General features: G+C 39.7%; 2 protein-coding genes across 2 annotated transcripts; one reads left to right on the forward strand and one right to left on the reverse strand.

Annotated features, from left to right (window-relative positions):
- Positions 1–21,283: 21,283 nt before the first annotated feature.
- spata2 (spermatogenesis associated 2) lies at positions 21,284–30,227 on the reverse strand. Its single transcript, XM_012862309.3, has 3 exons — positions 30,128–30,227; positions 27,641–28,465; positions 21,284–25,631 (listed from the first exon to the last, which is right to left on the reverse strand). Exons 2-3 carry the CDS (start codon positions 27,974–27,976, stop codon positions 24,273–24,275), a joined length of 1,695 nt encoding a protein of 564 aa, XP_012717763.2. The 5' UTR covers positions 27,977–28,465; positions 30,128–30,227; the 3' UTR covers positions 21,284–24,272.
- Positions 30,228–33,351: 3,124 nt separating this feature from the next.
- rnf114 (ring finger protein 114) lies at positions 33,352–40,484 on the forward strand. The gene is made up of 6 exons (XM_012862310.3): positions 33,352–33,617; positions 34,251–34,401; positions 34,571–34,677; positions 38,318–38,432; positions 38,535–38,642; positions 38,740–40,484. Exons 1-6 carry the CDS (start codon positions 33,481–33,483, stop codon positions 38,803–38,805), a joined length of 684 nt encoding a protein of 227 aa, XP_012717764.1. The 5' UTR covers positions 33,352–33,480; the 3' UTR covers positions 38,806–40,484.
- The last annotated feature ends 31,605 nt before the right edge of the window (positions 40,485–72,089 follow it).

Below are 72,089 nucleotides of genomic sequence, written 5' to 3' on the forward strand. Positions count from 1 at the left end.
CATTTTTTGTGACCTTCATGTTTACCACATTGCGAAAGTTTTAAACCACCTTTCATTCCTCTTTCCTTGCTACAAGAAGACAGAATTTGTAATTTAAGTTCAGCATTTTTTTCAATACTAGTTCCTACAGCTTTCTGGGTGTCTTAAAAAGTTTATTTTGTACTTTTTTACACTTGTTTTCACGCCACACGTTGTAGTTTACCACTTTTTACACTTTCCTATGATGTATTCAAACACAATGATGTATAAAAACACAAAACTTTCAAGGGATTAAGCTGTGTTGTGTTTTTGCCTTATTAAAAAAGTACCTTTGTTTTTTTAGAAGACAACAACAGTGTTTAGCAGTATTACTGAAACTTCTCTATCTTAATTTTATCCATAACAAATTGGGGCAACTCAGAATGGTGGTTGCTGGTATGTTTAATTCCCTCTTATAACCCAGCCTGGCCAGCCAGACGGACTTACACCATATACACAACGTATCAGTCTAGAAAGGAGCTGGTAGAGCCCGATTTCAAAGGTGGGACCAACAGGGTCAGCGTCAACAGGTTAGAACCAATCCAATAACTCCAAGCAACGCACTCTGTTTTTGAAATTTGTAGTCCGTGAATCATGTCAAGCCATCAGGCAAACTCTGCCGCGAATAATGGTTTGCTGTTTTTGTCTAAACAATCAGAGGATACATGATGTACTCATGTGCACTTTCTTAATCATCCAAGGCACCAAGCAACAGAAATCTCCATATGTATCATGACTGTTATGGTAGCAGAAAAGTGATGTTGCATTATGGGTAATTCTGCCACTGAGAGTGGCCCATCATAAAGTCCAGCATCCCGCTCTGTGATTGGTTTGGTCTGTTTTGGGAGGGAGTGAATGGGGCCTTACCAGATTGATTTACGCTCTGTGTAATTCAGTCTGGCTGGCCAGGCTACTTAGAACCACCAGGCACCTAATCTTCACTGAACCTTTCCTGCCAGCAAAAACTAAAACAAGAATAAACTATAATCAGAAACTAAAATTTTGCAGTATTTATAAACAAACCCGGTACCCTGTATGATTTAAAGCATTTGAATGGTTTTTATATGTCACAAAACCAGGCACTATAACATCCTACCAGAACCCCGTGGCATGTTATGGTGCCATTACCCTATAACATAGAAAGGATTCCTGGATCAATGTGTGTCTCTTTTTCGTGTATTTCTCTGCTCTATCTTCAGTGCTGCTCTCAGATGACCGTTCACACTGATCCTGGTTCTGCTGGAGGTTTTTCTTCCCTGTTAAAGGGGAGATTTCCTCTCCACTGTCGCTTCATGCATGCTCAGTATGAGGGATTGCTGCAAAGCTATCGACAATCCAGACGACTGTTCCTGTAGCTCTACGCTCTTTGAGGAGGAGTTAAAGCTGCTTGTCAAGACTTGACGCAATCTGCTAGGTTTCCTTAGATTGGAAACTTTTTGACCAATCTGTCTGGATGAGTTGATTGAATTTAACTTTGTGAAGTGCCTTGAGATGACATGTGTTGTGAAATGGAGCTATAAAGATAAAATTGAGCTGAATTAAATTGAAGATAGAAATGTTTTCTTTTATCCGAGGCTGCAACAAGAAGAGAGTTCTTTCTGGTGTGAAAACGTTACATTTAAAAGGAACTCAAGTGGTGAACCATTGGGAAGTCCTTAAAGGTCCTAACCTTGCCTGCAAGATGAATTCTCGCAGTATTTGCGCGTTCACAAACACACTAGAATCAACCTTACACTGTTCCGGCCTCAGCCATTTGTTACCAAACCACAAAATGGTTTGGATCAGTCACGTTGCAGTATTGAGGTTTAAGGTGGGTCATACCAGTGGGATAAAAGCCAACATAAACATACCGCAACAGGACGCACGGGTAGCTGCTGCTATCACATCTGTTTTACAAGAATCCACGATTTCATCTTTGATAGAAGAACAGCAAGAAGTGACTTGACTAGCTTACATTTGTGTGGTCTCTCATAACGCCTGCTGCTTACGTTTTAATATGATACAGCGATTGACTAAAACCAACCTTTGGTAGGCGGGCACTCTGTGTCGCTTTGGCCAATCAGCTCAGAGAGTTCTGATGAAATTCCCTCCTTTCCCCAAACGGATTGAAATGGAGAAGTCCCGATTGATAATGTATAAGACTACAGGGCGAAACATTATTAATCAGGCTGGCCAGGTTATATAGGTCCCTCCCACTGCATGCATTTATCAGTGTAGTAAAACTTGCCCACTTTAAATTACTTGTTGAACAACAATTGAGAAAATGATGTGTCAAAAACAGGCTGCAAGACCACGACCATGTCATGTTGTTCTTGCAGCCCTGAGGAGAGAACATATTTGTATTCTTGTGGAGTTTGTACAGGCCTTAATGCTCCATTGCCTTAGAAGGGTTTTTTATACTCTTTTCATTTTCAGACAATAGACTAGATGTAACTAAACTATCCTCTCTGTCAAACAACAATCTGATGTCAAATAGATTTTTATTTTTTTTTATGCTTTTTTATTTTTTACCTGTAGCACTTGGAGATCTTTTGATGGAAAGTGCAGTATAAATTAAATGTATTATTATTATTATTATTATTATTATTATTATTATTATTATTATTATTAAATAATACAATTTTAATGTAATGAATACATTAATACATAAACAGAAAATAAGCAAATAAAAAATCAATTAACTACATATTTTTCATGAGCACCTGGCATTGTTTCCTTGTGGTTAAGCAGTGTCAAAGTAATTGTAAATGCTTTCTGAAATACTGCATTTGCAATTTAAGCCTCAAATGTGGCACTAATGCAACATTCTAATAGGAAAATAAATTGCATAGCAAACCGGAACATTGTTGAAGACAGATAACTTTCAGAAAGTTTTGTGTGTGTGTGTGTGTGTGTGTATATTTTTACATTCAGTTTATGTTTTCTACGTCTGCCTTAAGCAGGACAGCATAAAATATATATTTTTTTAAATGGGAAGGATTACCACCTCTGTTTTCTCTAGAGGACAGATCTGGGCTATTATTTGTCATACACAGTATCAGCATACTCTTCCCTGTATGCTTCTCTTCTTTCCCTTCAAGCTCTCACTCTCCACTGTTACTCCTTCTCTCACTCTCTATCTCTCTCTGTCTCTCTCTCAACACATCTGTCCCTCATCATCACTTTATATCTGCAGATCACTCATTCCTTCAAGCTCTTCTGCCGACTGCTCTCATTGATCTTCATCTCCTCCAAGCTTGCCATCTCTCACTTCTGTCTCATTTCCCTGAATATTCCTCAAGTTCCATTTCCTCTCTACTGCATCAGTGAATTTTATCCATCTTATTATTTCTCCTCACTTCATTTCATCTGCAAATGTCTGTCTTCAACTGTTCACCCATCAATGAACCGAGGACCTTTCTCCTTCTCTAAGTTGGATATGAATATATAATCAAAAGCTCATAAAACTCACACCAATGTTTATTCTTCATGCACATGCCGTTTCTGTATCTCTTCAAAGCTTTCCACACTGGTGTGTCCTCAACGGCCAAGAACTTACACACATATCACATTTTCTCAGGCACATCTAAATATATATATACATCAATCCACCCGTCCATTTTCTAACATGTCTATCCCTTGTGGGGTCACAAGGGGTGCCTATCTATCTATCTATCTATCTATCTATCTATCTATCTATATATATATATATATATATATATATATATATATATATATATATATATATAAATATATATATATATATATATATATATATATATATATACAGTATATACATATACAGATGTGTATATAGGCATGAAAACTGGATGGATGGGATGTTAAACTATAAGACAGTTTAATAAAATGTTCTTAGTTTATCAGAAAAAGTTTTTTTACTAGTGTTTCAAGAACAACACTTTTTAAGCTTATTAGAAAAACTTTATTAAACTGCTTTGTAAAATTAAATATAAATATAAGTTAATCTTGGCTGCTGTACCTTGTCTGTCTGGCAGGTAATTTTGGATTGGCGTATAAATGAGTCCACAGATCAGCAGGAGGCTTTTTCAGCAATGGGTTTCTTGTGCAAGTTGCTTCTACAGTGTTTCTTCACATCATGCTACCCTTGAAAAAATAACTTTGACAAACTTCACAAAAAGCTCTCTGAGAATCACCTTTCTCTGGCCTCACCCAGTTAGAAACTGTTCCCCAGTCTTTGTAGCAGCGTTTTCATTACGTTGACGTAGTTTCCTTAATATTCTTTATTCTTTATTTGACTAACTAGAAATGATCTTCCCATTGTACCAGTAAAAAGGTACTCAAACGGTCTGTATGTTCACTTCAATCCATCTACTGAATGTAATTAGAAGGTACAAAAGATCGATTTTATGCTTTGGTTAACAAGTGCTCAAAAGGTTGGCAGGCAGCTTTGTGGAGCTGGATTTTACCGAGAATAATGAGCTGAACACTCTCCTTCTTACACAGGCAAAAGATTGATGATGACAAAGGAAAATAGTTTTGAAAAGTGTTGTTGTTTATAGCTTTCTCCTGGAGACTGACACTTTGGACTGCAAGTTAGCTGTAAACAATGAAATATGCTCAATGCAAACCAAAGGCAAAATGGAAGTGGTGGTGGGGGGAGGGGGGGGGGGGGCTACTTGTTATTCAGCAATCATCTGAAGTAAGCAAAAAGAAGAGGATTTTTGCATTGTAAATGTTGTTATTAAGAACATTTTTATGCAATGTTGCATTTCATGTTAAATATAATTCACGTTCATTATTTCTCCTTTTAAATTTAGCTGAAAATAATTGGCTTGACCTTTTCTGGTGAGCTACAGAGCACGAAAACAAGAAGATGATATACAGTCATGTGTTTCATACATTCTGTTGGGTTCACTTAAAAAATTATTGTTTTGTTTTTACAACATTTTCACAAAAATTAATGAGCAAATTATGACTTTTTGGATCAGTAATGTTAGACTAAGAAGGGGAAAAAAAGAACTCCAGTGATTTTTGGCAACATTCAGAGAGGTTTTGCATGATTTTAGCTTTTTTTTTTTATTTTTACATTTTAACAAACTTTGTCATATTGTTTGAAGCGTAAGTAACAAATCTGCCACCAGTCAATTTGACAGGCAATTTTCTCTGAGGTATTTCTTTCTTTAAACTTATCATCTAAGAACCTTGTCATTTTTTAGACATTTTTCTTGTCATTTTGCTAGATGAGACTGTATTTTGATAAGAGAAGGAGTAATTAGCAAACAAGTATCTTCAGTCAGTCACGTTTAGCGTTCTATTTTTTGCAGTATTTGTCTGTATTATTTAAAGATAAATAATTTTATCTAATTAAACCCCTAAACTACACCAACCTTTAGGGTACAAATGCAAGACAAATACAGTATATTATAAATAAATAAATGCTAGATCATATATCTGTTCATTTTCGTTTGTATTCACAATATAACAATATTTATGCACTTTTAATAACCAAAATTCTGGGACAAAAACGGTACGAGCTGAAAGTTGGTCTCAAGATTTCTGAGCATGCAGTCTAAAGTTGACAAAGAGTTAAGTATGGTACGCTGAACTTGGCCACAAAGCGAAAGAAGCCAGTAGCATTGGTAGCAAAGTCTGCAGCTTAAATTTAAGTTCCTAAAGTGAAGATTTCTGTGTTTTGTTTTTTCGAGTGAGAATCATGAATTTAGAAAATATGTGGTGATGGAGCCATTGTTTAGATCGGCACACTACAGAGTTGGTAATTCACCACAACAAAGAGTGACAGTTTGTTACACAAATTATCATTTCAAAAGCTAAAGTTATGGCATCATTTAGGTTAGACATTGCAATTTTTGCTCTCATTCTGACCAGCTTTGCAACTCAGCCCTCCATTTTCTCCAAATTACTGTTATTTCCAGAATATGTTTTAGTCGTATAGAGATTGTGCAAGTCTCACTTCTTAATACATGTTCACTCTCTTTTTTCTCTCAAAACATCATTGTGAAACTACCCACTGTCCAGCAGTGCTGGCTCAAGTGAACTGTCCAAACCAAGGCATGAACTATGTTGTCACACTTCTCCCCTCAACTTTGAGTTGTCCCTCACTTAAATTCAATATTCCAGTTGTCACATAATCCCGGGACAAAAAGTTTTTTTCAAAGCTATGACCATTTTTTCAGTATTTTCAATAAGCAGCTGCAACCATTAAATAAAGTTTTAGAAGGTATGTTTTTATAATAACAAGCAACATTCTTCAAGATTGTGCCTCTGCTACTTCATTATCTATATATTTATGGTAATGTTGTCATGTTTTCTTGGGCTTGACTCCAAAGGCTCATTTTATATCAGAAAAGTTCATTTCAAAAGGGCTTTTTTTTCCTTTGTTTCATAATTTCAAGACTTTGTGGCTCTAAAATATGACTGTAGATGCATTTTAAAGTAAAATAAATCTGTAATAATAGTGAAACATTTAGTGATTAGAGCTGCGCACTTGCACTCTGAGAAAGCTGCAAGAACCCGGTCTGAATCCTGCAGACTGCCACTATTGGTCCCTGAGCAAGACCTTTAGCCCCACATTTTTCCACAGTCACTGTTATCTGTCCACAGCTCCCTGAGGGATGGATTAAATACAGAAGACAAATTTTGTTGGAATTTAAAGTTACAACGACAAATATTTAAATAAGACTCTCTTTATTTAGAGAAAAAGCAAACAAAGTTAGGTAAAATTTCAGAGATAAGTTAGTATAATCAGAGGTAGAAGCACTGATGTTACCCATATAAAAAGAACCTGTTAAAAATTAAATCTGATGGCCGTTGTAAATGTTGGAAGACAGACGTATTCCTCTGAGACTGTGCGTTCAAATCGACATCCAGAGAAGAGCGCGAGTCTTGGAGGATTGAGAGGGACCACCACCCTCCATCCCTAAAATAAATAAGTAAATAAATATACTGCACTGTGATCTGGGGGTTGGAGAGCGGCCTTTCATCACCTGGAACGGAGGAGTAGCCACTTTCGCCTGTAGGTTATAGCAAAATTGCAATGCTCAGAGTCTAAAGCAGCATCTTGGCCAGTTATCATCATTGGCCAGGAAATCTTTGATCACAGAAATTGCGTTTCCTTCGAACTATCCCATTTGCAAGGTCTTTCAACAGTGCCACAATGCATCCACTGTGCCATTGAGCATGAATGTATTTCACCCGTGTACAACAACTGAAGTAATTGCCCCATAGCATGACAAAATAATCTGTTAATCTGTGGAACACGTCACCCTGCTGATCATCGGGGAGAGGAATGTTGTGTTTGAAAACTGCGCTAAAATGTTGTGCAGACTTTTATTTAAAATTTAAAATGGCTTTTGGGATTTTAATTTTGTTTTATTGAAAGGTCCTTTTGTATGGTTATGTGTCACCCGCGCAAGCATGATCAACACTGCAGTTTTTAATGCTTATGATGAAGTGGATCTATGATTAAAGTCTGATGTGGAGTGAAATTAAACGTTTGAGTGGAATCATGATACATTTGACATTTGTGCCACTTTACCATTTGCGTCACCAATTTCCCCAGTCTCCAAAATGAGCATATGCCCTGGTCAGAGTTGTCGTGAGGACCGCACATTTTCCCATTTTTTTTTTTTTTTTTTATAGATCCCAACTTTTGCATGGAAAGTGATGTATGCACGTTTCAGGCCCCGTTTTGTGCGTACGTAAGCTTTATAAATGAGACCCCAGGTTATTCATCAACAGATTTTTTCTACCCTGATGGCACGGGCATATTCCAAGATGACAATGCCAGGATTCATCGAGCTCGAATTGTGAGAAAGTGGTTCATGGAGCATGAGACGTAATTTTCACACATGGATTATCCACCACTGAGTCCAGACCTTAACCCCATTAAGAATCTTTAGGATGTGCTGGAGAAACTCTACCATCATCAGTGCAAGATATTGGTGAAAAATGAATGCAACACTGGGTGGAAATAAATCTTGTGACATTGCAGAAGCTTATCGAAACAACGCCACAGCGAATGTGTGCCGTAATCAAAGCTAAAGGCGGTCCAACGAAATATTACAGTCTGACTTTTCTTTTGGCCAGGAAGTGTATATTTTAGTACATTAGCCTACATTTTCTACCCTTACCATTAACTGACAAATCTACGGAAGAGGATTAGGGCCACTCAAAAAAAAAAAAAAAAAGTTACTCAATTCTGACTTTTTTCTCAGAATTCTGATTTTTTTCTCAGAATTCTGAGATTAAAGTCAGAATTCTGACTTTTTTCTCAGAATTCTGGCTTTTTTTCTCAGAATTCTGATTTTTTTCTCAGAATTTTGAGATTAAAGTCAGAATTCTGACTTTTTTCTCAGAATTCTGACTTTTTTTCTCAGAATTCTGAGAAAAAAGTCAGAATTCTGAGAAAAAACTCAGAATTGAGTAACTTTTTTTTTTTTTTTTTTTGAGTGGCCCTAATCCTCGTCCGTACAAATCAACTGTTTGCTCAAGCATGTTTTAAAAAAAATCTAAACATGTCTTTTGTGTTTTTGTGTTGCATCAATGGTCATAATTCTGTTTAGTAAGGCCTTTGTTATCAAAATGTGCCAAAAAAGTATTAAAACCTAACAATCTCTTAGATAACTTTTAAACATTAAAACAGTTGCAATACATTCGCAAAATCCTGTCCAAGATCATTGCTGAGAGTGAATCGAGTCATTTGATGTATCGGGAAGCGGAGAGAAAAGAGAATGTCAAGCTTGCATGGAGTGATGATTCAGTTGACCTTGGTAAGCCATGCACAAGGGAGAAAATGCTGCTGTATTCTTTGGAAGACTTTTGAATGTAGTCCAAGAATCTAACTCGGTATGCAAGTCCCGTAGGAAAGGAAGAAGGCAGGAAAATTAAACAATTAAAGAAGAGGATGTAATTTTTCACAATCATTGATCGTACAATTACAGTGTTTGAAGGAAGGACTCCTCAGGGAGTAATGGGGCAAGCATACCTAAAAATGATGAACAGAAGGGAAAATATAAGAGATCACTATTAAAACTTGACTATTAATTAAAGATTTGGCGTTTGAAAGTGGAGAAGGTTTTCTCCATAACGTGCTTTCATGAGTGGCTGGCTCACTGAAACATTCTTTCAGAGAAGCACAGACAGAACACCTAAAGAATTCAATAAATGTAACTAAGAGCACGACAAAAGCGTAGTTATGCAACTGTAGCCCATGAAGTAAAAACCCTCTTTACAAGCCAGTTAAAGAATCCTGGAACTAAAGTATTATCCTTTTCTAACTTTTGAACAATTCATTGACATCTACAAAAAAGTTTTTTTTATGTATTAAGAGCAAGGATGCTGCAACAACATGAAGCAATATGGCTAACACTGTCTCAGGTTCAGGGAACTATACAGTCCTCAGCTTCGACAATAAAGCAGGGACACTGCTAAAATGTTCAGTTTAATAAGAATATGTCCTTCTATTCCCTTTCTACTATTGTAATGGCTTAACAGGGCTATGGGAATGTTTCACAATGTTGCCTTTCTTTGAATGTTTTTCATAGTTACTCTCACTTTGAATGAAAAGGTAAATGTATATATCACACCTTAGAAATATATGATACAATTCATTAAAAGCATACTTTCAAAAAGTTTTTTTTTTTTTTTTTTGGTTTTACATAAACAAAATTAAACTGTTTATTTTCCAAAAGAAGGTATAAAATGAGAACAAACACATGTGGATGCTACTCAGGGATTAGCTGCTTTATTGCCAGCTGAATAAAAATTGGACATTCTGGCTCTTCTTGATTCAGTGAAGCAGCATCGTCTTAAAGCTGGCAGAAGATTAGGAAGTTCATTGGGGAGCTGGAGAGGGATGTCTTGCAACACAAATGGCTTTCTTCTAAAAACATTTCTTCAAAAAAGCTCCCTGTGTGGGGTAGTGAGACCGCGATGATGCACTCAGCTTGCTGCAAACTTTTCCTGTAAGTTAATTAAACAGCAGTAACTGCACCAACATGTGATGCAGCCTGGCAGGATGTTTTCAGCAGTGTTATAGCTGCTGCCTATTTTCTCTTGTGGGTCCGATGTTTCTCCACTGTTCCCTGGGTAACTAATTTAGATAGTTTTGTTGGTTTCCCATAACTTGTTTATTCTTATAAACCTGTGGTGAGTGCACAACATACAGTTGTAGTTTCTATACAGATCTATAACTCTTTTTTAATAAAAAAAAAAACATTTTAACAAAGATATGAAAAAAGTACCACAAAACCTTTAGAAATATAGAAATGAAAAAAACTGAAACAGACTAACAGAAACACACAGGCACACAAACAGATAAGAAATCACTCAATAAAACCTGTCTGACAACATGCGGTTGGCTGAAGGGTTTTTAAAAAGCCATTTTCAGTGCTTTGGGATTGCAGCAAACCACAGTGAGACAAAAAAAATGGTTCGGTAAGATTGTGTCTTGTTGTGTCTGTGTTATATGTAATCTGTGTGCACTCTGAGCTGGTCTCATCAAAAATGTCATCATGGTAACTCATAATGATAATTAAAATTCTTGATTCTTTATTGTCCATGAGTGGAGAAATCAGGGTGAGCATTTCCAACAGTGCCCACCCAGCTGGCTAACCAAAATTACCCCAAGTGTGCATTGAAAATTCAGGAGTTCACAAAAGATGTCAAAAAAAAAACCATCTTTGTGATCTCCAAGCCTTTTGGAAAAACAGGGGGGAGACAAAACTAAAACTTTTTGAAAGATGTGTTTCCCCTTAGATCTGGTGTAACTGCTGTTTTCAGACTCCCCCATTTGCTGCTAGATTTTTCTCTGGTTCTCATCCAGCTGTCTTCAAAAAGGTTTCATTAAATAGAAACATATGCTCACAAAACACAATGTTGTCAGTTTGTTAGAGGCTCTTTCAAATGTGATAAAACGGAACTGATCAAGACGCTACTTTGCCCCTTGGTCTTCCTTTTACCTGATGTTTGAAATGTTGAGGGTCTGGGGATCTCTGCATGTGCTGGTGAAGATTCTCTGTCATCCAGGCCATGATCAATCAAAAAAAAAAAGGTTAAAAAACCAAAGCAGCTGGACTTCAGAATAGAAGTCCAGTTGTTTTGTTTTTTTTCTAACCTTTTCTGGTCTCTGCATGTGCACACCGTGGGTGGCTTCATTAAATCAAGTCTTGAAGGAACTCTGTTGGAACTGATGATGAGGAGATAATTCAATTGTGACTTAGAGGACAAAGGCATTCAAGCTGGCTAAGGTAGAGGTGGGCCTTTTGAAAGAAGAGGAAGGACAGAGAAGAAGGTATACATTTATTTTTTATCTTTCTTGGTTGCATTTATTGTGTGTAGCCTCTTTTCTTTCCATACAATTTTTTTTATTTTATTTTTGAGGTGAAAGGGGGTTGTTAATCCTCACTGTCGCCACATGCTTGTTGAGGAGTAGAACAAGAAGTCAACAACTCTATGCACCCGGCAGGACTTCCTAAGAAATACTTTTGTACCTACTGGCATTAACTGAGAAACTGAATCTGACTGTGTTGTTTCATAATGTAGAATACATTTGACTAGATGTAATTGGATATGTAACCTGGCCAGCCAGATTCATGATGTGTAGCACTCTACCTTCTGCACATTATCAATCTGTGACTGCTCCATTTGAATCCGTTTGGGGAAAGGAGGGAATGTCAGCAGAACTCTCTGAGCTGATTGGGCGAAGCGACACATAGTGCCCGCCTACCAAATATTTGGTTTTAGGTAGTCGTGGTATCAAATTAAAATTTAAGCAGTAGCTGCTATGATAAACCACAAGAAAGTAAGCTAGTCAAGGCACTTCTTGCTGTTCTACCATCAAAGAATAAATTGTGGATTCTGACAAAACAGATGTGATAGCAGCAGCTATGTGTGCGTCCTCCTGCCCTACCACGTTGGTGTTGGTTGGGCTGTGGGCCCAGCAGCTCTTGCTTTCGTTGCACCGGTATGTCCCGCCTTAAACCTCAATACTGCAACGTGATTGGCCCAAACCCGTTTTTGGTTCAGACACAAACGGTTGAAGCCGGAGCGATACAAGATGGCTTCTCGTGTGTTTATTACTGTAATGCACAAATTCATCTTGTAGGTAAGGTTATTGGATATGAACAGGGTTATATTACTGGGTGGTATTGGAATGAAGTAGCTTGAATTAAAGGTACAGTGAACAATTTTTCAGGAAATGGGAAATAACAAACCCCCAAGTCACTTTTTGAATAACTGGCATGGGCAAGATTATCCTACCTGCTCTTTCGCTCCTCAGGAAGATCGTGTAAAATAATAATAATAATAATAATCTTTTTTGCCATTGCAACATACATTATAATTACATTTGTTCTATGCTTTTAACCCATCCCCTTGGGGAGCTGTGGGCTACCATTGTGCGGCACCAGGGGAGCAATCTGGGGTTAAGGGTGTTGCTCAGGGACCCAAGAATCTCCCAAATCCACACTGGTCTTATTTCTTCTGAGGCCCCCCTCTTCTTCTCATAAACCCGTAAGACAGCTTCTTGCAACTTTCAGACAACTTTCAGACATTTTCAAAGTATACAGTAACTGTAACTGTACAACGAACGACTGAAACTGAAGCTCACTGGAAACACAAACACTAGAAATGTGCATGCGCACCCAGAAGGAAGTAGCAAGGAACAAGCACATACATTGGCATTAGGTGAACGCATCACAATCACAATGATTGGCATGAGCGATAACCAATAGATAAGATGACCCCCCCCCCCAAACCCCTGGAAGAACTCGAAAGCCAAAAAAATATTGTCCATTATCGCTTTAAATTGAGTTTTGACAGAATTGAATTATATAGTTTAGGATATAAGTTACATGTTTGGCAATATTTGTACCAACATTTTAAATGTGCGCAATTATTTTGTCTATTCAAAATATTTCTTATAACTGTGATTGTGAGTGTGTGTGTGAATGGTTGTTTGTCCTGTCTGTCCATGTGTTGCCCTGTGACAGACTGGCGACCTGTCCAAGGTTTACCCCGCCTCTCGCCCAGTGAACGCTGAGGATAGGCACCAGCAACCCCGCGACCCCATGAGCGATTAAGCGGGTCAGAAAATGGATGGATAATTGTGATTGTAAAGAAAGACCTGTCTGTAACAGTTTATTTATAGCAGTGTATTACAAAAATCTGAAGAATTGTAAAAAGATGACACACCCTCTTTGATTTCCAAGGCTTTGTCCTTAATAAGAACCTCGGCCCCCACCAGGTCTTAAATGCATCCATCCATTTTCTATCACCATATAATCAAACATAGATGACTTTAACCGTTTTGCTTTTAAACTCTGACAAAACAGATGTGGGCGTTTTTTGGTTCAACATCTTTGAAAAAGGAATCACTTTGTCAATAACTTAATCTGGATGGCATCAAATTAACCTTCATTAATAAAGTAAAAACAATTGTTTTTGACATATATTACTGGGGTGTGTCTATGCTTAGGCTGCTGGAGGACACAATGACCACTTTCTCTTGCTCTGCTACATTTTCCTACTACTCTCCAATTTTGCATTGTTTGCTGTTATTTTCACTTTTAACTTTATATTCTTTCTGTTTCTTTCTCTTCATAGTAACTACATCTGATTGGTGGTTGTGACCTTGTCCTGGAGGGTGTGCTGTAGTTGAACTGCTGCTGCTAGCAACTTCATGTTTTCCTTTTATAGATGAGAAAGCTGACCCTGTCTTTCAGTGTTAAGCCCCTTTTCTCTCATAAACATGGCTGAGCTTTTACTACAACTATGCATGTGCTGTCTTTCATCTTCTAGACCTAAAAACTGGCTCAGAGCTTATCTGCTTAGCTGTGTTTCTTTCCTAGGTGAACGAATAAGCTAATACTGCCATTACCCTATTTATTACTTTTCTCTCCCTTTGAAAGTACTCCTGGATCACTGCCAGTGTTTTTTTGCGTGTATGCTGTCTTTTCAAACCCCCAGTCAGTCATTGCAGATGGCTGCTCACACTGAGTTAAAGTTTGCTGGAGGTTTTTGTTCCTGGAAATAGTTCTTTTTTTTTCCTTTCCGCTGTCGCTAGATGCATGCTCGGCATAAGGGATTGATAGGAAGAGTGAATCTTGAAAGTCAATGACTGTATGCAATCTGCTGGGTTTCCTTAGATATAAAACACTTAACCAGTCTTTCTGTATGATTTGATAGAACTGACTTTGCCAAGTGTGGGGAAATGACTTGTGTTGTGAATTGGCACTATATAAATAAACAGAATAGAATCAATCCTGTTTAGGGTATAGCATGGCTGCTGGTGCCAGTCTCCAGCAGGGAGTTGACACGAGGCTGGATACATCCTGGACAGGTCACCAGTCCACCTCAGAGCAAATGAAAAGATACACGGGACAGACAATCATCCGCAACACACACTCGTACCTCAAGCCAATTTAGAATCTTCAATTAACATGAAGGATTATAATGAAGTAAGAAACCACTTTATCCAAAATATAGCACTAGGAGAGCATTCAACCTTCACACAGGAAGGATGAGAACAAAAGATCAACAATTATATACAAAATGCAGCAGCAGGGTGAAAAAGTCCTTTCCCTTAATCAGTTGGAATCACTTCAAGAACACATCTCCTGAAATGATTCTGTCACATCATTGCAGAGGAATCTTGCCTTGCTCATGTTCCCGGCGTTGTTGTAGTATATTGAGGTAAAGCATTCCTTTATGCAAACCCCATCCAACATCCTGCAGCAGCATTTTAATCAAGATGATGTCTGAATTTGAAGCGTACTTGGGAAAAAACATCTTGATTCTTTTTCTGTTTTAGCTTTTTTGTTGTATGTAGATCTGCTTTGCCAGAGTTAGTCAAATACAACAAATACAATTCTGTTTTTTAACCCTTTCTGTTACTTTTAAAACCTGATAAAGATTGTGCTGTTTCCTATAAAGTTCCACTACATAAAACCATCATAATTAGGAGGCCACCTACTTTTTACAATAAAAAACTGTACATCGAATGTGATTTTTAAATTGGATCTTCAGTTTTTCAACAAAAAAAAACATCCTTGTACTTTTAACTTGTGGAAAGTCAGAAACTATTTATTTTTAGCTGTACCTTTTGAATGTCTGTTTATTTGACTTTAAAAAGCAGTGAGTCATAAAACAGGCCAAATACATAAGCCTAGGACCAGACCAAAATTGCAATGGCATTTTACCATGCTTCTAATTTTTTTTTTCATTTCATGTTGAAATGCTTTTACAAGTTATCGTTGTTTGATGTTGAAATAATGTCACAAAACAGAAATGCTTTCAAGCAATTCCAACCCAGCCTTGAAAATGTCACAGCTGGGTAATAAGGAGCTGGGTTTTTGCTGAAAATGTAACGACACAAAGCATCCTACCTTCTGCCACTAGCTGGCCTCTCATTGAAAGTCTCCCCTTATTCCAAATGCTCTAACAAAATGTTTATACCTAGATATGATGCTGCAGGGATACCGATGCAAGATAATTTGATCTTTGTGGCGCTGAAAGCAACATGTTTCTAAATTACCCTTTGGGAAATTTAGGCTAAAGATCTTCATTCGCTCCACCAGATGTATGATCCAAAACACCAACAATGAAAACTACAGCTAACAGGGAGATTTAAGTTACTAAGATCTGATACCTTTTTCTCAACCAGAAACCTTTATAATTTTTGAACCAGAACATCTCTTCTGTTAAGTTATTTGAGTTATTTGATCAAAAAGCTCTATACTCAGCACGGTCCTGTTTGACAAAAATGCTTAACATTGTCAGCCATTATTAAAAAAAAAAAATAGAAGTAAATCTATGACTTATGTAACAAAGTGTTTTGATCTGACAAAACGTGACAATCAGGCCTTGAACGACAGGGAGAAAAATAGTTTTCAAGCTTACAATGAAGTACAATAAAGAGACTGGATTGTAACCTTGTGAAGGCGTGAAATAGAGGCATGGACCTGGCCACGCTTGGGAAGAATTTCTGTTTTATATTTTCCATGCTTTACAGTTTCAACGACAACAGTTTGGAGACAACAACATCCAGGAACTAAGGTATGAGAATAGTTACTGAATGGGTTTCACGATATTCCTTTCAATAGGTGCCACAGTTCCATTCGTTTGTTTTGTGTTGCTCGATCAAATAAAACACAAAGAAAACATACTGAAGTTTGTACCTGGGACTTGACTAAAAGTGAAGAATACGAATAGTTTTGAAAGACCCTGCACAGCATGTGCTACCTGAAAGAAATGTGTGTATTGTTCTAAGACAAATGTGATAAAATACCCCACAATAATACATTTTTTGAAACCAAAAAACAATGACTACGGGTTACGTCACTGCCCCCACAAACAGAAAAAAAATGTTGGCTCATGAAAATTTTAAATTACATTTTTGCACTTTTACTTGCGTGCAAATGCAGGCAAATGCCTACATCTTTTAGGAAAACAACTACACGTGGGCTTATACTATCCGTTTTTTTTTTTTTTTTTAACAATGATCCTGACGACGGATACTTTTAAAGGCTAAGCTGGGTGTCTTCAGTCAAGATCTTTATGTCCAGCTGCACTGCAATGTTCTCTTCTCAGTGTGTCTCTGACTCCCTCAAGGCATGTAAGGGATGTTACTCAGCACACTTCTGACATGTCCCAGAGGAAAGGATGATGCAAGGACACTGCTCATACTCGCTCAGCATTTCAATCCCTACAGAGATCTAAGTGACGTCCATTTCTGCTGTTACCCTATTGCTGAAAATCCCTACTGCTATTCAAAGTCATTGCTGGAAGCAGGTGCATTACGATTCCCAGTTTGTTGAGCAATAGTGATTGGTTTCACATTCCATAATCCACTTTTTATTGGCTAAATCTCCCTGAGTGAAAAAGTCACATCTGTAAGATGATCCGAAGCCTGAGTCGACCCTCAATAAAAGTCAATACATGATACCGCAGGAACCTGCACAGAACGACTACATGCACCTTCATCTGATCGAAGTTACAAATACAAATCAGGATTTTTTTTTTTTTTTTTTTTATCTTGTGGACTAATTTTAAAATGAAAACAGCTTTCTAGAACAGGAAGGTAACAGCTCATCTGGCTATAGTTTATCAGATTCCAGTTGCATAGGGCAATAGAAAAACTTGTTTCCCAGGGCTTCTTCCAGCATTGGGCATACAGCCAACGGCTTGCAAAAGTATTCATACTCCTTGAACATTTCCACATATTGTCGCATTACAACCCCAAACATAAATATATTTTATTGGAATTTTATGTGAAAGACAATTGTGAAATAGAAAATTATACAGGATTTCTATTTTTTTATTTTTTCCAAATATAAAAACTGAATGGGGCATTGTGCAAAAGTATTGAGTCCCCCTGAGTCAAGTGACTGATATATTTGCCCTTTCTGCTTTGCAAAACAGCTCATGCTCAGTCAGATTACATGGAGAATGTTTGTGAACTGCAGCTTTCAGATCTTGCCACATAATCTCAATTTGGTTTAGGTCTGGACTTTGACTGGGCCATTCTAGCACATGAATATGATTTGTTTGAAACCACTCCATTGTAGCCTTCGCTTGATGTTTAGGATCATTGTCATTCCAAAAAAAAGGTAAAAAACAAAGCAACTGGACTTGTTTTCCGTAGTTGAACACGGAAAACAAGTCCAGTTGCTTTGTTTTTTACCTTTTTTTTTTTTTTTGGAATGACCATGACCTGGATGACTGAGAATCTTCACCAGGATCATTGTCCTGCTGAAAGCTGAACTTCCGCCTAGTCTCAAGGCTGTTGCAGACTCACCCCCAGAGAATCATCCCCACAGCACCCTAGTTGACAGTGGGGATGGTGTGTTCAGAGGGATGTGTAGTGTTAGTTCTCCGCCACACATAACATTTTGCATTTTGGCTAAAAACTTAAATTCTGGTCTCATCTGACTAAAGAATCTTCTTTCACATGCTTGCAGTGACCACGACATGGCTTCTGGTAAATGGCATTTTTCTTGCCACTCTTCCATAAAGACCACATTTGTGTGGTGTACGACTAATAGTTGTCCAGTGGACAGATTGCCCCAACTGAGCTGTGGATCTCTGCAGTTCGTCCAGAGTCACCATGGGCCTCTGGGCTGCGTCTCTGATCAGTGCTCACCTTGTTTGGCCTGTAAGTTTAGGAGGACCGCCTTGTCTTGGTAGATTTACATTTGTGTCACACTCTTTCCATTTCTGGATGATGGATTGAACAGTGCTCCGTGAGATGTTCAAAGTCTTCTTTCAGTTTTGTTATTTATATAATTTTTTTTAAAATCAAGTGCATTTTCTTTCTACTTCACAAGTGTGTACCAATTTGTGTTTTTCTGGAGCTTGACTTGGCTCCTTAGTTCCAATGAAAGGAACTGTGAATGCTTTGGTATACCATAAATTTTGTTTCTTGGTATACTGATACGTTTGGAGATGACCCCTTCCTTTTCCAACATGACTGTCAATCAGTGCTCAAATCAAGGTTCATGACGTCATGGGTGGGAGTTCTGTGTTGATGATCTTGGACTAGCATGCACAGGGTTCTGTCCTCAAGCTAATAGATGAATTACGGTGGAGACTGAGAGCGAGGCCTGCTAGTCCAACATCAGTGTTTGACCTCACAAACGTGCTTCAGGAAGAACGGTCAAAATGTCCCATAAACACCATCCAGAGCTTTGTGGACAGCCTGCCCAGAAGATGCAAGTCAAGGCAGGTAAGCGAATACTTCTGACAATAGTGCACTCTGTGTATATATATATATATATATATATATATATATATATATATATATATATATATATATATATATATATACACATACACACACACACACTTACAATTAGTTTTTGCAGTGGCAGCATTTCTATATTATTTTCTCATTATGGAGTATTTCAGCACATAGTATGCAGCCAAAGGTTATGCAGCATGAAAGAGTAATTACTTCCAGAGTTTATGACCACATATTCAGTTCATTCAACTGCCCACGTTATCGAGCCCAAATGCTATAATAAATATTATAGCACTATCCAGAGCCTTGTGGACAGGCTATATTATATATCAAATGCTATAATAAATATTATAGCATATATCTTTACAATTTCTATTTATGCAGACTGATCTGTATACTTTAAATGCATTACTTTAAAATACGCCCTTTATCCTCACATTCTGAAGAAAAAAAAAAAAAAAGAAAAAAAAGTCTAGTTTGGTATCTATCTCCATCTGGTGGTCAAATTGGAAAAATTGACACATTGCGCAGTAACCAGCCCAATGTCTGAAATGCAGGGATGCTGGGGTGACTGCATTAAAGTACAAAGCTATAATTCACAGAGGGGTGTTGACTTCCCTTTGATTTAATCTTCCATGTGTCATACTACAAGATATGTATAAGTGTGAAAAACTGCCCATGGCCATTTACTCTTCCATATTTTAGATCTTTTTAGCTTGTTATTTCTAAAATGAACTCTAAACCTTAACTTGGTAAGATTGGAGTCCAGTAATTTGAAGATTTTCAGAATGGTTTGTGAATGCCATTTGTGAAAACTACAATTTCCCCATTTCTAACCCGCTCTCTGGAGAGTAAGGAGGAAAGGCACTGCTTGAGGCAGGAAGGGTTTTACTCAGGTCAAACAAAGCTGAACAGGAAGTGCGCAAACATTTTCTCAGAAACCTGCATGTGTGATGTGTTCAAAGGATTCGTTTTAACCCCCTCACCCATTTGGTGATGCAGTTCCTACAAAAAGGTCCCGACCTGTACTCTCCCACCTGCTTCACTGGGCAGCACTGACAACAACTCAGGGAAATTTAGTTACCAGAAACAGATACGTGCTCATCAACATGATCGCTGAAGAACACCATTAAATAAAGTTGCAAGAGAATAAGCACACCGACACAAATAAAAGCCTGTACCAAAGCGAAAAGACTTGTTTTTAGAATTTTATTCTTCAAATTATTTTATAAAATCTCATTTACATTTTTTCCTCATATATATATATATTTATGTATGTATATATTTATATATATAGTATTCACCAATTAACAGTTTTGGCTACTTTCCCTTTCTACCCCGCTTATACCCATACACTTATTCTAAGTTACACACCCCTTCACATACACATTGTGCGATGATCCTTAGTGTCAAGGTAGGCGGGTGTTTGGGATTTGGGAGGGTTCTGAACAGAGCATGCCAAGAGAAAGGCTACAGAAACAGAAGATGGGAATGAGGCACTCTAACTACACCCCCAGTACTGATACCGGTAAGACAACCACACAAAAGGTAAAGGGAGTATCATCTTCCACGAAGTCTTGAGTGTTTCCTGGTGTAAGTCAGACCAATCATGTCAAAAGAGATTGATGTACAACATTGATTTCTTCCCAGAAATCAGCAATCCATAAGTTATGAATGTAAACTCCACAAAGTCAGTTTCTCGTTTAACGTCTGAAATAGAGCCAACTAATCTAAAGGCAGCCCTCGAGACTGTTTAGCCCTTTGTAGTGACTAACACAAGTCATCAGTCTATTGTTTACAGTCAGAGCCACGTCAAATGGAGGGTAAGTGGCTAGCCATGTTGATGATGTTCTTCCCAGGCTTCTTAAAGAGCCCGACATCTACAGACAAAAACTCGACTTTAGCAAAAAATCACAGATTTATACGTTACATTAGCTTTACATCAAGACAAGCCGTATGATGTATTTGTTTCCGCTCCGGAGAGAGCGAGAGAGAGAGAGAGAGAGAGTTGTTCTTCATTTGGCAAAATGATCACTCTGGACACATGGCTCAATATGTCTGAAAGTCCTCGTGGATGCTGGTTATGAGTTGCAAACAGGAGCTACTAAAATACAACAATGGTGAAACATTTAGAAAAGGCTTGGCCGGATGACAAAAATAATAATAATAATAATAATAATAATAATAATAATAATAATAATAATAATAATAATAATAATAATAATAATAAAATTGCACATTTCCCCAAAGGTCACAAGACTTTTTGACACACGAGTTTAAGCTAATGTTCTCTTAAAGAGCCTTCGATCTATACGAAATTGATATCAAAACATCCCTTTTTGTCCGCTTTAATATGTTTAAGACACGACACACGACTTCAGCTTTTAAGGGAAGGAACGAAACGGTTTGTTACACATTGCTTCCTGAATCCAAAGTCAGTTTAGATAACATCTACATAAAAAAATAATTAAACTTCTTAGCTAGACGTGGTCATTACAGCACATTACTGCCAATACGGGAGTACAATGTTATGCTAAGAAAATGCTATTTTTTTTTAAAGATATCTATAACCTTCTGTACTTTAATTCATCTTTTTTTTTTCCAATTGCAGAAATTAATTTTACATTTGGAGCCTGGAGATTATACAATAAGATTGGTAAAACATAGTATTTGGTAACATTAAAAAATAAGTGAAAATATTTACTGATAAAGAGAGCTATACAGTCTTAAGGCATTCAGAGGTTAATCCTGACAGCACAAAAAGACTCAAGCAGCCAAGAAGTCTTCTCAACAACGAATCAGACTATTTTTTGATGAGAAGAGACTGAATATTAGCCCTTGGTAACTATAGACTTTTCATATGGAGAACTAGAGTAAACACTAGAAGTACCCACTGAAGTATGGGCTGAACCTAAGCAGTATACCTCCATCACCAAGCTATGAAACAACAGATCTCAGAGGGGCGATCTCAGTGTTTTACAGCAAGCTGAAAGACTTCAAGAAGTCAAATTAATGTAAACTTGCAATAACCCATGCTGTGCACAAAGGTAAAAAAAAAAATTTCAGTACAAGGAAAGTTATAAAGATGCACCGATCAGGCTTTTCCAGGCCAACACCGATATCCTTTGTCCTTTGAAATCTCATCTACCGATTCCGACCCATTCCGGTTTACGTTTCTGCACCAACATATAAACAAGAAAACAAAATGTGCCAAAGGTTGTTTGACAGTAGCAGTAGTTTTGCATACAACAGAAAATCTAAAAAGATTACAATATCCCCATAGACGCATCAAAATATCAATCGTTAACCCTTTATCTGATTTTTTAATAAGTGCATCAAGCTACATGCCATCTGCTGACGCCTGATCGTCCGTCAAAGCCGACTAAATTGTTCCAGTTTTGAACTCTGGCCGAATGATGGGTGCATCTTTATAAAGTAGTGTAGTAAAACAAATACTTTATTTTCAAAGCTGTTGAAGATTAAATTTGTCTTTTAAAAAAAAAAGCAAGTCTAAATGAGTCTGAGCCCGTCTCAGTGCTCTGTGAAATGCAGCAGAAAAATACGTCTTCTATCTTTTGCCAATTCAACTAAAGATACAAAAAAAAAAACAGAGGAAACCTAGTTAAGTTAATATAAATTAAAACATGTTTTGCTAAATAAGTTTAAAAGGAATCAAGTTTGTAGCCAGGTTAATCTACACATTAGAGGTTACAGCTTTTATATCTTGAAATCTTTCAGATGGGGGGGGGAAAGAAATTCTCCTTTTACTAAAACAGCTAAAACGGATTCAGTTTATAGTAACTTTGGATGGTTTAATGAGCTGAACACACAACTTTCTAAATACAGACAACTTGTTAATTAAATGCTCCGTTCATCTAGGTTTTTTTACCCCCTTTAGATGTTGAGGCTAGTTTGAATCCACAATGTCAAACTTGGTGCAAGCTGATGATAAATTGAGGTAGACAGAAACCATTGGAGGAGCGTAAATCTTCATACTGCCCTAAAACAACCAATAGTTTCCAAGCGTTAGACTTCCTGTGACCCCCGCCTGAAACCGACCGAGAATCACTCGTTTGTGGAGGAGTCATCATGAACTATGCGGGGGGGTTTTGTGGGAAAGTAATGAAAGGGAGAGGGTTTGGAACCGACACCTACTGTCTGACAGAAATCAGCCAAACATCTTTAACGTCTCGAGTTCACAGCAGCGTTGAAAACTTAGCCTTAAAAAAAAAAAAAAAAAAAAAAAAAAAAAAATCACAAAATATTTCAGGGTAAATTTACAAGGGATAATATTTTAAATAGAACATTTGTATCTGAAGGATATCTTGCACCCTATGCCGACATATGTAAGATGTACATCGAGGAAACGGCAGACCTTGTGTCCGTTTAACAGTCTCACTTTGTCCTAGAGGACGGAAAGTTACTGACTTCCAGTGTGTTTACTTTTTTTTTTTTTCCCCCCCAACATTTTTCAAGTTTTCTAAAACATTTCCTTTTAATATTAGGCAAGCTCAGACGTCTTTTCTCCACATACATACACACACACTCATACATAAATATACTGTATCTATTTATGTATATATATATTTATATATTAGAAGAATTCTTAGCTGTGAAGTTAGGCAAAAGTGTATAATGTTCATCAGGACAGATTTCATTCAGAATTAGATGAAATTCGACTCATTTGTCCAGTTTTCCCCCTTAGGAATAAGAAATCTGAGAACAACGGTAAGCGTAACAACAACACAAGATGACTCAAAAAGCAAAATGACCTGGCAGAACCGATACAGGAGATAGAGAAAAGGCTTGCAGCTTTACAAGGCAGAGGGGTAGGCATGGGCCGGTCGCAGGGCTTGAGGTATAGCGAAGGTTTCAAAACTGCATAAAATAAATTAAAATAAACACCATCATTCTGTTTCTGCAGTTTAAAGTCCTTTTAAGGAGATTAGAGTACGATAAAATATCGAGGTAATGTCGCTTTAAAAATGACATAGCATTAAAGCAGCGGACGGTATGCTGGCTGCCCTGGCTGACGACTTTTGTAACCCGATAAAAAGCAGATATGTGCTGAACAATGACATTTTGAAAACCACAACTTAATTTAGCAATCGGGACAATAACTGCAAAAGATTACGTTAACATAACCATAACGATCAAAGTCCCATTAACTAATCAGCGCTGGGACCAATTAACGCTTCTGATTTGATCATATTGTGTTTGGCATTTTGAGTTTCGTCTGCATGAGTATCGTGACGCGGCTTTAATTTTTTTACTCGAGCTCAACAACGCGTACCGGCCCATGCCTAGCAGACGGCTGGGTCAATGATATGGCTCTGTGGCGTGTGCATTCCATGGGCCTTACGGTCAGGGGAGCGAGAATGTACAAGTCGGGGGGGGGGGGGGAGAGAAACCAGCAGATTAAAAAAAAAAACAAAAAAACAACCAAACAATGAGCTACTCAAGCGAGGCTGAAGCAATAGTGCAAAACTACGTTAAATGCTGGGGAAGTGGCTGGACGGGGATCGCTCTGTCTGCTTCACCGGTACACCAAGTGTGATATGGTGCCAGATTTAAAGTTGAGCTGATGGTTGGGCACGAAGTTGTGCTGAGGATTCTTCCGTGTGCACACGTCCTTTGCATATAAGCCCATGCACGAGTCACACGACACCTTGGAGCAGTTGACGCAGGTGTGCGACGCGCCGGGCTTGTTGCAGAACCCGCACCGTGAACCCCCCCCCATGCTTACGCGCTCCGTGCTGCCGGCCTTCGGCGTCGTCATCGCCACCGACTTGCTGGGAAACAGCTTGGTGGGCATGAGGGGTTTCTCCAACATCTGGGGGTGAGGGTGGGGATGAGAATGAGAGTGGGTCAGGGTGAGGGGGTGCGGGTGGAGGTGCGGGTACGACTGGGCGTTGGAGTAGACGGACAGCTTTTCCTTCACGGGCATGTAGCCGTCTAGCGGGCGCGGGGATTTCGGGTGGTACTCCTGCAGGCCGCAGCAGGGCGACGGCTCGACGTCATGGCAGGCGGAGCAGAGAATCATGTCGCACCTCTGGCAGGACGCCATCGTGGAGCACCCCAGTCCGCAGCCCTGACACTTCACGCTGCCGTGGGATTTGAGCAGCCAGCCATCCCTGGCGTCCCGCGGCTCTCTGGACGGGGGCCGGGACGGCGTCTGCCTTCCCCCCGTGCCGACGCCGCCCCGCTCTGTGTACAAGTCGATGTCGTCCAAGGACGACATGTGGTAGGAGGTGTACGGGTCAACCGGCGGGGGCGACTGCATTGGGAAGAAGTCTGCAACGGGGCTGTAGGACGGCGGGCCGGCGATGGAGAAAAAGGATGCCGAGGTGCTGGGCCTGATGATCTCATCCTTCATGTCCTCCTCTGTGTCCACAAACAGAGGCTCCTTCCTCAGACTCAGCGACGCCTTCAGAACGGGCTTGTTAGCGGCCGGGTGCCAGTGGCCCGCCCCGTCTGTGACATCCACAGACTTGGACGGCCGGCTTCCTCTTCTCAGGTGGTGGGCGTGAGGCCTTTCTATATCCAACGGTCTGACGGACAGGCGAGCCATGTCCGCCCCGAGGCTGTCGCGCCGCCGCAGCGCTTCGGCGCAGCCGGCGGCGTCGTCCCGGCAACCCCGGCGGAGCTCCAGCGCTTCGAGCTCGGAGGCCGAGCCGCGGGCGAGAGCCACCACCTCCCCGAGAAGACGGCACTCGGCCTGGGCCAGGAAGAGCTCGAACGCCAGCTGGCGGAGGTGGCCCGTGTCCGCCGGGTGGTCCAGCAGACGGAACTGCGAATCGTGGTCACAGCTGTATCCGATGGTGCGCATCAGGGTTCGGAGCTCGGCGTCAGAAATGGCCGACTGCAAATGGTACACGTACGGGCCCGTGAAGGTCTAAGAAAGAAAGAAATCAGTTAAAGGCAGGTGACAACCAGTCTGTTTAAAATAAAAGATGGGATGATGATGATGATTTCCCCAGTATTATTACTAGATAAACCTTTTTGCATGACATAGTAAAGACAACTACAGCCAGTGGAAAACTTGTACTTACACTACAAAAACGGAACTAGAAATAAGTAAAATATTCTTTAAAATGAATGTATTTGTCCTTGATTTGAGCAGGTAAATAAGATGATTTGCCAATGGAATAAGATGTTTGCACTTAAAATAGGAACAACTCATCTTCATCAACTTATTTCAAGTGCAGGATGTCTAAATATCTTATTTTAGGGGTCAAAATACTCATTCCATTGGCAAATAGTATTATTTATCTGCTCAAATCAAGGATAAATACACAAATTTTAAGAACATTTTACTTATTTTTAGATCCGTTTTTGCAGTGTATAATTAGTGTTGCACCAATACCAGTATCAGACGGAGCTCCGATCCAGCACTAAAATGGTGGTATCGGTATCGGCGAGTACCAACAAATAGGGCACCGATAGCATTTTGATGTTTGTATGTCACTTGAATGCAGCCTTCTCTCTCCCGACTAGTATTATACATGTTTTATAAGTTCATGAAAGTTGCACTATTTTGGCATTTGAGAGCCAAAACTCAGGGTTTAAAAGAGATTATTCAAATATTAATGTAATTTTACTGTTGCACTACCATTATACATGTTATAATTTCACAAATGTTGCACTATTTTGGCATTTGAGAGCCAAAACTCAGGGTTTAAAAGAAATTATTCAATTATTAATGTAAATTTACTGTTGCACTACTATTATACATGTTATAATTTCACGAATGTTGCATTATTTTGGCCTTTGAGAGCCAAAAGTTTATTTAACTATAGTCACCCATTCCAGGTAGGTAACAAAAAGTTCTACTACCCTAAGTAGTATACAGTTCTTCATATATAAACACACACATCAATTTCAAACAGATGGTATCGGTATGGGCCAATACTGCACAGCCAGGTATCGGGTAAAAAATTTCATCTGCGCAACACTACTTATAATACAGTTTTTTATATCTATATATAAAATAGGATGCTGCTTAAACACATGTTAAATATAAAAAAATTGCGAAAAGCAAGGTATTTCATTGTAATTCATAAGGTTTATCTGTTTGTGTGTTTATGTCCATAACAGATGTAAATAGACGTGACAGGATAGTAAGCAATTTGACGAACCAACTCTTAGCTCCAAAGAAAGGCCCTAAAAAAGGCTCAGGATACAAAACGCAACCAGTGTTTGTTTTAAAAACGAAACAAAAAAGGGGTAAATCATTAATGTGTCTTTTGTTTTGAAAGGTCAGAGTCCAAAAACAGTGAGAATCACTTTAAATGTTACTGAGAAGTTAAATATGTTAGTAAAATGCTACTTTGTTAGTTTTTCTTCTGTAAACTGAAAGCTGCAGACAGCCGCTACGGCGACCCTTCAGAGAGGAAAACGCGATCTAAACACAGACAAATTTTACCACAATCAGAGTAACGTGAATGTTTATAGTTGTTTTTCCTCCCTAAATGCAGGTCCAGGCACGCTCCAAAAACCCACATGTCAGCAAAGCTTCTGGACACAACCTGGTGGCCCTTAAGGCCAGCGTGAATTAATCAGAAGCTAATTATTCTGACTTTACTTTAGAACTAATCATCTCGACAATATTTGTAATAAAGCTTAAAACCATATGGACACAAACCAGAAAACATATTACAGTTCGCATATGAGCAGAAATATCCGTGAAAACGATAAGGAAAAAAAAAAAAAGTCCTGAAACATGAAACCATTTTTTTTGGTTCTGCCAGCTGAAAATCTCAGGACGGACTCCACCAAGGTGTGACCTCACTGATTAATGTGTGGCTCGTGGAAACATCCTTCCCGTCAACTGGTATTTAATCTTTCCACGGCATCTGCTGTATCTGCACCTTTGAACCCGTCGCCACGATAAACCGCGCTCACCTTTATACTCCGGAACTCTTTTTTCCAAGGGAAGAGCAGGAGGTTGGTGCAGATGGTCTCCAGGGTATGAAATGCCCTCTCCAGGCTCTTGAGGCTGCCGCCCCTCTGGCACCGCAGCGAGTTCTCCACCATCTCGTAGAAGCGCACCATGCGGAACCTCTGCCCCGGGTCCGGCTGATAGGCTCCGAGCAGAGCCGTCGCCGTGGAGAGAAGGGCCTCGCTGTCCTTGTGTCGGTTCCTGTCGGCCTCCGGCGTGGTCCCCGTCCCCGCCTCCAGGCGCTTCTCCAGCGCCGCCACGTACCTCCGAAACAGGTCCTCTCTCAACTTGGCATCCATTATTTGCAACAGGCTGTCATTCAGATGTCAGAAAGAGCCCGAGCCCCGCAGGCACGCCTCGAACTGGGATGCCGCATTCAAGCGTCATTTTTTTCCGGCGAGCATGATTTACTGTGCAATTTGGCACACACTGAACCGCAATGTTCTGGAGAGAGAAGAGCAGATAAACTCTAGTAGCCCATCCTCTAAACACACACGAAAAAAAAAAAAAAAAAAACACCACTCTGGTGGCTTTCAGTTGATGGAGCAAGGCAGCAGCTCGTACGGGCGTCTTTGTGTGGCCATCTCTTCCCCCGTCTCAAAGCATAACTTGTTTCCAGACAAATAGGTCAGTGTCAAACAGACCTATTCGGTCAGGAGGAGGAGCTGTGCTCTGCTAATTCAACGGAGGATTTATGCAGTTCCTTCGCTTCATTATTTGCAGAGTTTTGGGTCACTCATCTGGAAGGGCCACTCTTGACTGAAGGTTTCCTCTCAGGAATTTCCAAACTGTAAAAAAAAAAAAAAAAAAACACGTGGAACAATTAAGCCATTTTTAAAATCACACAAATCAAGAAAAGACGTGTTGCTGCTGGAGTTGTCCGGTACAGTTCTGAACCGGTCTAAAGGTTTTAAAGGCAAAATTTCCTGTATTGTCTTTTGAATAGTTTTAAGTCCTTCTGAGGACAAAACAGAAATGCCAACTGTTTTTCACCTGCACGGAACAAAGAGTAGCGCAGCGTTTGCCCCTCTACAACCTCTGAACTAGGACTGGACGATTTAGAAAAAAGAAAAAAAAAACATATCGATAAAATAGAAATCACATTGGCTCGATATCGATAATTATAACCAAACTCAAAACATATATTTCAAGTGCAGCCCTGGCCATTTTATGCTGTTGCTTAATGACCTATTTTAGATACAGACACACAAACACTGAATCCAAACTCAACCCTTTATTCAAACAAGTTTTTACCAAAACAAGTTTAAAAAAAAAAAAAAAAAAAAAAAAGAATGCAAGCTCTCTGAACCCTTTGAAGGGAGGGGGGGAGCGTTTCCTGGGTCTGTGCTTGTGATTGGTTGGGAGGATGTAATGACTAATATTAACCTACAAGGCTAAAATGCATAGGGAAGGAAAACTTTTATTCTATTCAACTTTTTATTGACCCTTTTTTCCCATCATCGATATATCTCCATCCATCGATATGCATCGTTACTGAATTATCGTCCAGCCCTACTCTGATCGTCACCATAGGTTATCACACAGGCACATGAATGATTATTACAAAAAATAAACATGAGTCAATAAAGCACCTCAATACTGATCGGTATTTTTTTCTGAAAGTGTAACGTTTCAGATAGGGCAGAGGATCATGAGAGAAGCAGTAGTGATCTGTGGCTGTATCCTGAGTGGGATGCTGTGTGGATGTATGCGTGGGCTCCTGAACGTTGGTTAAAATGCGTGCACAACCGAACTGATTTAATCATCATGTTCACAACAGTGACAGAGACGAGGATAGTCAAAACACAGTTTAAACACAGTTAAACCGTTTCATTGTCCATTTATACTGACCCAAGTTAAAAGATGAGCTCTGTCAAAGTGCAGCTAGCTTTATGTAAGTATTCCCTTACAACCTTCAAAACAAATACCCATAAAAGAAAACGGATGCGTAGTTTCTCTCTCTTTTTTTTAATCGTGGGACTATTTTTCTAACGAACACGGAAGGACGTGCTCGTCGTCCTTTGGCAAGCTGGCTATTCCAGTTTCATTACAAATAGCGAGCATCATGTAAGCGAGCTAGCATGCGGTGTTAACATCCCCCTTTTTCACTGCGTACATCGGCTGCGACAGCATCAGAAAACGCTCTCGGAGAGAAAACGCCACAGCAGCGTGGACGCGGACCCTCCATCTGAAGCCCGAGACAGCGATCAACAAAGACCCCCCAAACTAAACGAAGCAGTGAACGCCCATTTCATCACAGCTGCCAGGCTAGCGCTTGCTTCTAGCTAGCAGGGCGTTCCATCGCAACCAGGATCTCTTTGGCGGGTTTGGAGTCATTTATCAACACCTAAACACAGCGTGACAGACCCTGCGTGGGTTACAGTGAACAAGCTCCTGTTAGGGGACCCCGCCGTCCTTTAAACAAAACCCCATCAACCCGCGTATCTTACCTTAAACAAGTGTTAGCATGGCTAGTTACGCCTCCTCAGCTGTTGAAAATGCTCTTCTTCGCATTGCGCATGCGGCGCGCTCGTTAGCATCAGGGACCCACGTGCTAAGGAAGAGAGGACACCAAGATGAAACCGCTATATTATTATATTATCATATCTATATCTATATCTATCTATCTATCTATCTATATATATATATATATATATATATATATATATAATTTTTTTTATTTTATTTTTTTATTTTTATTTTTTTTTCGTCAAATTGCTTACTGTCCCGTTACGTCTATTTACATCTGTTATGGACATAAACACACAAGCAGATAAACCTTATGAAAATCAATGAAATACTTTGCTTTTCGCAATTTTTGTATATTTAAAATGTGTTTAAGCAGCAGCCTATTTTATATATAGATATAAAAAACTGTATTATAAGTAGTGTTGCGCCGATGCCATTTTTTGGCCCCGATACCGATACCATCTGTTTGAAATTGATGTGTGTGTTTATACATGAAGAACTGTATACTACTTAGGGTAGTAGAACTTTTTATTACCTACCTGGAATGGGTGACTATAGTTAAATAAACTTTTGGCTCTCAAAGGCCAAAATAATGCAACATTCGTGAAATTATAACATGTATAATAGTAGTGCAACAGTAAATTTACATTAATAATTGAATAATTTCTTTTAAACCCTGAGTTTTGGCTCTCAAATGCCAAAATAGTGCAACATTTGTGAAATTATAACTTGTATAATGGTAGTGCAACAGTAAAATTACATTAATATTTTTCAGACTTCTAATTCCAGACTGCCTATTTTTTTTTTTTTTTTTTTTTTGGCAAGGTTTTTAATAAGGATTTTTTTATTATTATTTTGTTGAAGTATGAGTCATAGATATAACACTATTTAAAATTCCTTTTTAATTTTGTCACCAACATGGGGGCCAGAGGCTGGGACTGGGACGACGCATTGAATCTGTTTTTCAACAGATTTGACAAAGATTCATAGATTCGTCAAACAACACATCAACTCTACCAATATGAAATAATTCTAGGACTTGGACATTGAAACTCTGGAAATGGTAGTAAAACTACCGGAATGCTCATCTTAATCATAAACTGAACTGGTCCACAAACACCAATTACCTGCACGAGAAGGATCAGAGGGTCCATCTAGCAAACAAAGCTCTTTCATAGTGTGAAAGACCTTGTTGAAGACTACCTTTGGTGGTCTCTGCCAGTGTGGCAACATCGGGCGGGATGGAAAGAGACTTACAGAGGACCAGCCTTTGGACCTCACTGAAGAGCTGGGTGAGATGAGGTTGTGAGCAAAGCTGACATCCATTTTAAACAGCATCTCCCTTCCATGACACTGTGGGAGCTCTAAGCAGCTCCTTAAGCAGAACCCATTTGTTCCTACAGTGCAGGACTGAGCGTTTCCTGAGGTCTTTCATTATCTCTGCCGTGGGACTCTAAACAAATATGTGAAATAAATCATACTGGCCTTTTAAGGTCACTGCAGTACTATTGTAAATGTGCAATTATGTCCATGGAATGTAAATCCATCATATGCCTTTACAATAGCTACATTCTAGACCAACTTTTTTTTTTTAATTGTTCATATATAGCTGTAAAACGTAGCCTATATATTTTTCTATAAATATAATTTTTCAAAATCTCTTAGATTTAAGTCTCTTTTTAAAAATATTCTTGTATTTATTTGTATATTTTTTATAATACTTTTCAATCTGTCTGGATCCTGTATTTAAGCACTGTCATTAAGATGATATATACATTATATATATATATATATATATATATATATATATATATATAAAAGGAGTGGTCCACGGACTGAGCAACAAAGAATGCCACAGGTAACTGTACTGGCTTATGACTGGAAAAGTTTAGGTTGCACAAGCTGAGCGAGGATGTAGAACTGTAAAATAAATCAAGACAGTGCTTGATGACAATAGAAGTAAGTTGAGAACAATGTTATGTGAGATGTGAGTCTTTAAAGACACATACAGATGATCTGACTACATCTGTCTCTGATCAATACAGATGGGTATGGAGATAAAATCATTCCAGGAAATGATTTGTGCTGCACCAGAATAGCTATGATCTTTCCAGTTAAGGAGTTAAATCTATTCTTTGAGTTGAATTGCTGCTATTTATCTGGCTCCCACAAAACAAATAAAAACAGCGTAGCACATTTTTAACCCTATAAAAAAAGCCGTGACACTCACTCCCTTTTGCAGACGTAGCAGTACATAACTTACCAGTGGCACTAAAACTATTTTGTATCTACATTCTTGTACTTCTTCTTGGTATTAGCCAATTTGTACAACACATTTTTGTTGAGCTTCAGGCTTACATTTGTGCATTGTACTTGAGAATAATACTGTCAACGGTATTCCGATTTTTTATTTTATTTAGCAGGTCAATCATAACATATGGTGAGGAAAGATAAAATTCTTAGTTTAAAATATAAGACATTTTTAATGTGATGATGGCGATGTGTTGGGCTTGCCGTCAGGAATTTTGGACCCCATGGGAAAAGAAATCCAAATCACCCCAAAAGCTCATATTAGATTTTGTTTTTGGGGCACCCCATGTCATTCAGGGACCCTTGGAACTGTCCTAACTTTTCCCCCCCTAGACCTATGCCACCCCCGGCGATGTGCAGCGACGTTGTGCCAGATTGCAAGCCAAAATTGGCATGAACATTTCCCATATGTACTGGTGATGGAAAAGTAGCCCATTTGAAGGCTATTGCACTTCTCATTATCAAGGCTTATATATTATAGTACAATGAAGCCTAAATTAATTGAAAACATCTGATAGCTTTTCAGCATGCATCCAGAAACATATGCGTTTTATGCCTTACACAGACACGTCTTGTGTAGATTAGTGCTCAGAAATGTATTTGTAATTGCGTTGACTAATACAATCTGATTCTTTCAACAGCGGTTTTAAATATCACCGATGGCCACTATATTGTAAAGAGATTAAACTCGAGTTATTTAACAAATTATGAGAAAAATCTAAGATGTGAATTTTTACATGTTATAAATTATATACCGGACAATATTTTTTGCACAAATGAGGGCTGACTGCTTGATTACGAGCTCTACGTAAAGTGCCAGATTAAACTGCAGGTCAGTCCTGGTTGCTAGATCTACGGGAGCCTCGCAGGACACTAATGTTGTCATATGCTGAACGGGCTCGGAGTTGTGATTCCAGACGCTCCGCCCCAAGAGCTTAAAAAAAAAAAAAAAAAAAAGAACCCGAAGCCGGTGACGTTTTGTTACAGTTGGTGTTGCTGGGGACAGACTCGGTGAAGAAAAGAAATGGCGATGCTCGGAGGCTTCAGCTCTGCACAGCCCAAGAAGAGCGTCTCTGACGGCAGCGGCGACGTGTCGGATTTCGTCTGTCCAGTTTGCCTTGAAATTTTCGAGACTCCCCAAACAACACAATGCGGCCATACGTGAGTGTCTTGTTTATTTTTTTCTGTCCCATTTTCCGACCTCCCTCCCCCTAAACCAACCACCAGCACCAGCGATGCAGCGGCAGCAGTTAAAAACAATGAGAAGAAAGGGATAACCTTCGCCACACTGTCTGGAGCAAAGTGCCAAAAAAAACGTCGACTACGCCCGTGTCGGCTCTTTGCGTCGAGACTCGGCTGTTCAAATTTGTTCGCACGATTATATGGCAAACTCCATTATAGCTTGCTAAATCAGTTTCAGTTTTGTTTACATCAAAAAGGGAGGCCTCAGGCGGGAATTGTAGTCCTTCTCCGCGTTGCAATGACTGGCAGAGCAGCTATAAAGGACTACAACTCCCAGCGCCTTCTTGAGCTCGGGACTTTCCTTCGGATTTACGCGAAGCTCACCTCAGATATATATATATATATATATATATATATATATATATATATATATATATATAGAAAAGGAACGGCTCTTCGCTTACTAAGTTGGTGAATTATTATTGTTACAGCAAATTAACAAAAGTTGCCTTCAAACAACAACCCCCCCCCTCCCCAAATAAATATGAATATTGCTGTTTATTGTTCCTCTGACTGCACCATTATCACATTCTTTGCTCAATTTCCTGGCAGCTTCTGCCAGAGCTGTTTGCAGGAATGTTTGCGTCCACAGAAGCCGGTGTGTGCCGTATGTAGGACAACTCTGAACAACTGGACCAGAGCCGCTGCCTTGGAGGCCGTCATCCAGTCGTCTGTGGCAGCTTGCAAGGGATGTGGAGTGCAGGTATTTAAAAACGAGACCAATGAAATGTGTTAACGGACGCCCAGTGTCTGCAATTTCTACATTTAGTCTGAATTTGAGTCGTTATAGCTGGGTAACGGGTTCTGTCTATCGCCAGAGAGACTGAATTGTCTTTATAATAAAGTGGCATGTTATCGGTTTCCCCCCTAAGGTTGGCCTCTCTCAGATGAGAAGCCACACAGCTGCCTGTTCAAAATACCAGGAGTACATTGAGGAGGGGGTGAGGAGCACTGCCCAGAATCAGCCTGCCATTATCAGGTGAGGGACGAGCGGCGCAATCTTTGCCATTTCCTGCGTGGGAAAAACCATGCGCTGGCCTTCATTTATGGACAGCTCTGTTATTACTCTCTGCTACGTTACCTTGTTTTATGTGAAGTTTATTTGTAGAGCACATTTCAGCAGCAAGGCGATTCAAAGTGCTAAAACATAAAAAAAATATATCAAACACATTGAAACGGTCACCAGTTGTGAGACCAGTAAAAAACATTAAATTGTATCAGGGGAAAACATCAATACACGTCAAATATGTTGGTGAGGGTTCCTGTGATTATGGCCGAAAGCAACTCTAAACAGGAGGGAGTTTTTTTTGTCTTCAGTTAAAGGAACTCAGTGTTTCGGCTGTTTTGCAGTTTTCTGGAAGTTTGTTCCAGATTTGTGGAGCATAGAAGCTGAGTGCTGCTTCTTCACGTTTAGTTCTGGTTCTGGGTGTGCAGAGTAGATCAGAACCAGAAGGTCTGAGTGGTCTGGAGGGTTTATACAGCAACAACGATTTCTAATGTATCTTGGTGCTAAGCCGTTCAGTGATTTATACACCAACAGAAATATTTTAAAGTCTATTGTCTGAGTTTAGAACTGGGTGCAATTCAATCACTTGGAATATCAGAAAAGTTTATTTTTATGATGTGATTCAAAAAGTGAAACTATTGTACAGTTTCATTAAACAGAGGAATGCCGTATTTAATGTCATTTGGAGAAGAAGGACTGGACATTTACTCAGTGGTCCAAAGTCCTCTTTTTAGATGACTTGGTATTTAATTTGGAACTTGAGGTCCTTGCGTGTGGAGGAACAGTGGAGCGCCACAGATCCCAAATGACCCCTGTCAGGTATAAGCTGGTTATCATGTCATTTGGGGGTTTTGATCCACTGTGATTAATCAATTCCAAAGCCAGCGCAGACATCTACTCCGAAGCTTTAGAGCCCTTAGCAGATCCCTACTCCGACAAGCTTTATGGAAAGGGTGATTTCACTTTTTAGCAATATTTGGAACCTGCTTTAATTACCAAGTCATCGTTGGAATTAAAGAAGTTGACTTATCTGACATAAACCCCATAGGCAGTCTAGTTGAGATAGCCAGGAGAAAGATGGGAGACCCCAGACCCTCCAATGCAGACGGACACAAGGCCGCTTGTGAAGCACAGGCTGACTCCATCCAGGCAACGGCGCACTGATTCAGTAAAAGGAGCTCCAACCAATCACTGAGTGCCTGCACTGTGCAGTATGTAGGCTTTTCATCAGGCTAAATTTCTGTATTTAGAATATTCCTAATTGGTCTTACATGATATTCTAATGTTCTGAGAAACTTAACGTAGGAATTTACTGACCCATAATGGTAAAATACTAACTGAAATAAACATTTGAAATATACCACCATATGTAAAGAATCTGTTTCATACTGTATAGATATTTGTTTTTAACAACTTACTGAAATAAACTTTTTTCAATGATATTCTAAATGAGTGAGCTGTACCTGCAGACATTAAATGTACAGTCAGCAGGAAGATTTGTAACCAAACCTTATTACATCGTTATGAAAGGACAACACTGCTAATTGCACTACTGTAAAATATTTGTTATGGTGACATTACCGTGGGATACATTCAATCTGTAGGAAGAGAGACAATCTAAAGTTTGTGAACAGAGAATATCATTTAAATGTTCTGAGTGCAGTGCACATCAAAAAGTTGCTCAGAAGCACTTCACCGAGTTACATTTACAAACTAAAGTAATTGCCAAAAAACGGCGTCAGTATTTTGACCCCTTTTTAGTTGTTTTTTTTTTTTTTCATGAAGAGACATTTAAAGAGTTTTTGCTGGAAATTTGATTATGAGGATGTAGACTATATGCAGGGAGAGAGATTCATATCCAAAGTCATATTGTGAGGCTATTTTTAGCTTCCCATTCCGAATACCGGATCGTGTTGCTTCTTTCGGCCACACTGTTTGGGAGCAACACCCGCTGCCTCTGTAATTTTATAATTTTAAGGTTTGTTTATATTTCCCTGCACAGAAATTAGAAACCACATTCTGTGCACAATAAAAGTTCTTGTGGACCTCCACCTAAAACTAAAGTTCAAAACCAAAGTTCTTCACCAACTGGTTTTGTTGCTTACACTCAAATATTTTGGGAATGAAGAGTAGCAGGGAGAACACATTCATACCCTGGCACCGCTGGTGCATTAAAAGTGAAAGTAAATCTGATCTTTTATGAGACCAGGGCATCTTTCTAATCTGAGGCTGTAGAATAAACTGCAGGTAATAAGTGACCATCTTTAAAAGCGCTTTGGCCCGTGTGAGTGACAGCCATCAAGTTTAATGCCTAAAGTCTGCTGATAATCTTATTGTGTTCTGCTTATTTTAAATCTATATTTCTTTTAGTTTTTCTTCCATCAGGATAGAGGTTTAGGTTTTGGAGGTGTAGAGAGTTGTTAATGAGGCATTTCATTTTAGATCATGGTGAATTAAAGTCCAGTTACTGTAAAGCAAAGCCAGGTTCATTTGTGTGGCACAATTCCTACCTGAGCGCTTCACAGGAAAAGGGAGTAGGAAATAAAGTTGATGACATTTACAAAAGACATGTATTCATAATGTGCTCCTACTCAGTCTGGAAAGGCAGGGGATTTGATTGAAAGAATTATCCAGGTCTGGATGATTACAGAGAAGTGTGGAAAGTTGGTTGTGTTTCTATTCCCTATCCCTTTAGTATAAATGTTTGTGCTTCTTTCCGCCTTTCTTTTCTCCTTTCCTTTTATGCCAGTCTTTCTTTATATCCTTTCTTCCTTCCTTCCCTCCTTGAGTCCCTCCATCATCACTGACCTTTTTTATTCTGTTCATTCTATTCATTGTGTCCTTTCAGTCCTTCTGTGTGCCCTTCCAACCTTTTTTTATGTTGCCTTCTCTCCTTGCATCCTTCCTTTCTTTCCTGTTTCTCTGTCCTCCTCCATCCTTTCTAGTATTCTTTCTGTCTTTCTTTGTTTACCATCTCCCTTGTGTTCTCCCACCTTTTATCTCCTCCTTCCTACCCTCATTGTCTTCTTCTGTGTATCTTTCCTCTCGTACATTAGTTTTGATATGGTTGCTTCTTCCTGGCTTCCTGGTACCCTTCCATCCCTTTGTCTTTTTTTCACTTTATCCTTGTCCCCCCCACCCCCTGTTTTTTCCTTTTGTCTTTTCTTTCCTTCTTTTCCTTCTTGTATCCCTCTTTCCTACCCCTTGTCATCCTTCCTTGTTTCTCACTTCCTTTCTTGTATCTTTATTTCTTTCCTTCATTCTTAGTGTTTCTTCCTTGTGTCCTTCTGTCCTTCCTGCTGTCAGTCTCTGGTTTATACACATGCCACAAAATGCTTTTCTGGTGTAGGAGGGTCGGTTGTCCCTTCATAGGACAGTGTGTGTGTACATATTTTTTTTAAACTGTAAAATTTATTGAAAACTGAAAGTTTTTATCTATTTTTATAAAAAAAAATTACATAAAAATGTTTAGGAACTCTATAACTCTTTTTGTTCTCCAGACGTTCCTTATTCTAATTAATAGACTGAAGTAACAACAAAAGTACGATTCCAATTCAATGTAAAAACGGTCTGAAACAACCATCAGAGAATAATTTTGGTTCCTGTCCCTCAGCCCGGTGCCGAACCGCTTCACCTTCTCCTGCCCCTATTGCAACTGCCAGAACCTTGATCAGGACGGCCTGGTGGAACATTGCACCAACCAACATGCACGGGATACCCGCCAAGTGGTGAGAAATCCACACCGCGGTGCAAATCTTTCTTTCTTTTATATCTTAATCATGACCAATAAAATCTTTATGGCTCCTATTTATTCCTCTCACTTGGGTAAGGTGTGTCCCATCTGTGCCTCAATGCCTTGGGGAGACCCCAACTACAGGAGTACTGACTTTTTCCAGCACCTGAAGATCAGACACACTTTCTCATACGATACTTTTGTTGTGAGTAAAACACTTCTCAGAAGTATACCTTTTTTTTTTTGTTTTTCAAAAATCTCATGGGTGAACATTTTTGTTTTCCTTTTGTCGTGTTCTGCAGGATTACGCCACAGATGAGCACACGATGATTCAGGAAGCTTTACAGCGTTCCCTCATGGACAAGTGACGCGTGAGGAACAGCATGGCAGCAGGAAGAAGAGGAATCCAGAGAAGAGAGCAGGAGATTGTCTTGGAAAGACAAAAAAAAGAAAAAAAAAAAAGAAAACAACGACAACAAAAAATAAACTCTGTATCATTAATGGCTCTATCCAGAGGACAATTGTACTGAATCGTTATGGATCATTCTTATTTCAAAGGGACACTGGGTTGCATCTTCGAAATCTAAAAGATTTAAAGTAAATCAATAAATAATGGAACATCCTTGCAACATATTGTACTGTTTAATTTAGGACTGATGCAGCGTTTCCAGTGCGGTGATTCTTTTTCTTCCCCTCTACTGAGTCTGTGTTCTTGGTAGTTAGTTTTGCATTTACCTATGTTTAAGTACGTTTATTTAAGGATGATCTGTCGAACAACCAAAACTTCCACGTTGTGAAAAAGTTGACAATACTTGATGCTATGAGAGGGTTTGACCACTAGGTGGCTGAATATCGCCAGCAAATGACAAAACTTTATGAGAGAAGGTTGTCCAGCAACGGTAATAAATGACATCTTGGCCAGCAATGGCTGCGCATATAAACTATCTGCCTCGAGAGAGAGAAAAAGGGATCCGTTTAAATCTGTATGCTGTTTCTGGTTGAAGTGTGCGAGGGTGTTTTTTTTTTTTTCTTTTTTTCCCCCCCTATTTTATTTGCCACAATGTGCTAAAAATAACTTTTTATATAATGGGTCAAAACAGCAAGAGACGCTCGCTTGCTTCATTGTAATGTTCCTCCGTTTGTGTCGTTGTGCCTTCTAGTAAATCTTATTTCTGACTTCCAAAATTAACAGGGCTAATCTAGATCATCCTGGGACCTGACAGATGCAAAAGGGTCAACATTGATTGCTTGTGTAGGTGATTTTTTTATTTTTTATTTTATTTAATTTTTTTTACCCACCCAACATTTTGTACCATTATCTTTCCACTGGGGGGCACCAGAGGACTACCTTTCCCTGACAGTTCTAGTTGTGACGATACCAAATCAATTTAGATTTCATTAGATGTAACACGAGCATTTTCTTTTCGGTTTTAAGTGCATTACACAAAGACGTCATCACTTTACAAAAAATAGGTTTTAGTGAACTTATTTAGTCATAGTCAAAAGCACTTAACTCTTTTAAACAACATGGTTAGCTAATATAACTAAATGTAAAGTGCTGTGATGTGTTTGCTTGAATACTCTCAGTAATCCAGAATACATTGCTTTATTCATCCACTGTTCAAAGTCTTAGTTCTTGTATTGATTTCACCCTAACATCGCTCGCATGCAGGGTTAGAAAACAACAGAAATGTTTGTTTTTCCTGTATGCCTTTGTGTTTGTTCCCTCCCCCAGCAACTTTTAATGTCTCAGACCAACCTCAGAGTAAAACAAATCTACAACCAACAGATTCATAAATCTCTTTACAAGCAGATTAAGTAGCTCCCGGACAGAACGTTTGTCTTTTTTATGTAGTCTTTTCCTCCCACTTTTAAGGCCTGTTATGAATGTTGTTTTTTTTTTTTTTTTGTCCCCCTCTGCGGTATTAATGTGTTTTTAATTTGTAATGACATTTCTTTTCCTTTTCTCGATATATATCACGTTCTCTTAGCCCTACTGTCAGGGTGTGCTAAATTCTGAGAAATTAAATCTCTTTAATTATTTAAGCCTTGGACTCGCATATCAAGTGCGTTTGATTTATACCTGTACGTTTGAGGTGATATATGTGTGTGTGTGTGTTTCATTCACTGCTTACAACGCGTTACAAAGACGTCAATTTAGGTTTTTGCACATTTTGTTGGGGTTTAATATGATGTACCAGCACATGGTCCCAGTTTACATTCCTCCATCAGTACTTCCTAGAACCAGCTTTGCACATCTATAGTCTAAAATCTATGCCTATTCTGTGAAATTTATTTGTGAACATGCATTTCTAAACCACAAATAATCTACTAGATTTAGGATGGGATTATGACCGGGCCACTTTATCGCATGACTATAATTAGATCCAATACTATATCATTGTAGTTCTGGCTGCGGGATGGGGAAACTCTGCCTCAGTCTAAAGTCTTTTACACCGTCCAACAGGTTTTCTTCCAGGATTACCTCCTATTTTGCTCCGTCCACGTAACCAACTCTGGTGAGCTTCAGCATCTCTGCTGAAGGAAACTAGCTCTATGGCATGATGCTGCCACTAGCGGTTTTCCCTGCAGGTGGGGATAGTGTGTTAAGGATGCTGTGCTGTGTTAGTTTTCCAACCCCACAAATTGTTTTGCATGTGGGCTAAGAAGTTCATTTAGGCTTCTAGCGTGTTCCTTGGTCTTCATGATGCCCCAACACTTGCGTTTATGTTGATACTACGTTAATAGGAATTTATTTAGGGGTGCTGGACTAAAAGGGGCCGAATAGAAATGCATTCCACACTTTTAGGGGCTTCTTTTGCATAAAGTTGTGTCATTATTCTTATGTCATCATTGTGTGCTTTGTGTTGCACTATAATGTAACATCTAGATAGACATATATCTATGTTAAAAAGCATAGAAAAGTTCTAGAGGCACTTTGCATTTATTGCCTCAGTGCAAATTGTAAACTATTTCAAAGAAATCAGTGGAAGAAAAACGGGCTTGGTTGGGTTTCACAGTCGGAATTAAGACCAAAACTCCTTTACTGAGACGAAATGATGGAAACAAGCGCTTTCTACAAACCTTTGTTTTGTGTTTAAGAAACGAGGACGTCACACTAACAATGATCTTGCAACGTGTCTTTGAATGTGACAGCTTTCTGATGAAACATGGGCTCTTCAGTGTACATTGTCCACAGGGAGGGAAAATTCTCTCATCTCTTCCCTTTAGAGCCTCTTGTAGATCTAATCACTGCAGCTTAATAATACTACAGTTTTATAGCTCTACAAAGAACCTTATAAACCTTATGTTTTCTCACCCCTCCAATCAGGTTTTTGCTCCTGGCAGATAAAGGAGGGATGTTAGCTGTGAGAGAACTAACGAGATACCCCAGTGCTTCTGGGCAGGAAGGAAGTCGCATGGAAAAAAACATGGCAGAAAGGAGACTTTCTTGTCTGTTGGGTGGTGCCGCCTAAGAGGGAGAAGGGAGCTAAAGGTGGGGAGAGAGAAAAGTAAGAAAGAGTGGAGGGGGGGAAAGGAAGAGAAGGGAAAACATGAAATAAAAATTTCATAAAGTTCACTGTGTTGTTTCTTTGATGCAAGCAATAGATGGTAGAGACTGCAGGCTCTGTGGAGGCAGCAATTAATGCTACATGTGCCCTGAGGGATGACGCTGGATTGTTTTGGAATAAGAGCACAATGCCATTACTAATCAAGACATTTCTCCACATCTCTTGTTATCTCTCGGTTTATTGTAAACCCCTCTTGTCTATCTCTCCTCTGATTAAGGCGCTGTGTTTAAAACACAGCATCATTTAGCCTGCAGGCTTAGTTCCCATAAGTGATCATGTTAAACAGGGGGGATCGCACTAACAGGTACAAGGCTGTCACTTGTTCAACAACCACGTTTCTAAGGTTGTTGGAGCTAAAAAGGGGAGTCACCATGACTTGTTTTTCTTTTTTTTTTTTTTTGTTTCACAAAAGGAACATTTTTGGATGATGAGTAGGCCTGTGGTTTAGGCTGTTTTAAGAAACATTCCAGTAACCCTGTGACTTTTAGGAGGCGATGAGGAAATCAGGACAAAATTAGGAGGCTTGAATTATCTCCATTGCTGCCAAAGTCTGTGTTTCTAATCTTTGGAGAGATTTAACGCTACCGTTTTAGTCAGATGTTTACCTACACTCATCGGTGGTGGGTGTCTGAATGCTTTGTTTTAAACTATTCATCTGACCATACAACTTATTTTAAACACGTTTTGGTGAACAAACGTGAATTAAACAATAGATTTTCTGTAATCTATATATTGTCAAAACACAGGATCTAACACATTTATGCCAAATCAGTTTAATTCTTTAGTGCTAATTCACAAACATGATCTCAAGACACTTCAGAGAATCAGAGTATTTTATTTATCTCGTTAGCACTGCTCTCAGTTGTGACAAACAGATCAAATTTATATGTAGATATATGTCTTCAAATTAATCCAATCATGCAGTAAAATTTTATTATACAACATTCCAATTGAATCCTAATTAAAATAGCTAATTAAAAGCTTCGGAACGGCCCTGTATACAAACATATGGGCTTTGCTGGAAAGTGGGGTCCATGCAAAGAAACCAGACAATTTAAATGAGTTCTAAAATGTAAATTATGGGAAATGACTAAATATTTTATCAGACTTGTGACGGGACCAAGTCAAGGACCCGAACAAAAAAATAAGTATCCATAAACCCTGAAAAGTTCTCCCTGTTAGTCCGCATCTCAAGTTTTGCTGAGGCAGATATGCAGGATGAGGTGCGCGGAGAGTAAGAGGAGAGCACTGGGAGTTTGTTCACTGAAAAATTCCTCAAAGTCAGGAGAAACAGGAAGAGCGGGGATCCCGATCCTGGCTGCTGCAGCTCAGCAGGTCTGTCCTATCAAATGTTTGAACAGAAAGTGCCAGTGGGCTTCCCTGACATCAATGCGGGTTCTACACCAGCTCATCTTCCGCTTTTAAACTCCTAACAACCGCCCGCCCCCCCACGACACCAGCCAGGCATGCATACTTCTTGTATTACTTGCCTGAGAGCATCGAGTCTTAACTTTGATTTAATGTTGCCTGCAACCAACCTGGCCCTGTATCAGCTGAACTGAATCTAGCTTATCTTGTGTGAGTTTGTTCCCTGCAAAACCTTCCATATCAGGGTTTAGGTACTCAAAGCTGCCAGAAGACCTTCAATAATCTTAAAATTAGTCGGCATACTTCTCTGACAATGATTCAAATAAAGAGAACTACAAGGCATTTTTTTTATGAATCTGGTTTCAAAAGTAGGTTCTTTAAAATTCCATCATTAAGCTTGGAAAGTTTCTAAAATAACTGTTTTTACCCCCCCCCCCCCAAAAAAAAAATTAAAATGAAACACTCTGAGGAAACTATCAGGAGAATTGCTCATTATTTATTTATTTTAAATCCTTACAGCCCCTGTGCTAATATTTGAAAGTTAGGGCCTTTGGGGTGTAACAGTGGGTGGGGTTTTTGACAGTCTCAGGCGTATTTGTGTGCGCAAGATTGTGTCACAGTAGAATCAAGTGAGGTGATTTCATCCGAATTTTATTCCCCCTCCTTCACACCCCTGTAGACCCACTGAGATGTGCACGGAGGAAAGTGATACCTCAGGCTATTATTCTCCCATTAATTTTTCCATTTGAAATCAAACCACAGTGGGCATGCATGAGGGGATAAAAGGAGGGGCAGAGAACCGGCAAGGGGATAACCTTATCCGGAAGGTGGGCTGAATGTTTGTTGTAGCTGCAATAATGTCCAATAGGGGAGGCAATTTGACTTTCAGAAAAGTACGTGTTAACTTGCCAAGAACGCTTTCTTGGCTTCAGCTTATTGCAGGCAAAAAAAAAATAAAAAAAATGGAAATTGCCTGTAAATAAGATAGCTAGTTAAGTTAGGTTTTCAGCTTCACATGGTCCCATATAGTGCCTTATAAAAGTTTCCATATCCCCTGGACTTTTCTCACATTTGTTCATGTCACAACTACAAACTTCACTGTATTGTATTGAGGATTGACATGACAGACCGACATAAAGTAGTGCAAGGTTAAGAAGTGAGGTGAAAAGGATACACATTTTTTTTTTCAAAATCTTAAAATTATGATTCATTCCTCTAACTCTGGTCTCCATGAATAACATTTTGTGCAACCAGTTGCCTTCATCAGTGTCCAGTTGGTAAATAGAGTCCAACCTTGTGTAATTTAGTCTCAGAGGTTCTATGGAGGCCTCAGTGGTTCATTAGGGAACATTAGTGAACAACAAATATCATGCAGACCAAGGGAAATAAAAACTCAGGTATGAGTTGTTGTATTATGTGCTAAGTATGCTTAGCACCAATATCTCTGGATCTGAACTTCTCACAGTGCAACATTCAGTCCATAAGCCACAAATGCAAAGGGATGGGTGAACTGAAGCCTACCAAGACATGGCTGTCCAGCTATAAGGCAAGGGAAGCATTAATCAGAGCAGCGGTCAAGATAGCCATGGTAACTCTGGAGGAGCAGCAGACAACCACAGCTCAGGAGGGAAAAATCACTTTGCAAATGAGTTGTGCACTCCACAAATCTAATGCTTATGAAAGCGCGCAGAGAAGAAAATTGTTGAAAATAAGTGTATTGGCAAACTTGAATGGTTGCCAAATTGAGCGGCCTGGGTCTTAGCTTTAGCCTGACGTGTGTCCTCCTCAAGTGTTAAGAGAGTCAAGTATCCAGACTCACATGGCAGGTTATTGGTGCATTTAATGAGGTCCAGGTTGAAGAAGGTTTTGGGGTTAATCCACATACAGGTCAATGTTTTTAAATCCACATCCACAGGAGACAACTTGCCATGTAAGTCTGGACGTTTTATCCTTTTACCACTTGAGGACACGCGTCAAGCTAAAGCTAAGACCCAGGCCGTTCTATGTGGCAACCATGCAAGTTTGCCAGTGCATTGGTCAAAAAGCTGTTTGAGCCTACACCCAGGCCTGTTTCCACTCAAACCAAAGGGGTCCACCACCTGTCTATTGACAGAATAACCAACACCTGGCCACACCCATGATCACCAAAATAAATGTGATTAAATAACACGTAAATGCACCAAAAGCAATACTTTTAATTGAGAAATCTGATGCTGAATTTTTATTGAATAATTTTACATAGGAAATTACAAGGAGAACACAAATAATGGCCTTTACTATAAGTAATAAGAAGTGTCTTCTGCAGTTTGCCCAAAACTGCAGAGGAGAAGTATATGGAACCAGGTGTTCTGGTCAGATAAGACAAAAATGTAACTTTTCTACACGGAAAGACGGTGTTTTAAGAAAAAAGCAATGCAACACAATGCCCAAAACACAGCATTCCCAAAGATACACATGGTGGTGGCAGTATCATGATGTTGAGACATGGAAGCTGGGTGTAGCTGACGGGATGACGAATGGAGCTAAATGGAGGTTAATCCTACAAGAAGACTTTTAGAAGCTGTATAAGGTTTGAGGATCAACTTCGACAACGACCCACGGTAACAGACCTACAATGGCCTGGTTTAGATCAAAGCATGTTCATGCGTTAGCATGGCCGAATCAAAGTTGAGACTTTAATCTGATCAAGATTTAAAAATTTATGTTTTCAGAACCAAGGTCAATACATTCAGACTTCAGATGTGGATGGAGTCATACTCCAAAAGTCCTGCACTTGTAATTGTAATCTAAACAGGAGGGTGACCGGCCTTTTTGTTAAAATTCACAATCGCTCTGTATTTTGTGTTGGTCTATCTAATAAAATCTTTCATTTTGTCACCTTTCATGCAACAAATATGGACATCTTTAAGTTCCTACAACACAGCCTTCCCTCAGCACATATACAATCCATGGAACTTGTGCGCCTTAAATTCCTACAACCTACCTACCCACCCACACAAACACACACCTCCTCGACCTCCCACTTCCTCTGGGAGGGTCCCCTTCAACTCCAGTCCCTCATCTCCACCCTGTTTTCCTCCGTCTTTCTTTGAAAAAGTGCCACTGCTTGCTAGTCTGTCAATCAGATGTTGTCCTGTTGCAATGATGGAGGCGTTGGGAGGGGGGTGGTGGGAGGCTGTGGTGGTGTCGGTGTGACGGTGGGCATACATCTCCAGGAGCTTGCGGGTTGGACTTGCTCGATGATTAACCAGGCAGGTAGTGAGTGAAATTGCTGACAGCAGAAACACACTGACAGCAGATTTGAAAGACAATAGTTGCGCTTCCCTCTACTTAACTTGTCACGGCAGTCAAAGCACCTTCTCAATTAACTTGTGACGTATCGGGAAAGATGGAGGGAAACACTGGCTCCAGCAACACAAATGCAGAAATACAGTTGTTGTTTTTTTAGGTAGGCTTGGACTAAAGCAACAGCACAAGTACAACAAACTGATTTTTTCAAATTTGAACAGACCTAAATATAAAACTGAGGTAGATTTTATTTTGATCTTTTGACCTCTGTGATTCTTTTTTTTTTTTTGTCCATCAGAAAATCAGAGCCAGAGCAACACGCGACACAAAGCCCAGCGTCGTCTTGTCTCACAGATTGATAGTCCAAAACTTCCCAATTATTAACCGCCCCTGTAGTGTTACAGTTGTTCTCAGAACTATTTACCTCCCTCCACTTCCTGTGCTTTGTACCGTGTGTCTTTATAGCAGGGAACGGACGATGCAGGCAGAGCTGTCAGTCAAGCCGCAGCCCCCACCGCCCCGGTGAGCGGTGGCTGCCCACAGACAGCCGTCCATACACCTCCACCAGCTCTGGTTCCTCTTCAGCTAAATGAGTAACTAAGCTGCAGGTACTGAATCAAACTGCTGACAAGCATGTGAAGGGGAGTGAAAGAGTGGCTGCGTGTGTGTGTGTGTGTGTGGGGGGGGGGGGGGGGGGGTTGAAGGTGGATGAACAGAAAAATATAGAAACTGAGGGGAGGACAGAGACGACATTAACATCATTTTACATAGGAAGGGCCTTCTTCTAATCTTCCAGCAACAGCCCCTCCAACCCCCGCCCTCATTTCTCCTCCTTGCTCCCTAAGTGGCATCCTTTGATGGGCTGTCCCCGTCTCTCATCTTGAGCTCTTAGACAGATGAGCTCTGTCAGTGCTGTCATCACTATCCAGCTAAACATTAATGACTTACTCGCCTGACAAGTGTTGGCGGGGCAGCGGCGAGGTGAAAGGGGGACACCTCTGGACAAAACCAGCGATAAAAAGGAGAAGTGATGGCCTTATGTGAATGACAGATTCCTTTTTTTTTTTTGTCTCTCCCAACTCGTGTGGATGTATATGTGGCATCAGCAGATTCTTGGCTTGATGTGATGCCCCGGTTTCCCTCTCTTCTGAGGGGGCGAACGTCTGTGTATGGTCTTCCCGCCGTCCCTCATTCTTCCATTCTTCTCATTTCTGACATTCCTTCTCCGAACTTTTCGGACTTTTATGTATAGAGCCTTCTATAATTATTCGCACTGCTTTAAAGCATGTATGACATGTAATAATGTCACTTTGACAAAAGAGTATAAACAATCAGTTTTTTTTATTTTAGTGCAGTTACTCAGCTTAATGAAGAAACAATTGTTTTGAACAAAATCATGCTGCTCCGAACAATGTCTGCAGGGCCTCTTGGAGTTTTGTCATGTTGCAAAGACAAACATTTGTGATTTTTATTTTAGAGAATTAAAAAATTCAAACGTTTTTTTCTTTTTCAAAAACAAAAATCTGAAAACTGTCTGGCCTCCAGAATTTTGTATCTCCCAGCAGCTTTTCTTCCAGGGGGTCTGTCCATAGCTCAGTGCACCGCAGTGCTCTGGCAAATGACCAAAGCTTTACGTGTTGTTTTATAATCTAACCCTGCTCTATACTTCTTAACAATGTCAACCCTGACCTAGCAATGATTGTGTTTTTTTTCACTTATGTTCTCCTACAAACCTCTGACACATTTACAAAGATCCTCTGTTTGTATTATGATCAATTTACACGCAGGTGGATATTATTTACTATTCAGGTGAATTCTAAGGGGAAATGGTTGGAGTCAATTTTATTTGGAGGTGTGCAAAGGCAGCTGAACACAAAAGCATGCCACACGTTTCAGATTTTCACTTGAAAGTTAAGTAAATTCCAGATAATGTACGCCAAGCAATGTGGTTATAACAGAACACAGTGCTACAATAGGTTTTTCAAGTGTATTAAAAGGCACTGTATAAGATAAATATAGCTACAGCATGTTTCTGATTTAATCTAGTCAAAATGTGTGAAACTTTCCAAACACAACCCACTATTCAAAATGTGAGAGAGAGGGGAGCATGCCATTCAACTACGGAAATATGTACACCAATCTAAAGAGGTCGTTAAATGGTTAAAAAAATATGTACTTACTTAAACTGTGCCACAAGTAAAGTAAGAGTAAGAGTAAGCCATAGCTTAAAAAAAATTAGTTTAAAGGTGTAAGTGAGATTTAAAAAAAAAAAGGCTGGATGAGAGGACCTAAGCTTATCTGACCACCAACAACAGTGAGGGAATGAATCCTGGTGAGAGAGAGCTCACTGTTAAAGAACCACATCGATGACTGGCACGCTCCCAGCCAACATCCACATATCTGCAACACATGAGCAGAATATGGGCTGAAAAATAGGTGGAAATGTCCACAGGTTTCCCCACTGTCACGTTAATTACCTTTATAGGGTTGGTGCAGGACAATTCTGGGTAAAAAGTGGGACCCCTGTGGGCACTAAATGTGTTGGCTCGATTTAAACGGACTATTTTAATATCAGTTTGAGATCTACACAGCGAGCCCCAAGTGGTTTTGCTGATATGGGTTTGTTCAGTAAGCCCAAGAGAGTCTGATACGAGCAGCCCACTGTGAGCCCGGGTCCATACAGTAATCATCGAACCCGAACAGATTTCATAAGGGGCTCATAAGCCCAGTTTGGCTGGTTTTTGGGAGACCAAGTCACCATAACAGTAATTTCTTTTAAGGTGTTTGTAGCCATGTATACCAGAAAGGCCAGTAATTCTGGAGGGTATCGCATACTCCCACTTATTTACTGGTTTATGTGTGTTTTTCATGTAGGCTATCCTTGCATGCATTTTTGAATGAGATATCTGGGATCAGTGGTAATGGTGTTTTTCCTTTTACTTTTATAATTAATCACAGAAAAGCATGTTGTCAGGAGAGAGAAGTAAGTAGAAAGGTCACTCTTATGGACACTTTGGGAATTTTATGTATAATTATTTCTACAATAGAAAACAAATTCCTAGTAATTCTTCTTTCTACTGTGTTATGACCATCTTCAAACACTCTTCTATCCCTCTTTCTATCCCTTCTTTGATCTTTATCTTCCTCTCGTGCTCTCTGAGGCCAGTAGCCTGTTTCCCCCAGTTTCCTTTGAATTATTAACTCCCAGACTCAGTGGCGTGAATGGGTACTGCTGAGTAGACACAGAACCGATCCGGCTTCTCATTGCCCACATTTTGGATGTTAAAGTTGGTTTTCGAGTCTAAGCAGTCACAAAAATGAATGGATACATGTTTTCTGCCGTGTTTGAGTTTAAGAAAAGTTTTTATATTTCAGCTTATCCTAAATTTTATTATTTACCTTTCTTTGACCACTCAAAAGACATACTTGCTCATGTTAAAGCAACAAAGAATATCAGTTTTAATCAGTTTAAAAATGAAATGTTCCATTCTTCTAACCTGAGACAACTGGAGCAGTTTGCTTACGAGGAGTGGGTCAAAATACTTGCAGACAGGTGCAGAGGTCTCATTGACAGTTACAGAAATAGTTTAACTGCAGTGATTGACTTAAAAGATTGCACAACAAAATATCAAGTTACAGCCAACATCAGTTTTGTCCAGGCCTGTTTAGTTGTTTTTTTTTTTATTATTATTTTGAACCAAAATTCAAAAGCTATGTCTGATTTTCATTGGTTAATTGAGAGGAAATGTTCTATTTATTATTACTTTTGCAAGTTTCAAGTTCTGTCAGTGACCATTGTGGGTTTTTATGTTATTAATAGAAGCGTACAAACAATTCTGTCTGTCTGTCTGTCTGTCTGTCTGTCTGGATAGATAGATAGATAGATAGATAGATAGATAGATAGATAGATAGATAGATAGATAGATAGATAGATAGATAGATAGACAGACAGACAGACAGACAGACAGACAGACAGACAGACAGACAGACAGACAGACAGACAGACAGACAGACAGACAGACAGACAGACAGACAGACAGATAGAGTTAAAACCTGATGTTTCTACACAACAGAACACATGCCTATGTATGTATTTCTCTTAGTGTCTGACATTAACAAAATCTTTCTTGTTTAAGGTGAGTAGGAAGTACCAAATTTATTTCTAGTTGATGAAACTTGCAGAACAATAAAACAGAATGTATTACTTACCCCAGAGTTATTTTCTTTCTGAAGAGGTTTTTCTGTCCAGCTGCCATTTCACTGGATTGTTGATGTGCCACTTTTATAGTGCTTTCCCCCCCTGAAATACAAACTCAGAAAGTTGATGCAAATTTTAACAGACTCCTAAAACAGTTGCAGCTGATCATTTACCGTCGTAAATGATCAGCTGCAACCTGAAACACTGTCAGTATTTCACAGATTTCATGGTGAGCTCATCTTTTCTTTTTCGGACAATCCTTCTTGGAACCACTCCAGCTTCAAAAAGTGTCCAACCTGCTTCCATTTTTGAGTTTTGCACTGGTGGTAACATGAGTCTTTATTTGAATTCCCTTCAGGATATTGCCATGTCACTTTCTGGGCTGTTGAGTTGAACCTCTATTATTGAAGCTGGGCTATAAACCATTTATTGAATGATCAGTTTTGATTTGTTAACTTGGCGAGGTATCCTTGGCTGTGAAGCCCTCTTGAAAAGAATGATAATTTTAAGCACTGTGCCATTTTTTAAGCAACCATTCAGCTCTTTTCATTCAACCAGTGATAACATCTGTGCCCTCCTTTTTAACACTCCTGTGAGCTGACCATAAAATATTTGTATTGAAGCCAGCTGGGCTAATACAGAGTGCAGACTGTTTTTTTTGTGATGAAGTCCATTTTCCTACCATAATTTCCTCTGATTGTTCTTTATAGCAACCTATCTACCTATCCACAGAACTACTATTTTCTTGATTAAAGACCAGGATATCTTACGTCAATACAAAACTGCATTATGCCACAGATCTGGCAAAGGATGAACCAATATTTTCACATCATTTGATGTGCCCACAAGCACTTTACCTTTCGATAACATTTGTAACCGGTGACTGATTTTTACAAAAAATACAAACATTATTTTGAAAAAGAGTGCCAGAAATCAACAATTCATAGGACCAAAAAACTCAGTCATCCATCAGTCGGGTCTATGAGGTAGAATGGCCAGAACTAAATGGATAGAAATTATCGGAGAAGGAGAAAATATTGTGTGGGAAGGAAAATCTTCTGTTCTGATGAAATTAGTACAATGCTGTGAAAAGGTATTTGTTCCATTTGACATTTTGTCTTTTTTATTGTTTGTTTTGTTTTTGTTGTCACACTTAAATATTTCAGATTATCAGACAAGTCTTAATGTCGGACAAGAAATTTAGTAAATTAAAAATACAGTAATCAATCACTTATTTCATTTATTAAAGGAAAAAGCTGTCTAAACCAATCTGCAACATGTTGAAAAGTAATTGCCTATGTAATAACTGATTGTCCTACCTTTGGTTAACTGCAATCACATGCTTGTGATAACTGGTATAAGGTAGAGTAGCTTTGGCCCAGTTCCTGTTTGCTGAATTCTTAAAATTCAGCCTATTTGGAAAATTTCTGAGCACGAATTGCAAAACATCTTTGCAAAATAAACTTTAACTAGGCCACTCCAAAACCTTAATTTAGTTGAATTTATCTTTTGAGCCGTCCAGAGATGAACTTGCTGGCATTCTTCATATTGGTTCTCCTGCTGCATAACCAAAGTGCGCTTGAGGGTAAGGTCACAAAATGATAGCTGAAGATTCTCCTTCAGGTTTTACAGGCAGAAAGCAGAATCCATGGTTCCATCAGTTAGGGCAAGACGTCCAGATCCTAAAACACACCACGCTGTAGGTATGATGTTCCTTTAAAAGAAATCCTGTGTTGGTTTTTAACACAGATAAAAAGGATGTAAACCACGCAAAAAGTTCGACTTTTTTCCATTGAGTCCTCCAAAAGTCTTCCCAAGGTCTTGAAGTGTAGCCTTAGCATTGCTTTTTTAGATTGGACCAAAATCTGTTTCTCCTCATATATTTTAACCTACTTCATGTTTTCAGATATTTAAGCGATTTAGGTGTATAATTAGGGAAATTAGACCAAGCACATACGGTTGATACCATGATTGACAATTGAAGTAATGAATTACCAAGTAGACATTCGCACAGGGCCAGCTTGGTGTGGAAAGCTTTTTGCTCAATAAATGGAATAATCATTTGAAAAAAAAAATATGGTTTTGGTCTATTCTCTGGCTAACTATGGATAAAATGTAAGTTTATTTAAGTGGCTTGACTATCTGACTAAGTGTGACAAAAAAGCAAAGCCAGAATAAAGACTGCAAATACTTTATCACAACATTGCATGAAGCAGTCTGACCACACTTCTCAACCATATGCATGGACACCAGAGATGGAGCAACACCTCGCTGAGTTCAGAGTTCTGAGGATTTTATTGTAGGGCAAAGGCCTACAATACCATATCTCAACACCAAGAACTTCAAGCATTCTGATGAATTTTGACAATGCTTCTTTTCAGAGACTCAAACATACTTGGGGATTACTCAATATCCAACATTTCAGATTTCTCACTCCTCTGCTTAAAGAAACAAGATTATAAAAGGATTATTGATAGGAGGCTTCTGCTGTTGCTGCTACACACTCTGTGCAGGACTTAAAATAATAATGTAAATCCCATTACACTTTTTTTTTTATCCCATCTCCAAAAACAAGACTTTACCAACAACCTTTTTTTTTTGTTTAACTGATGCATCTTGTTCACCTATTCGTGAGGATTAAACGTACAAAATCCACTCCAGAAATGACAGAAAATTGTGAATAGGCTGAGAGGTTCTGGTATGCTAAATCCGTTCAGCGTCCTGTGCAGCAGCGAGATGCACAGACAAGCTCCACATTTCCTCAGTATGGAGCTGCAGGCCTCCCGTGGAGACGCCGCCCACCAGCTCTGCTTACCTCTCCCCAGGCAGCCACTGTCTCATCTGGGTTCCCGGAGCAATGATTAACCCTGGTTCTGATCAATGCTTCTGCTGACTCTTGATACATCACTGGAGCCTTTCAGCTGCCATGTAAAGGAAGCGTCAGGTCTGCGCAGCTCTTGACAGCGTCATTCCACTCCATCACCTCCTTCAGGGTATATGCACACAGATGGATACACACGCTAGTTGTCAAATGCGCAAAAAATCCCTGGATGTACGCGCAGTACTATGGGATGCTGATACTTTTACACGGAAGGCTACTGAGAGCTTTTCCTTGAACTTTTCTCAGGATTCTATATGTCTGGCTAAACTTTTTTTAAGCAAACAGCGTAGAAGGACACAAGGTGCAAGAAGCACAAAAAAGAATGAAACGCACACTTAGAAATCTGGGAGCAAAATAAATAACAGAGCTTAGAGAAGGACTGTCACTCATCACCTGGTGGTCCTTTACCTCGACAGCAGGGGAAAACCCCGATTTCCTGAAGATGACAGAGGCACAATAGCAGAATGTTCTGTCAGCAGAACCTACTCACAGCGCAGGTTAATGATTCAGTGGGCACAACTGAGCTGCAGAGAGGGATGTGCAGAGTGAAGAAAAAGAGGAGGGAACCAGCATTAAGACACAGTCAGGCTGTCATTACAGCCACGTTAGAAATAATGGCGGGGTTTTGTTTTTTTAATTACCTTTAATCTGATCTCATTCCTCGGCCATTAGATATCACACATGTTTACCACAGGTCCGTGTAATCAGTCACTAAGTCCGCAGGGCAAAGTGGTCCCTGGCCTCACAGGCTTTCAGCGGGAAAGCAAAATGTTTTACTGAAGAACGGGAACAGCCACTTCTGATGAGACGGGGATTCATCTGTCTTCGCTGCGGGATTGCGTCTAGAAAAGATTTCTGCAGTTACGCAAATTTGTCTCTATGGCACTTTCTGTTTAATACACTCACAGGACTGTCGAAAACATTTCAAGATTCGAAAAAGTACAAGACAAAATATATAACTGACAATCTATTGTTTTGTCAATTATCTAAATTGCAGCTCCCTTCTCATGTATTTGCTTCCATGTTAAAGAAAGATATAAAGCTTTAAAATAAAACAGTAGGATGATCTCACCATAACAAATAAAATAAAATCTAACCTTTGAGTACATTTATGAAGCGGAAAAGAAAATACGGTGCCAATTCCTAGGAATAAATGTAACTGAAAATGTGCTTTACTTTTTAAATTTGATCAGGGTATCTGGACGTTTAAGTACAACTTACAGAAAGGCCCATTTCCCTTAACTGCTATCCAAAATGGGAAAAACAAGAGAACCTGGCCTTCAAGTAAGATGGTAACTTATGTCTTCATAAATCAGTTGCAATGCTTACATCTTAAGCCAGAGGGATAACTAAGTCTAAAACAACTGGAACGGTGAGAAATCAGACTTGTTAAGTATCCATAAGTGTTTTGCTACGACAGTTAGGAAGATGGTAATCCAGCAGATTGGGGTCACCAAGTCTAGTAATATTAGCAGCATTAGAAGCCATCTACAAAATATTTTCTGTCCTTTCACAACAAACATAACCATGTAGTGTTTCCTAAATTCTGCTGGGCCTTATACTGAAACCATTTGCTTTGGTCAAATGACTAAGATTGAACTGGCAGCAAACACAGCAGGGGTCTATCATGAAACAGAGGATGCATATGTGGACACACATCTCATGCTCACTGTTAAGCAAGATGGTGGTGTGATGCTGTGGGCCTTTTTCCAAAAGCCCTGAAATTATTGTTTGAGTGCATTACAGCAAGAGCCTCTTTTCCATTGCAGGGACTTTCCACTTTTCCCTGGGACTTCATGGGTTTTCTTATAGTTTCCAGAGTAATTTCAATTACATGGGTCCACACTTTTCCAGATAAAAAGGTCCTGGTCTGGGGGAATCCCTCTGTCTGTATGCTCCACACTTGGGAAATGTTTTGGAAAAAGTGTTTTGCACATTGTCAAAAAGCACTTGCACACATTATTAACAGCTGGGTGCCCATAGTTTTAAAGAAAAGTGTTTGTTTTTTCCTAGTGAATAAATCTACTTGTTTGCATTGCCATATAAAATATGTGTGAGAAAATACTGTCAATGTTTAATCTATGTCTGATGTCACGACAAAGTAATCATTATAATGAATAGAGTATTTAGGTTTGTGTACTTTTAAAATACATAAAATTAAGGAGGGTATCTATTTCAACATATATACCTATGTGAAAATCCTATCATCCCTCATTTTGTTAAGTGGATCTGACTGTAAAGAAACCAGATCCTAATGTAAAGGTCTTTTAAGGTCTTTCCTTCGGGGTTTGGTTTATAGCAGTATCTGAAAAATACTTGTTTAGTACCCTCAGCTGACATCATAAAAAATAGAAGTAACAACAACAACATGATGATTCCCAGTGATCTGTTATGTTGACACTCTGCATAAATTTGAAACGATTTCTGGCTGAAAGGTGATGCATCTTTAAGGTTTTTTGCCTGTTTTTTGTTTTTACATAATTTTCAAACAGCGTTGATGTGCTGCAGATAGAAAGGCTCTCATGTTCAGTTACAATGACTTAAGTAAGTAAGTTGAACAGATCCAAAGAAAAACTTCTGATCCTGTCAGTGGATTGAATGAACAGTTCTGATTAGACCCACTTCTAAAGAATATGAAATGATCTTGGTTCTGTGTTGTTAAATATTAATAAATCATTGTCTTTACATAATTAACATAAATAATAAACGTCCCCCGGCATTCTCACTATCTGAAAGGCTTGTTTCAGACACGGTTGTAATAGCAACATTAAATGAGGGTGATGGTCAAACATCAAATCATTGACCAACAAAGATTTAATGTAAAATTAGCAGATATTCAGGTATGAAATGTAGCTGTGTGCCAGGCGATGTTTCATGCTGACCATCCATTGTTTCGTAACGGCCAGAGAGACTTTTCCTCTTTGATGATCTAAGTATTTTCTGCAAACTGCTCATAGAGTACTGCAAAAAAATTGTGGTTAGTTGATGCTATTAACCTTCTTAAAAGTCCCAAATGAGGACAAGAAACACAATCAGTGCATATAGGGTGTAATATTAATAAGTTTAAAATTCATGACATTATACGGCACGGTGAACAGGTAATTTAACCTGGAGCCAAATAAAACTTCTAAAAAATCATGAGGACCACCTCAAGATTACCAGTGTCCCCTAGGGAAGGTCCGGTCACTGGTCTCAAGGTATTTCCCCTTTTAACAACGGCTATGCCCTCTAAACCATTAAAATATTACATTATAGTGCTCCTATACTTTGATGCCCTTTTATTAATGCCAGAGGAGCGTCTGGAGCGGGCAGAGTTTGGAACAAAGCTTTTCTCAGTCACCCTTCCCTCACCTATTTAGGCATCCTACTACCTTGGTCACTCTCATTTTCTCTTCTTTATGAGAAAGACAGCTGGCTCGATAGAAAGTCACGACGAAAAAGCTAAAGGACAGTGTCCATTACTGATATTAACGTAATGCTGTTTTGAAAGTAAAGTTGGCATGCTAAAGTCTATTGGAGCATGTTTGTTAAGATGACTGCAGGCTAAACAAGAAAGCTCAGCTAATTGATCCTGCTTATTTTAACTTTCAGTGTTTCTCTATACAGGTCAGAATGGCAAGAAGCAATAGTAATATGCACAATAAGCACATTCAAATTCTTCCACTATATGAGAATTTTATTCCATATTTTTGCTTTGGTCTTCCATCACTACGGTTTTAGCTTAAACTGAGTTTAATCTTATCAACTTGTGACAAAAGAAGCATTTAATTTTTCTTATTGAAATGCATTGTCATAAATTCAAGGGGTGTAAATCACCTGCTCTGTCACAATATGATGTTATATCAATTTGTTTGGATGACGATGCGACATTTTGCCGATATAACAAAGTGTGTTATGATTTCCGATTGATATGATGCAATATTATCTGCCCATCAAACGCTATTATCAAAATTGATAAAAACTCACCAATTAAAACAAAAAACAAATATGAGTTGACCATTTTATTTCTAAGCTCTTGAACATATCAGGTATTTAAATAAACATAAAACAACAACATTCTTCTAATTTTAAAATGATGATAACACATCACCTGTTCAGTAAAGTCTTATACCTGGATTTCAAAATAAAGGCGTATCTATAAAAAAAAAAAAATGACAGTATGGATCGATATTTTCATTTTGCACCGATAATCATTGAATCGATATATCAATATGGATCGATGTATCGTTACACCCCCAATAAATACACGAAACGATCAGCTGCCCATGCCCTCACCTGTGTTCTTAATAACAATAAATAAATGTCTAAGACAACTTAATTTACAACTTTATTTAATATAAATTTTAGAGGCAGCGATATTATAATTGTTAATTTCTTGTTTTCAAACCAGTTTGTTCATTTTAAATGTTGGCATTAATACTGGTATATCATAAAACAGTTTTGTGTATGTTTGTTTTTTGACGGTTAACATACCATGTCATGCTAGTACTGGCCCTTGCCTCGTGTCCCCCAGCCACCCCTTGCAAAATCTTCTGGGGGTACCCCTCAGTGGAGAATGGATGGGCACTTCCACACTTCCTCTCCACATAAGGACCTAGTTAAAGTATTAACCCGCTGCTGCTTAACAATATTGCTGACTGGTACGTTGAAACAAGAGGGATCAAAGTCATCATGTAGAAGAGAAAGCCCTTTTCACCGGGCCCATACAGCCTGTCCACTCCATCTTGCCGGCCCATTCATAGCAGCCACCCTGAGCAGCGCTGGGACACTCCCATCCTCCCACTCCTTACCGCCCTTATTCCATCCTCATTTTTCTTTACCCCTCTTCCTTTTCTTCACCTCCTCCGCTGACTTTTTCACACTCATCATTCCTCGATGAACATTATATTAAATAATTCTTTGATTCCACTCGGAAAGCATCCTTTGGACTCCATCCCCTCCATCAGTCACTGTACCTCAGTCCGTCCATCTGTCACCTGGCGGAGTGATCACATCCACAATTGATAAGGTTGGTTAGGTGGGTCATAAAAAGTTTATGCTTGTGATGCTGGAGTCTCATTTATTATCCCTGCTAATGTAGCAGCTGGAATTGACGGGAGGAAGGGGGGAGGGGGGTGAGGATGGAGAGAGTGCGAGTGGTTGAGGGAGCCACCGCATTAAGGGATCATTACTGCTCTTACTATACGCGCTGTCCCTACCTTTCAAAGCTCGAAAAGTCCTCTTTGCGCTTTATGGCCTTGGTGAAGCTTTCTGTATTTAAGTGTTTCATAGCCACTAAGAGTTCAAGAGGCTCCTGGCACAGGAGGTAGTTACCGTTCTGTAACCACAGAACTACTGGCTTCAGCCCTGAGGATGCGCGCTCATCTGTTTTTTCAGCAAAGTTAAAGATCGAACAGAAGTTTAATGGCAAATTCAGTTTTATTCTATAGGTACAGCATATTCATTCGTAACTGCCCCCAGTATTTACCTGCTTTTATTGTAAACATTTTAAAATTATTTTCCTGACAGCAGCCCTTACTGTGGTCTGCTGCCTTACTGTCTGCATGCTTAAAGCACGATAAACAGGGCCCTGTAAAAGTATTCTCACATTTTTCACATTTTATCACATTACAACTATGACGCTTAAGGTATTTTATTGAGCGTTTATGGAATAGAGCAACATAAAGTAGAGCATAACATAACATAACAAGGAAGAGGAAGAAAATGAGATATAGTTGAATTTTGTTTGACAAAGACAAATGTGGGACACCTTTGTATTCAGCTCCTTTTACTCTGATACCCCTAAATAAATGCAGTGCAATCAAGTGCCTTCACAAGTCACTAATTCCAAATTTAATTTAATCTCAATGTAAATTCTGTAATGTGTTGTTCTGTAAAGGCCTAAAAGGTTTATAGAGAACATTAGCGAAAACCATCATGAAAACCAAAGGAAATGCCCCACACATCAGATACAGATGTGGAGAAGTTTAAAGCTGGCTTAGGTTATGAAACAATGCCCAAGCTTTCAAAGTCTCTCAGAGTAAGGGTCCAAGACATTGTCTTCCATCTAAACTGGCGGGTAGGCAAGGAGAGCCTTTATCAGAGACACAGCCAAGGGGCCCATGGCAACTCTGGAGGACCTGCAGAAATTCACAGCTCAGGTGGGAAAATATTAACAATTATTACTTGTGCACTCAAAAACTCAGGCCCTTCTGAAAGTGTGGCATGAAAAAAAGCCTCTAAAACACCTTTAATCCCACAATAAAAAGGAGGAGGCTTCTCTTAAGACGAGATGGGAAAGCTGGTCAGAGCTGAAGTAAGATGAATGGAAATTTATGCAGAGCAATCTTGGAAGAAAAACCTGTTGGAGGCTGCAAGAAACTTGTAACTGCTAAGGCTTCATCTTCTAGAGCAACAACAGCCCCAAACACCCAGTAGGATCTACAGTACAATGGTTTGATCAAATGATTTTCATCTGCTTAAATGGCCAAGCCAAAGGGCAGGTGGAAGATCACAAATGAGAATCTGTGGTAAGAGATGGAAATCTATGATTGCAGACATTCTCCATCCAGTCTGATTGCAGCTGCAATGCCACAGCTTTTAGATTTTTATTTGAAAAAGAAAAGAAAAGAAAAGTGAAAACCATGTACGCCTTTCCTTCCACTTCCCTTCCCAGTTACATGCTACTTTGTGTGTTCATCTATTAACTAAAATCCCAATGAAAGACATTAAAATATGTGGTTGTGGTATACGCGTCTTTTCAGAGAGATCTGGGGTTGTGACAATTTTCCTAATGTAGCATTAATGTAACACAATTCCTCCAAAATGCATAATTTATAACAAAGAGAAAAAAAAAAAACCTTTGTGAAATTTATACAAAACTTACAACAGTCACAGATGTATTTCTACACATTTTAGAACCATCTGTAAATGTATCTGAAGTGGGTAGATTAAACCCAGAAGGGTTTATAAATCTATGTTCAATAAATGCACCAAACACTCATAAATGTATAGTTTTGGTGTAAAAAAAAAAAAAAAAGACTATGATGGGGGTTGGGGTGGGGGTTCTACCCAGAGGCATAGATAGTGATAGATTGGCCTGGGAACGCTGTGATGCAGATCCACTCATCAAGATTGATGTTCTGCCATTCTGCTTTAAGTGCAATTAAATTGGCCCCTGTGTTAAAAAGCCCGACCGATAACGTGGCTCTGGCTGAGATTACGCTACATTTCCCCTGCGTTTTCCATCCACCTGCATTCCTGCCACAGCCACTCAGAGATTTACTTTACATCACCGGCCAGGAATGGACAAAGACCCAGCCGTACACGCAGCTTTGATTTACAACTGTATTTGCTGCGTGTATTATTATTTTTTTCTTCCACAAAGTAGTTTTTAAATCAATGCTCCCTAAAAGTTTTTAATCACTTTCTAGTTCTCGTCTTGCCGCAGAATTGATCACTTGTACATTAGTGCATGTTTAATGTGTAATAATGCACGGTGATTACCGAGAGAAAGGAAGCGTAATGTCTGCATGAACAATTCCAACATAACTCATCTCTGACTGCCAGGTTGACAGGCTTGTCTTTTTAGCACAAATGCAATACTCTGGACTATACGCAAGGTCACGGACACGTGCATCCCTGCTTGTTTTCCCGTCTGCAGCCCTGAACCGTCCCTGGGAGCAGGTACAGCTTGCATGCAAACAGCACTGCAAGGGGCAGGAACACTTGATCATGCTCTTATTTTTTCTGCTAAATGAAAATATTTGTAACAATTCAAATTGAATGTCGATCACATTCCAATCCATCTCTCTTTCTGTCTCCGTATCCGTTCTGCCACGGGGCTCGCCCACCTCTGTCAGTGTCAAGTTGTTAACCCCGTGTCAACTGTGGCGCAGGGCGTATTTGGACCCGGGTGATGGATGGGTCTTGGTGGACTTGTCCCACGCAAACATATTCTCAGAGTCAGCTGAGAGAGGTGCAGCGTGTGTGTGTGTGTGTGTGTGTGTGTGTGTGTGTGTGTGTGTGTGTGTGTGTGTGTGTGTGTGTGTGTGTGTGTGTGTGTGTGTATCACCCCCTCTCAGCCCACACACGCAAGTCAATCCACGATTACGTCCCAAACTCAGGGAGACACGTGCGTCCTCTCCGTCACCTGCCTTGGCACCCGGCGTCTCCCGTTCAGACCCGGATGGGTGGATCACTGACCCCCACTGTCTCAAACAAGTGAGAAGATTTAGATTTTCCTGTCTGATTATGGTAAACTTGACCCGTGTGCTTTGCATCGACACGTTTTCTTTTTTCTCGTGAGGGCTAACCAGCAAAATTAACTGTTCCAGTTCACCCTGAGGGAATGAGGGACACATTGAAGGGAGGACCATTACAAATTAGCATGATTTTTTCCTTTTGTAATTGCCATCAACATTATTAATATCGCTTGTCATCTATTATATCAATTGCCTGTTGTAACATATCTCTCCTGCAATGAATTATGGAGATACAATTCTTGTTGAGACGGAAGATTTACGAGATCTCTTGGAATTTAAAGAATGTAATTTCATCAGAACCTGTACAAATACTCAATGTTGATGTCGTAACAACAGAAAACATACATTATCTAACCTGTTTTTAGAATATGTGCTTTGTTTTACTAAATATGGGCCTCTTTAACTATGATGGCAAGTGATTTTTCTGTTGAAGAAAAGGTGTCCTCATTTAACTTGGAAATGCAGCCTCAACCATACAATATTTTGTGCTGTGATAGTGTTTTTTTTTTGTGATTTGGTGACATTTTAATTTGATTAATGATAATACTTTGATAATACTTTGACTTTGCTCTCACAAAACATAACTGGTGTTCTTTAGAAGACAGTTAAGACCAAAATTATTCATAAATCTGGCAAATTTAGATTCAAAATGATCTTCATTCAGTCAAGAGGTTTATTTTTGATAGAAAACTGAGACAGACGTCTCTCAAAAGAGAATAAAACAACATAAAAGGAGTGTCAATCTTGAAAATATCACGATTGTTTTCATTAAAACTTGATTAAACATGATATGTCAAAAATTGTTAACATCTTCCTTAATAACCAATGGAAACATCTATATTAGGATAACACCAATCAAACCTGTCTATTATAATTACTGAACAGCTTATTTTCACTGATATTAATCTTTAGCGCTCTTCATACCCTGGTTTGCAAAATGTTTCGAAATACAAAAACTTATTCTTGTGTTCAGGCACTTGATATCAATTCCTTTAAATAAAAGACAGTGCAAGCATCTACCTTCAGAAGGTAATTATCACACAATATGTGTTTATTATGTGAGATTAAATATGTTTAATCTGATGTTTGTCATTCAGGGAACCAAACATTACAAATAATTTAAACTATATCTGGCATAATTGTTGTGCTAAATATGAGTTTCTTTATCGATAATAAATATTTTATGTATTATAAGAAAATCTGAGCGTGCTTTGATATAAATCGACAGCTGCATCCTTACAATATTCTATGCTACTGAACACATGTTTCGGGGCAGAGATGGTATTATGGGCACATGACTGATCACTCATCAATATCCAGAGTTCATCCAGCGCCATTAGTCATCCCCACCACGTCCTGTCACTCCCCACAGCTGCTTGCCGTCTCTCTCCTTCACCTCTCATTTTTCTCTTTCTGCCCAAATTTCTCCCTTCTCCTTACACGCCTTGCCAGCTTCTGAGGCATTTCTGACATTTTTTTTTTTTGCCGGGTGAAAATAAGGATACAGATGAAGAAAGAGACAGCTGTGGCTCATGTAGGCGGATGAATTAACCTATACATGCTGTGTTTTTTTTTTTTTTTTTTTTTGCCTTTTTGAATGGCCGGTTGTCATAATGTGTTGCATTGCCCACTCTAGCTTAGGTCAGAGTAACCAAGTGTTTTCCTCGTTTCAGTGGCTCTCTCACAGGACACAATGGGAGGGGCGATCCATCACTTCTGTCCCTAACAGAGTGGGGGTCAGAGAGGGAGGAGGGAGGCCACGGGGCTGGTCGTGTCTCTGGCAGCCTGATGGAGGGTTATGAAGAACAGGATGGGGCTGGTTAAAGTTTAACCAGCTATCTTCCTACACACTGAACACACCATTCTCTGCTGCGGGACTTGATGTTTCATCAACCCAGGACCCATGACCCGACGCCCACTCGGACCCCCTCTTTCCCACTCGCCAGCCCGCACCCAGCTGGATCAATATGGATCACTAAAACAAGGCTACAAACTTTTGCCTACAGCGTGGGAAGAAAAGTGACTCTGAGGTCTTTTCTCCATCTGTACGTGGAGCAAGTGCCGATATTAACCTAGCCCTCTGCACGCGCCATATGGCCCTCTTTGACTTCATAAACACTAAAGACCTTACTTCTTCGATGGCCCAATTGCATCCAGTGCTGACACATTTTCACAGCGGATCAATAGCGGAGCTTAGTCCTGGGGACACACTGTGATTATGCCGTGAAAAATGATGGCCCATCTTTTGAGTCATTTAATACACAGTTGCTCGTTTTGATGGAATTTGGCAAAAGCCGCGCTCCAGTGAGTTAACAGTGAGTGCTGGGAATCATATTTCCTTTTCGACACGTTCAATCTTCCCTCCCGGTTTTGGAAAGAACTGCCATGACAAATGGGATATGAACAGACTTTGGGTGTCTGAAGGGTCACATCAGGTGCAGCGCAGGCTGGAAGTGTTATAACCCTATGCGTTCCTGTTCACTGGTCCAATCATCTTCATTGATTGAGGCAATAATGGAGAGGGTCCCACCTTTTTTTATGGAGCAAATCAAAGAGCTGGAAATTGAAGCGAATAAACCCTGAAGAAAAAAAAATACAGAGATAAGTTTAATTATCTACAGCTAACTTTCTCTGTCGTATTTTGATTAGTATACCATGAAGCACCTAAAAATTTATATTTTTCTTTAATTAGTTAATATGAAATATTTTCCGATATCCAACAACTGAGGCCGAAAAGCCATATGTTGTCATGTTAGGACTTTGCTTTTGTATGCGATTTTTGTTTGGTACTCACAAGGGTTAATTTGGATTTTTTTGGAGTGATGTTCTCTAAGGATAGAATTGGTAGTTCCTTTACTTTTAGTAAAAAAAAGTCATATGACTATGAAAGTCATACTCGTTGGAAAGTAAATAAATCTAGTAAAACAAGTCAGACATACACCAACTGATTTAGCCTTTCCTGCCACTATAAAGCAACTAAAAATGTTAATATCAGTGGGACATGATGCCATGTCAGCAGGTATTAAGAGTCTGCAAAGTCACAACAGACTCTCATTGAGTTTGGTGCTGTTTTGTGCTGCTGAAACCGTCTTTGTTCCCATGAGGAATTAACATTGTTTCAACCAAAACCACCAGGTCCGCTGTGGCTCTTCAGTCCACTGTACCTCTATGAGAAACGGAGTAAATGTTGGTTGTGCAGTTATGGTGTAGTTGTTACTAGGTTGTTTGAAAATGATCCCGATGGACAATCATCTGACTACTTTTCCAACAATTTCTCTGTGTGTTGATGTCTTTATTACACAACTAGGGCTGCACAATGGTACAGTGGGTAGCGCTGTTGCCTTGCAGCAAGAAGGTTCTGTGTTCAAGTCCAGCCCTGGGTCTTTCTGCATGGAGTTTGCATGTTCTCCCTGTGCATGCGTGGTTTCTCTCCGGGTACTCCAGCTTCCTCCCACAGTCCAAAAACATGACTGTTAGGTTAGTTGGCTTCTATAAATTGTCCTTAGGTGTGAGTGTGTGCATGAATGGTTGTTTGTCTCTGTGTTGCCCTGCGACAGACTGGCAACCTGTCCAGGGTGTACCACGCCTCTCGCCCAGTGTACGCTGGAGATAGGCACCAGCAACCCACGCGACATGAGGGATTAAGTGGGTTAGAAAATGGATAGATGGATGGATATTCCACAACTAAGGCACCTATTAACTTCACAGAACGGCACTTCTGAAAAGAAATCGGAAATAACCCTTTGAGACATTGTATTATTTAAATTGATTTGGATTTGAAGTCCTTAGTTCCTGTTATATTTGGGATCTATCTACCTTTGTGTGTGGTGTTGAAAGTGTTCTCTTTCTTCTATTTATGTCTGTTTTTTTTTGTCTCTTTTGCCACACTTAATCTTAGTCATGCTCTGTTCAGGTATTCTTTCCCTCTTGTAAATTTGATAACCAACATCTGAAGTTTACATCCATTTTAAATGCATCCATTAATGCAAGACTGGAAGTCATGTAATAGTTTGATCTAGTAAAATCGAATGAGGTGACATGCCCCCCCCCACACACTTAACAATTAATTAATTTCTGTCCATTTGAGCTGGTGAAGTGAAGAACTGACATCTATGCGGGCGAAAGGAGAGAACAAGGCATTCAGAGAGTGAATGAGTGATAGAGGAATATTTGTAAATTAAAGAAAATGCATCAGGGTCGAGAACAGAGGAAAGAAGAGGTGAGAAGAGCAGTGGAGCTGTCCATTTGTACAAACCGAAGAATCTGTCATGTGTCGGTTTGTGTTTTCTTTGCTGCTGCGTTGAGGTGGTTTTGACAGCGAGGACTTTCTCTCCTTCATCCATGCTGCAAATGAAATTACCAAAATTGTGTTTGTTGCGTCGCCTTGGTTGGGGACTCCTGGGAAACATGCAGGGTCAGGCAGGCCAGATAGAGAGAGAAAAGTACGGACAGAGCATGTAAAGGATGTGAAAAAATACCAGACAGAATAAACAAAAGCCCGAATACTTCTGATACTATCTAAACATATACATGTATAGAAACTCTGAAATTATGAGGGTTTCTGAATCCATTAAGATACACTTATACAAGAATGCAGTGGATCTTTTTTTCCAGTATTAACAAACACCACCCCAACTGGATTGGGAAATACAGGGATTAGTTCCTCCAGCATAAATACCTAAGTGAGTCAAGGATTTTTACTTCTTGTCTCTTAGGGTATGCTCAGACTCCTAAATATTTCAGCAACAAAAATGAACTCCTCTCTCAGGGGGGCAACCCTCTGCCTGATTGCCTGGACTCAGCTTTAATAGCCTGGATCTGTCCCAGGTCAGCCTGGGCTGGACGTGTACCTCCACCATCTCAAACTGTGCATCCCTAACATTCCCTATTACGAACCAGGCGAGCAGTAGGACAAAAGCCCAATTACACGTCGAAAGCAAGGATTTTGTGCCATTAGAAATGTGTGATTGTTTTTCAACCCCCTTTTACAGCTCGTGATCAATCTTTAATGACTCACTGAATATTAACCGGATTTGTACGAGCCGAATGTCAACTCCCATGAGCGTGAGCTGAAGGCCCAAGGTTTATCAGATGACAAGGATGGCCCCCCCACCCCCACCTTGGGGAGGGGATGCAGTGAGTTACATGTGTCTTATATGTTAAAGGAAGATATAGTCAATTACAATCATTCACTATCAGAATGACAACCAGGGTAATGGTAGTCTTAGTACCACCCTTGAAGCTACACCAGTTAGTGCATTACAATAGAAGATACAGCGTTGCAAGATTGATGAAGACAAATGTGATTGGAATACACATCTTGGAGATTTGAAGATTTTATTCGTTTTTTTTTTTTTAATTGCTGCTCAGTCACAACAGATACTAATGATAACACTGGCACAGCATTGTCCCTTGTGCAAGCCTGGAGCTTAGACTGACTCCTGTAGCAACAGCAGCAGCAGCGTAGAACCCCCACCAACATCCACTCCCCACCACCCGGACAGTAACCCCTGCCAGGCAGGCTCTTTGTCACTATGCTGCCTGCTGTTGATTAATGGACATGGGTTGTGATGCGAAGACTGAGACAGGCCTGAGGTCCTGATCTCAGTCCTGATCTCAGGGCTACAGATAGTCTGGAGATGGATCAGACCCTGAGACTCACCATTTGAGACGGACCTCTCAGGTGGAGGAGAAGGTGAGGGATCATGGGACCCCTCTCTCACCATTTAAAAGAGAACATGTTTATGGCTACTTAGAAGAAATTGATTTGATTGTGCCAGGAACGCGTGTGTGAACACCACTGGCATTTTTATTGGCTATTTGTCTTTTAGGTCACAGCTGAAGAAATTTATGCCCACGTTGGGGGGGTCGGGAGAGTGGGTGCTGGGCTGTAGGTTTGCATCTTTAAGAGAGTAAATATTAATATGTGTGCGCACATACAAGCACATGTGCATTACCAAACTGTACATGAGAGTAGGTTGTGATAAGTGAAGCACTGGAGGTGCACTTTAACAGGGTGTCCATCATTAAGTATCAGCCTTAATGACTGAAAGCTCATAACCAAGGCACTGGTGGAAATAAAACATCAAGATTTGTTGGGACACATTAATCATCTAAATTGATGTCAACAGGCAGCTGCTTTCCTCCTGCTCATGTTCTTTTACACTCATGCATATGGACTCTAAATGAGAAATGTTTGAACTTGAATTTTAGCTCTTGATGTCAGTGGACCAAAGAGGAAAACGGGGACATTGTCGTTTTGGCTTTTTAAAGATCCTCCAAAATTTCGTGTGTGTGGTTTACATCACCATTGTGCACATATTGTTATGTTGCAAAAGTCTCATTAAAAGAGTTACAACACAAACAACATCATGCATGAAAAAAATAAATACATGTTCTTCTTCATGTTCCACTGTGTTTCAAAGGTAGTATAAATTACCTAAATTCAGTTTGTGTTTGTTATAGTGACTGCCACATTTCTTGGCACCCAAAAAGAGACTTGTAAACATCCTTAAAATATCTTTAGTCTTTATCAAATTAAAGAACTGGCCAAAAGGACAAAGTTTGTTTTTCCATTAAGCAACAACACATAAACTGGGACATATTTTGGACTCGATCGGTCAGTAAGGGTCAATCCCAAGGTCTTCATAACGGATGTCGCCCTGTCGGACCACTTTTCTATTATCTTCGAAAACACCATTTCCGTTGACTCAACGAGCCAGAGACATTATAAAAAAACACTTTTGCAATGGCAGTTCAACCGAAACCTTTAAACAAGTTTACTCTTCCACTTCCACTTTGTCCTGCAACTCAGTAAAAGAGCCAGTAGACAACTTCCACTGTAAAATTTCAGACATCGTTGATTTCACTGCTCCCATTAAGGTAAAGGTTGTCTCTGGTAAGAAGAATTCTCTACGGGGAAATGCTCCGCGGGCATGAAGTGAAAAAAGGGTGTGACTCCAGGTGTACTGGGACATATATAAAGAGATATCTCACAGATTTAACTTACAACTTAAGAATGCAAGGGAATCATTATTTTCTGAACTCATTCACAAAAACATAAACAATGTTGGTGTCTTGATTGCCACAATGGACAAGTTACCAAACTGTCATGTGTCTGCAGGATCTGAACTCCACTCCACCAGCACTTGAAATCAGTTTGCTAACTTTTTACAGAAAAATTCTGAAAATTACATTGGGTAGTCTGTACATCAATATCAAGTCCAGTGCCTATCTCCAGCGGTCATTGGCCAAGAGGCAGAATACACCCAGGACAGGTTGCCAGTCCATCACAAGGCAACACAGAGACACACAACCATGCACATACACTCACATTACTTCCACCTTAGAGGGACCAATTAACTGTCCTGTTTTTTGGATTGTGGAAGCAAGCATGTACAGAGAGAACATGCAAATTCCCCGCAGAAAGACCCTGGGTCTAGAGTTTGGACCCAGGACCTTCTTATGGTAAGGCAAAGGCGCCACCAACTACCCCACTGTGCAGCCTGCAACTGTCAAACTACTGTTTAAAAAGAACAACCTGAATAATAATCAAGCTGTTTCTATAGTTATATTTTGCTTTTTAACAACTAGTTGCTAAGACATCTTCCAGTCCTGTTTCTAAACTCACTACGGCACTAAGACTGTCCTTTGCAGGGTGTTCAATGGCATCTACAGAAATGGTATTTCTGGACCCCTGCATGGCATTCAACACTGTTAACCATGGTACTGATCGGGCTAAAAATCTCTATGTAGCAATGGACTACAAGACCTGAACCTTCATAGGCACATAAAGTTGGTCTTAAAATACCCGTTAAACATTTCAGGTATTAAAGTATTATTATGCCAGCAGGATTTTGAAACTTTACTTAAAATAATGAGTACAACTATGTCTTCACAGGTCTGCCTAAAAACTCAATCACACACCTGCATCTGATCCATGTCCTCACTAAAAGTAAAAAAGTAGAGCACATAATCCCAGTTCTGTAATCCTTACATTGGCTCTCTATGTCTCAGAAGAAGAAATCTGTGTTTGTCATTGCAATTGTACATTCCAATGAAATTTGTCTTCTCCATTTAACATGCTGGTGAAGATTCTCAGTCATCCAGGTCATGGTCATTCCAAAAAAAGGTAAAAAACAAAGCAACTGGACTTGTTTTCCGTAGTTGAAGACGTTTCGCTTCCTCTCCCGGAAGCTTTCTCAATTCAAAAAGTCTGGAGTAATGATGAGTAACAAGCTTTATACCATTCCAAACAAAGGCCTGTAATGGCTTAGATAACATGCAAATTCAACCGAAACAGGACCACCCCTTAGTAATGGGCGGTCGTTAAAACCATTAAGCCAGCGGAATGGACCGAAACTGGTCCACTCCTCTGTAACGAGGAGTCGTTAGAGTTGTTATTGGCTTGGCTTAAAGGAACAATGTTTTAATCACCTGAATGAGGGTGAGAGTTAAGTTGACGATTGGCTGGAATTAATCCTATAGCTGTGTTGTAAGTTTTTGAGAGTTGGAACCTAAGGCCTCCTCCTCTGTTTAAGGTTGGTCTTTCTCTCTTGACGTAGATGGCTTCCTTCACACCCCTTTCAAACCATCTGTCTTCTTTGTCCAAAATGTGAACATTTTGGTCCTCAAAAGAGTGTCCTTTGTCCTTTAGGTGTAAGTGGACAGCAGAGTCTTGACCTGAGGAGGTAGCTCTCCTGTGTTGAGCCATGCGTCTGTGGAGAGGTTGTTTGGTTTCTCCAATATAAAGATCAGAACATTCCTCACTGCACTGAACTGCATACACCACTCCGCTCATCTTAGGTTTGGGGGTTTTGTCCTTGGGATGCACCAGCCTCTGTCTGAGGGTCCTGTTTGGTTTGAAATGTACTGGGATTTTATGTTTGGAGAAAATCCTCTTGAGTTTTTCAGAGACTCCAGCAACATATGGGATGACGATGTTTTTGCGTTTATTCTTCTCACCATTATGTTCTGCAGCGGGTCTTTTGGATTTTCTTTTCTCAAATCAGCAAGAAAATCCAAAAGACCCGCTGCAGAACATAATGGTGAGAAGAATAAACGCAAAAACATCGTCATCCCATATGTTGCTGGAGTCTCTGAAAAACTCAAGAGGATTTTCTCCAAACATAAAATCCCAGTACATTTCAAACCAAACAGGACCCTCAGACAGAGGCTGGTGCATCCCAAGGACAAAACCCCCAAACCTAAGATGAGCGGAGTGGTGTATGCAGTTCAGTGCAGTGAGGAATGTTCTGATCTTTATATTGGAGAAACCAAACAACCTCTCCACAGACGCATGGCTCAACACAGGAGAGCTACCTCCTCAGGTCAAGACTCTGCTGTCCACTTACACCTAAAGGACAAAGGACACTCTTTTGAGGACCAAAATGTTCACATTTTGGACAAAGAAGACAGATGGTTTGAAAGGGGTGTGAAGGAAGCCATCTACGTCAAGAGAGAAAGACCAACCTTAAACAGAGGAGGAGGCCTTAGGTTCCAACTCTCAAAAACTTACAACACAGCTATAGGATTAATTCCAGCCAATCGTCAACTTAACTCTCACCCTCATTCAGGTGATTAAAACATTGTTCCTTTAAGCCAAGCCAATAACAACTCTAACGACTCCTCGTTACAGAGGAGTGGACCAGTTTCGGTCCATTCCGCTGGCTTAATGGTTTTAACGACCGCCCATTACTAAGGGGTGGTCCTGTTTCGGTTGAATTTGCATGTTATCTAAGCCATTACAGGCCTTTGTTTGGAATGGTATAAAGCTTGTTACTCATCATTACTCCAGACTTTTTGAATTGAGAAAGCTTCCGGGAGAGGAAGCGAAACGTCTTCAACTACGGAAAACAAGTCCAGTTGCTTTGTTTTTTACCTTTTTTTGGAATTCTCCATTTAACCCATCCCTGAGGGAGCAGTGGGCAGGGAGCAATCTGGAGCTAAGCATCTTGCTCAGGGACCCACATTGGCAGTCGGCAGGGATCGAACCAGGTACTTGCAACCTTCTCAGAGTGCAAGCACACTGCTCTTACCACTAGGCTACCACTCCCCTTAAAAAAGACTGTTTCTGCCATAGAACAGAATTTAAGATACTACT

This window comes from Fundulus heteroclitus, unplaced genomic scaffold, assembly GCF_011125445.2.
Source record: "Fundulus heteroclitus isolate FHET01 unplaced genomic scaffold, MU-UCD_Fhet_4.1 scaffold_54, whole genome shotgun sequence".
Classification (NCBI taxonomy): Eukaryota; Metazoa; Chordata; class Actinopteri; order Cyprinodontiformes; family Fundulidae; genus Fundulus; species Fundulus heteroclitus.

Excerpts from the sequence above, each read along its gene's own strand:
- spata2 (XM_012862309.3), bottom strand. The coding sequence starts at position 27,976 with ATGGATGCCAAGTTGAGAGAGGACCTGTTTCGGAGGTACGTGGCGGCG. Across the intron at positions 25,632-27,640 it reads AAGAGTTCCGGAGTATAAAG|ACCTTCACGGGCCCGTACGT; the intron begins GTGAGCGCGGTT and ends TTTCTTTCTTAG.
- rnf114 (XM_012862310.3), top strand. The coding sequence starts at position 33,481 with ATGGCGATGCTCGGAGGCTTCAGCTCTGCACAGCCCAAGAAGAGCGTC. Across the intron at positions 33,618-34,250 it reads ACAACACAATGCGGCCATAC|CTTCTGCCAGAGCTGTTTGC; the intron begins GTGAGTGTCTTG and ends ATTTCCTGGCAG. Across the intron at positions 34,402-34,570 it reads GCAAGGGATGTGGAGTGCAG|GTTGGCCTCTCTCAGATGAG; the intron begins GTATTTAAAAAC and ends TTCCCCCCTAAG.